Below are 72089 nucleotides of genomic sequence, written 5' to 3'. Positions count from 1 at the left end.
AATGAGACTGTCATTGGTTTCCATTCCTTTAGAAGAGATCTAGGGAACTTGAGATTAGAGTCTTTTGACTGATAGACTCTTCTATGCAACTTCAAAGCATTTAGTAGTTTTTGAAATTTACCAAAAATATCAGTGAGAGACTCACTATCTTCACAATGAAAGTGCTCATATTGCTGAATTAGCAGCTGCATCTTATTCCCCCTTACTTGCTCAGTACCATCACAGATTATTTGAATTATGTCCCAAACCTCCTTGGTTGTTTTGCAATTAATGATGTTATCAAACATATCACCATCAACTCCATTGAATAATATATTCATGGCCTTCTTTTCTTTCCTGACTTGCTCAATATCAGGATATGACCATTCATGCCTAGGCTTGGGAATAGATGGTTCATTCCCTATTGCAGCTCTCATTGGTACATGAGGACCTCTCTCTATGCAATCCACATAGGCCTCATATTGAAAAAAAAGATGTAGGTGCATCTTCACCTTCCAGTGGCGATAATTGTCTTTGTCCAGAAATGGAATCTTAACTCCAACATCCTTCTTGTTCATCTTGTTGTTTATTGTGATCTTTAAACTCTTTATACTATAAGAGCTTGCTCTGATACCAATTTTTATTCCCTAACAATACAACAAGAATTACAGAAGGGGGGTTGAATGTAATTATGGCTTCTTTTTGAGATTTTTAAAACTATTCTAACTCAATAATATATAAGTGTTTGATTTGCAAAGTACGGAATAAGAGAATTGTATAAATCAAAACCAAGTAATAAAAACACAAGTCTTTAAAAATTTTTGGTGGATTTGTATGTATCCACCAGATATATATATATATATATATATATATATATATATATATATATATATATATATATCGAGAGAACCCTGTGAAGCTTGAATAGCTCACAGCTGCTTTTTACAAGTGAACAAACAAACTACAGAGAAATTTTTAACAGTTACAGCCTTTTCTATTTCCCTTCTAAAATGTGTTTGCTTAGTTGTTTGTTCTACTATCTACACTTGGTTTATATATCACTAAGTTTATATGGTAATAAGACAGGATAATAAAACAAAACCTATCAAGTCTAACTCCATGCTTCTTCACTACTCTATTCCAGCATCTTTAAATATCTTCATAACAGCATGGAAATGGTAATGCTTCTTTGTTCTCAAAACCCTGCTAAACAGGCTGCCACATTCCTTTTGCAAACACCCAATGCATGTGACTTTGTTGTCACTGTCAACAGATATTTGAATTGGTCATCCGTCGAGTACATGCTTGTTATCCGTCGGGTAGTCTTGTTGATCATCCGTTCGGTAGCCTTGTTGATCATCCGTCGGGTAGCTGTTTGACACTTGACTCCATTTCATTTATGCAGAATTACAAGACATCTAATATTTACAATTGATCAACCTATTCTGCATATCTACTAGTAGTCAACATGACTCATATGCTACTACAGAATCTACACAAAGTTGTTTACAGAAATATGCTACATTACTTATTGTTACATAAGCTACTCACCCGATGGATATCAATTAGTCATCTGTCGGGACTATATTGAATCATCCGTCGGGACTATAATTGATCATCCATCGGGTGCTACAAAATTCACCAAGTTAAATCTACTAATATGTTGTTTAATTTATCATCAAGTTCACAACATATTCCTAACAGGACTAATATCAAAGTTTATTATCAAGGTGCAACAACAATATCAACAAAACCATTTATTTTATTAATACATGACATAAGAAATTCTCTGTGATCAAATCACAAGTAAAAAGAGGGCAGAGATACTTGCCTCACAAAGCTTTCCTTTTTCACAGGGCTTGAGTTACTGCCACCTAAAAACCTCTTTTCCTTTCCTAGTCCGAATGTCTTCCATTTTCAAACCTTACAAAGTTTGACCATCTTAACTCTCGTTAACTTTCTATAACGTCCTTTCCATTGATATACTTCCCCTACTCACGTATCGTATCTACATAAAATAAAAGACATTACTTTAGTATCTTATGTAGAACTCGACGTTCGACAATGAACGTCTAACTTTATCTACCCTTTTCGCTTTGACAAATCAACTTGCATATACATGTAAACCTTAACCATGTTGTTCACGTATACACGTAACCATATTTATGTCTTTGTATACCTAATACTTTTATTCACCTCATATTATCTTATAATCAGATAAATCATGTATACAAGTACGTATACAATTAACATATTTCTGTACACCTTGATATATGTTCACATATATTGTATTACCATATATTCACATAAGCGCGCAGTCATAAAGTGGCAACATACATATAAAATCGTGTTTAATTTTCATATATTAAAACTTTTTATTTGCGACTAACTAATACAAGTCTGTATCGCATATACCATTGAATCTTTCAATCATTTATACTTATGATTCTATGATAAAATTGACATGATTCGTTCATTCTTATACTATCCCAATAATATAATCTCAATCAATCAATAACAACATCCAATACATCAATCCTCAAATTATACTTTAAAGACCACACATACATTTATAATCGACCAATAACCCATAATACAAATTTAACATCACAACTCAACTGATTATCGCCAAAGAATGCAAAACTTATACATAATCAACTTCTTTATGCTCACACGAAGCCAAAGTCTTAAAACCAAAATGAAAACTCCATAAATTAGTTCTATAAAATCTGAAATACAAAAATTTCCAGCATGCACCAATACAATCAACAATTAACCATATAATGAAGTAATTATACCTTGAATTAAAATAAATTTGAACCAAATATTCAAGAACTCGAACTATAAATTCAAGAACCATATTTCCGAAATTAGAAAAATTATCAATCGAAATATGCACAACAATTTTTATTCAGAAAATTCAACAACCATATTTCCCAAATTAGAAAAATTATCAATCGAAATTATCAAGAGAAGTTGGGCTGCTGGTTTTTAAGGAAAAAAGTGGCAGGGGCATATTTGTCCTTTGCCATTTTTATTTAACAATTTTCTGAATTTAATATATAGTTGAAAGTGCACTTGAAAATTGTATAAGAATTAGGATATAATAAATTTAGATACGAAATCAATGGTTAAATTAAAGATCATGAAAATATCTTTCTCCGAATATTTTCAAAATAATATTTGAGCGAACGGTTATTTTATATAAATTTTCTAGATAATGCTCAAAAATAGAAATAAAGCTCATAAAATCATTTTAAAATACCCCAACCTCAAAATAAATCCAACCATCATTTTTAAAATATCTCTAAGGGTATTAAAGAGATAATAAAATAAGTTTCAAGGACCAATCATACTCCAATGATTTTATAAAAATATTTAAAGGTCAAATAACCCTTATTTTTCCCTTAATAAATCATTTAAAATACTTAAAAATCCCATAATCACGAATTTAACCACTTAGGGGGTCAATAACATATATTCACATATCACAATCAAACAAATCTCATATCCGTAAATTTTTCTATTTAAACTCTATTTATAACTACTTTTCACATTTATCAAACAACCAATAATTCAAATAACAATATGACTTTACATATTTTTATTCAAATAATCACAGTATACTAGACTCTTCACATTCACAGATTTTCCACATAGTCCACTTAATTTTCTTTTTCAATAATATTGTGAAATCCATTTTTCGTGTAATCGTCTTTTACGGGTCGTGTCTCAACTGAAGGCCCGATTGTGATTCCGACTCGATCATCAGTCACATATCATAACTCAAATCATATACCGACTCATCAAATTGGAATGATTTATTTTGAAATATTCATTTACTAATTCACATAATTTGCACATAAACCATATAATTTATATTTTATTCTCAAATTATAATTCGCGAAAATTGCGGTTGTTACATTTATCACTAAAACATTAGATTTGAACATTTATGATAGTATACATTATACAACTTACTTGGGTTGGTTAGCATCATAGATTGTGTTAAAACTTAAAAGTGATTCTCGATATTTTCTACACCATTTTTGTACATCATTTTTCTCTCCGTTAATTTAAGAACACACATTGGATGTGTTTGAAGTATATTATCCTCTTTTGTGCTATCAAGTTTTTAAATGTAAAGTGTGCATACAATACACCATAAAACATATCTATCACTTATTTAAACACTAAAAAGTAATTGTAATATCTCTGAGAAACATAATCAAACACTTGATATGCAAACTTTTAAATCATACTTAATGACACAATAAAATTACAAAACTTAGCTATTAAATTTTGAATTGAATAGACACAAATCATAGTGATTATCATCTCAAAACTTACGTATAATTTTAATCAAATAGGTATAGTACAACAAATTAAAATTCTAACAATGCTAATTAATATAACAACCCAAATTTCATGTTTAATTTGTATACCTTTTTATGTGTGTTAGATATTGAGTGCAACACAGGGGGGGTGAATGTGTTTTCTTGATTTTTAGGCTTTTTTAATCTATTTGGATATGGTGAACAAAGCAATCTAATTTGTAGAGATATTGTGTTTAACAGAATTAATAAAGCATGCACAACAAAGACAGTCTTTTCAAAACTCACTTAACTTTGTATTAAATAAAGTATGTCTTGCTACAAATTTCTGGGTTCTTTGTAAGTAAAGAACTCATCTTCTATCTTGAGAGAGTACAAGAAAATCTAGATCTGTTTATTACACTTTAAAATAAAGGACCAGTGTTCACTTTATAGATTAGTAAACACGGGTTCACACAGCATGCAATAAGATATATTAAACCCTACTTTAAGTTATCTCTAAAGCTTTCCATTTCTGGCGTAGTGAATCCTTGCAAATCTTGTAGGTATGTGACCTTCCTTTGTCAGTTAATCTTGGCCCTTGATCATGCACTCTTCAAGCTGCTTTTGTATACTTTTCAATTTAAGTGATTAGATCGTTTGTTGATTAATATTCTTGAATCTTTAACTTGTCTGCATTTTATACTTGAGGTTCATATCGAAATCTCCAGTTTGTTGTATAGGGAACTGATATCTTGATAAGTATAATAGCTTATCGAGATCTCTTAGTTCTCTATAACTGTCTTTGACTTGTCGAGGTCTCTGAGTTCTCTATAAGTGAACTTGTCCTGTCGAGGTCTCCAAAACTCTGCATGTAGAAGTGACTTGTCAGTATCTCTGAGATCTCTATATGCATTTTGACTTGTCGATATATCTTAGATCTCTAATGAGAGATTGACTTGTCGATATCTCTAAACTTTATATCTTCATTTGACTTATCGATATCTCTGAGTTCTCTATATAGAAATGACTTGTCGATATCTCAGAGATCTCTATATGCATTTTGACTTGTCGATATCTATGAGTTCTCTATATGAGAAATTGACTTGTCGATATCTCCAATCTTCATATGTTCATTTGACTTGTCGATATCTCTGAGACTTCTCTATAAGCTATCTTGGACTTCTCGATAAGTCATTATGAAGTTATCGAATGACTTCTCTATATGACTTGATCTATGACTTGTAGATATCTTGACTTCGAACATTTTTCCTAAAATAGATTTATTCAACTCCAAGCTTCTGCACCTTTTCTCTGAGGCATGATCTTGTTGATCTTCTTCCAGAGTTTATTCTTAGGCTTGAGACTGTCACATAAAAATACTCCATTCTGATCTTTAACATTTTTACAGACTTAATTAATATACTATAACATACAGATTTAGACTATCATACAACTGATTCTTAGGGCTGTTAGTGTGACTTAGTCTTCTTATAATACAGGCATGTCTTGCACAATAATCTCCCCCAATTTATGAGAAGATTGATTATCACAACTTCATGCCTGGTAAAAAGACTAACCCCAAGTTACAATGAGATAAAATAATTACATAAAAATTGACAGATTTATAAATATAACTTTTATATACTAAGTGATTACATGTGTTCAATAGGTATATTCATTACACAAACTTCTCATAGCCTGATTCCTTTCTAATGAGGTCCTTTAGATTTAAAAGTACTTTAAGTTCCTCTATGATTTATGTCCCTCTTAGAGCTTCCACAAGCTTGAGTCAATCATCTAATGAATAACTATTTAATTAATTCACTCTGAATCTTGAGAATCTTCCAGCTTGTATGTTTAAAAAATGTCCATCCTTAGATATTATAGCTCAGCCCCTTTGCCTTGAGTTCATTAGATCTTTGCTCAAACATTTCTATCTCTTTTGCATATTTCCTTTCCCTTTCCTCTATTTCAGCTTTTTCTTCTGCTCTTCTTTCTTCTGTTACTATTAACCATACACATATCACAGCCCTTCATGCCCTTGTACTTGTGTCCTTATCCTTCATTAACCTAATCACCCTCTTAATTTATGTGGTTTAAAATGTATCCATTAATCCCCTGCCAAATAGAGTGAAGGAGCCATCTTGATAGTAGATTCTAACTTCTCTCAATGATACAACCCAAACTTTGACAATTTCTTCAGCTAATTATTGAAAGTAGTCATCATCTGTGATGCACCAATTTAATGGTAAAAAATCAGTTTGATCAAAGCAATTCCAGATATCCCTCTCTTCAACTTGCAGCTTCTTTGGCTTTCTCCCAACAGTCTTGTAATGAGTTTTGATTGGTGGCTTAAATGAAGGTAGGTTTAAAATTTTCTTTAGGGTGGTTTCGCTAGAAGTGATTGGTATTTTTAGTAAGGTGTTTGTAGTTGGTTTATACAAAAGTTTAGGCTTAAAGGTCACAGATAGTTAAATGTTTAAGTTTGCAGGCTTAGAGGTTTGAGTTTCTTGGATTTTGATTGATAGGACATTTTTCTTTGTGCCTTCGCCATCTTCCCTCTTCTTTCTTCTCCTTTCATCTCCCCTCTTCTTGTCATCTCTTTTCTTTTCTTCAACTTTGCTGCCAGTTGCCTTAGCAGATTGACTTGGATTTGAGCCAGAAGGTTTTTGATCATCTTTCTTCTGCTCATCATCAACCTTGTCATCTATTGTGTTGAACTGTATAGTTGGCAACATGGTCTCAGCATTCTATAAATATCTCCCCAGCATCCCAATCATCTCCTCATCTTCAGCTATTTTGTTGTGTATATGTTGTGAACTAGATGATTTCTTTAACAAAAAACCTTGGTAGATTTTACTTAGTGAAAAATGTAGCACTCGACGGATAAGGATTATAGTCCCGACGGATGACTCAATATAGTCCCGACGGATGATAATTTATTATCCATTGAGTGAGTAGCTTATGTAACAATAAGTCTGTAGCACATTTCTGCATACACCTTTGTATAGATTCTATAGTAGCATATAAGTCATGATTGACTTTAACTAGATATGCAGAATAGGTTGATTAATTATACATAGATGATGTCTTGTAATTCTGTATAAATGAAATGAAGTCAAGTGCCAAATAGATACCAATGGATGATTAACAAAGCTATCGACGGATGATCAATATAGCTGTCGACGGATGATCAACAAAGCTGTCGATGGATGATCAACAAAGCCATCGACGGATGATCATGTAATCAACGGATAATCAATTCAAACATCCGTTGTCAGTGACAACACAGTCATATGCGTCGAGTGTATGCAAATGGAATGTGGTAGCCTATTCAACTGGGTTTTCGAGAACAAAGAAGCATTGCCATTTCCATGCTATTATGAAGATATTCAAAGATGCTGGAATAGAGTAATGAAGTAGCATAGTATTAGACTTGATAGTTTTTGTTTTATTATCTTGTCTTATTACTTTGTAATCTTGGTGATATATAAACCAAGAAGCAGCAAATAGAATAACTAATTGAGATAAAAAGGAGAGAAACATTTGTAAGCTGTATTCTTAGCATTTCTCTGCATTCTTAGTTGTTCAATATTTGTAAGCAGCTGTGAGCTTTTTGCTACACAGAGTTCTCTCGATATATATTATATATCTCTGGTGGATACATTCAAATCCACTAGAAAGTTTTTAAAGACTCGTGTTTTTAATTACTCGTGTTTTGATTCATTTGAAGTTATTATTCCGCACTCTGCAAATCAATTCACACTGATATATATATTTAAGTTAGAACAATTTTATTTAAGAAAAAGTTTCAAGAATTCCATTCAACCCCCCTTCTATAATTCTTGTTGAATTGTTAAGGGACTAAAAATTGGTATCAGAGCACGCTCTTGATAAAAAAAGAGTTTAAAGATCAACAAAACAGCAAGATGAACAAGAAGGATGTTGGAGTCAAGATTTCTTTTCTAGATAAAGATAATTACCATCACTGGAAGGTAAAGATGCATCTTCATTTACTTTCTCAAGATGAGGCCTATGTAGATTGCATAGAAAGAGGCCCTCATGTACCAATGAGAGCTGCAACTGGAAATGAGCCATCAGTCCCCAAGCCAAGGCATGAATGGTCTGATCCTGATATTGAACAAATCAGGAAAGATAAGAAGGCCATGAATATCCTGTTCAATGGAGTTGATGGTGATATGTTTGACAATATCATCAATTGCAAAACTGCCAAGGATGTTTAGGATACCATACAGATTATTTGTGATGGCACTGAGCAAGTTAGAGAAAACAAGATGCAGCTACTGATTTAGCAATATGAGCATTTTCACAGTGAAGAAAGTGAGTCTCTCACTGACATCTTTAGTAGGTTTCAAAAACTACTAAATGCTCTGAAGCTGTATGGAAGGGTCTATCGGACAAAAGACTCTAATCTGAAATTCCTTAGATCTCTTCCAAAGGAATGGAAACCAATGACAGTCTCATTAAGAAACTCTCAAGATTATAAGGAGTTTACTTTGAAGAGACTGTATGGCATCCTGAAGACTTATGAGCTTGAAATAGAGCAAGATGAGAGGATGGACAGAGGAAAGAAGAAAGGAGGATCCATTGCACTAGTTGCTGAATTAGAAAAGGAGAAGGAGATGAAGATGGAAGCTGTTGAATCAACTTCAAAGGTCTTTGAAAACAAGGGCAAGGGGCTGGTAGCAGAAAATGAAGATTCTTTGAGCCAAGATGATATGGAAGATATTGATGAACATCTAGCAATTTTTTCCAGAAGATTTGCCAAACTCAAGTTCAAGAAGAACTTTGGAGCATCCAAGCCAAATAGAAACATGGTGGATAAATCAAAATTCAAATGTTTCAAATGTGGCTTGGCAGGGCACTTTGCCAGTGAGTGTAGAAAGTCAGATTCCAACAAAAAGAAGTTTGAGCATGTGGATTATAAACAGAAATACTTTGAGTTGATCAAATAAAAGGAAAGGGCTTTCATTACACAAGAGAATGACTGGGTTGCAGATGGTCTGGATGAAGATGAAGATGTCAGCTATGTCAATCTAGCCCTAATGGCCAAGTCTGATGAAACATAGACAACATAGACAAGTTCTTCAAGTAATCAGGTAATTATTACAAACCTTGCACATTTATCTAAAGCTGAGTGTAATGATGCTATAAATGACATGTCTACAGAGTTATATCATTTGCGTGTTACACTTAAGTCTCTTACTAAAGAAAATGCTAAAATCAAAGAAAATAATTTGTTTTTAAGTGAGAGGAATAATGTGCTAGAGTCTCAGTTCATTGATTTTGAAAAATTAAGAATTGAGTGTAAGATTGCCAAGGAGGAATTAACTGAGTCCTTGAAGAAAGAAGATATTTTGAAGAAGCGGCTTGAACGTGAACAGGAGGTGATTAAGGCATGGAAAACATCTAGAGATGTTCATACTCAAATCACCAAAGTTCAAGGGATCGTTTCCTTTTGTGATGCAGCCTGGAAAAAGAACAAGGAGAAGCTAGATCCAAATTTGGTGGAAGGGGTACTAACAGATGTAGACTCGACAGATGATGAGGGTCATCCATCGGATAACAAAAAGGGTTATCCGTCGAGTGATGTAAATCCTCATCCGTCGACTGTGAGCAAGCCTATCAGTAAATCCAAACTTGTTAAGTTAAATGAAAAGTATGGATCAGTGTCCAAGAATTTTGTTACAGGAGAATCGAGTCAAGTTAAGAAAGGGAAAAAGGCTAATGTTGGTCATATGACTGTCAAGCAATTGAGTGACAGACTTGAAAAGATTGAGGTTAAAACAGAGACTAAAAAGAAGAATAATAGAAATGGTAATGTAGGGATTAACAAACACAATAACTACACATCTGATAAATTTTCTCCAAGAAAAATCTGTGTCAAGTGTGGTAGTGTAAATCATTTGTCTCTTAATTGCAAATCTGCCATGCCTACTTCATATATGTGCCACCTCACTTTCCCAATATGAATGCCATGCCTCTTATGCCTATGAATGTTATGTCTACACAAAATATGAATGCACAGTTTGCTAACATGCCATTTGCAACTAATCCTTATTATGCTGCATTTAGTATGCCACAAATGCCATTTAGCATGCCTTACTTGAATAACATGTTCACTAATAACATGCCATTCCCTGTTAATCAAATTATGCATGATAATTCTGTTATGATGAATGGTTTCAAAGGCCCAACTCAAATGACTAAGGATGAATCTGATATCCCCAAGTCAAATGAGATAAAGCCTAAGAAACATAAAAAGAAAGCTAACAAGGCAGGACCCAAGGAAACTTGGGTACCAAAATCAACTTGATTTGATTTTGATGTGTGCAGGGAAACAGAAAGAATCTATGGTACTTGGATAGTGGTTGTTCCAGACACATCACTGGTGATTATACCCTGCTCACAGAGTTCAAGGAGAGAGCTGGCCCAAGTATTACTTTTGGAGATGACAGCAAGGGTTATACTGTGGGATATGGCTTGATTTCAAAAGACAACGTCATCATTGAGGAGGTTTCCTTAGTGGATGGTCTCAAGCATAATTTGTTGAGTATCATCCAGCTTTGTGATAAAGGAAATCCAGTAACCTTCAACTTAGAAGCCTGTGTTATAACTAACAAAAGAAGCAACAAAGTGGTTCTCACTGGTGTGAGAAAAGGAAATGTGTACCTAACTGACTTCAACTCATCTAATGCAGAATCTGTTACTTGTCTTCTCAGCAAAACAAGTCAGGATGAAAGTTGGTTATGACACAAGAAACTATCCCATCTAAACTTCAAGACCATGAATGAGCTAGTAAAGAAGGAACTGGTTAGAGGCATTCCTCTAGTGGAGTTTTCTAAGGATGGATTGTGTGATGCCTTCCAAAAGGGAAAGCAAATTAAAGCATCATTCAGAAAGAAACTTGATTGAACAATTGAATAACCTTTGCAGCTGCTACACATGGATTTGTTTGGACCAGTCAATGTGTTGTCCATCTCAAGGAAAAGATTTTGCCTAGTAATTGTAGATGATTTCTCAAAGTTCTCTTGGACATATTTCCTAAAGTCTAAAGATGAGGCTAGTGAAATCATAATCAATCACATAAGGCAAGTCAATAACTATCCTGATTTCAAAGTTAGAAGAATCAGGAGTGACAATGGAACTGAGTTCAAGAATTCTGTCATTAGAGCATTTTGTGAAGAAAATGGAATTTTGCATGAGTTTTCAGCAGCAAGACCCCCACAACAGAATTGAGTAGTGGAAAGGAATAACAGATCACTTATTGAAGCTGTCAGAACAATGCTTGAAGAATCTAAATTGCCAACATATTTCTGGGCTGAAGCTATAAACATTGCATGCTACACTCAGAATATTTCCCTGGTTAATCAGGCAAGATGCATGACTCCTTATCAATTGTTCAAGAACAACAAACCAACTCTATATGTCTTTGACTGCAAATGCTATATATTGAGAAATCAAACTGATCAGAATGGGAAGTTTGATGCTAAAGCAGACGAAGAAATTTTTGTTGGATATGCTGTTGGTAAAGCATATAGAGTCTACAATCTAAGAACCAACATTATTGTGGAATCAATACATGTTGTGTTTGATGATAAAAAGATTGAAAGACTGAAAGATGGAGATTACCATGAGAGCCTCAAATTTGACAATGTGAAGATGGTTAGTGATGACAGTGATGATGAAAGTGATCAAGAAACAGTATCAAAGGATAATGCAGAAAAATCTACTACCAATGAAGCACAAAATTCAACATCTGTCGAGTTGCAAAATGCTTCATCCGTCGGGAGACAATCTGCGTTATCCGTCGGTAGACAACCAGCTTCATCCGTCGAAACTCAAAATTCACCATCCGTCCGGCTATCAAAAGAAGCTGGAAATCAGAATAGATCACCTATAGAAAGTTCACTTTCTCAAATCAAAGATCCACAAACTCAGGGGGAGTTTCTAATAATTAAAACTCAATCACACATCAAGATAACAATGAGGTCTCTTCATCTAGAGCTAATCTACCTCAACAAAGGAAATGGACAAAGGATCACCCCTTTGAGCTCATCATTGGTGATGTTTCTTCTAGAGTTCAAACCAGGAGAGCAACTCAAGAAGAATGTCTTTACAGCAGCTTTCTTTCCAAGGAAGAACCAAAGAAGGTAGAAGAAGCTTTATTGGATCCTGATTGGATTTTAGCTATGCAGGAGGAGCTAAACCAATTTGAGAGGAATAATGTATGGATGCTGGTGCCCAAGCCTAAAGGAAAGAATCCAATAGAAACCAAATGGGTATTCAGAAATAAGATGGATGAAAATGGCATAGTAGTCAGGAACAAAGCTAGATTGGTTGCTAAAGGCTATTGTCAACAAGAAGGAATAGATTTTGATGAAATATTTGCTCCTGTTGCAAGACTTGAAGCCATCAGAATCTTCTTAGCCTATGCAGCCCATGCCAATTTCAAGGTCTATCAAATGGATGTCAAAAGTGCCTTTCTGAATGGAGATTTGGAAGAGGAAGTATATGTCAGTCAACCTCCTGGTTTTGAAGATCCAAATTTTCCAGAACATGTCTATTATCTTTTGAAAGCACTTTATGGACTAAAGCAAGCACCTAGAGCCTGGTATGACACATTATCAAAGTTCCTTTTGGAAAATCACTTCACAAGAGGTACTGTAGATAAAACTTTATTCTTTAGAAATGTTAATGGCTATAGCATACTTGTTCAAATTTATGTAGATGATATTATTTTTGGCTCTACAGATGAAATACTTTGCAAAAAGTTTGCCAAACTGATGCAGAGTAAGTATGAAATGAGTATGATGGGAGAACTAACTTACTTTCTTGGTTTGCAAGTTAAGCAAATTAGTGATGGAATATTCATTGTCAAACTAAATACATTTTTGATCTTTTAAAGAAGTTTGATCTAATGGATTGCACGTCTGCAAAAACTCCCATGGCTACTGCAACTAAGCTTGAATTAAACACTACTAAAAAGTCTGTGGATATTTCAAGTTATAGGGGCATGGTTGGCTCACTTCTGTACTTAACAGCAAATAGGCCAGATATAATGTTTGCTACATGTTTGTGTGCTAGATTTCAGTCTGACCCTAGAGAATCTCACTTAGTATCTATTAAGAGAATTTTCAGATATCTCAAAGGAACACCAAAACTTGGCATTTGGTACCCTAGAGACTCTGGTTTTGATCTAACTGGTTACTCAGATGCAGACTATGCAGATTGTAGAATTGATAGAAAAAGTACAACAGGAACCTGTCAATTCTTAGGAAACAAGCTTGTGTCCTGGTTCAGTAAAAAGCAAAATTTAGTTTCTACTTCTACAGCTGAAGCTGAATATATTGCTGCTGGCAGTTGCTCTGCACAGATTCTGTGGATGAAAAATCAATTGCTAGACTATGGCTTGCAAGTTGAAAGGATTCCTATTTTCTGTGATAACACAAGTGCAATTGCCATCACTGAAAATCCTGTACAACATTCAAGGACAAAGCACATAGACATCAAATACCACTTCATAAGGGAACATGTAATGAATGGTACTGTGAAACTACATTTTGTTCCAAGCGAGAAGCAGCTTGCAGATATTTTTACCAAGCCACTAGATGAATCCACCTTTTCAAGGTTGGTAAGTGAGTTAGGTATGCTCAATTATTCTTAAATCTTTATGAGATAATTTGCAAGTTATAATGAAGCCAGAAATTTAATTAATTTCTCAGTCTTGGATGAAATTTTGGCTAAGTCAAAATTTACATCTCGACGGATGATCGTTATCCATCGAGTTTGATCATCCGTCGGAATACTATTTGCTAATAAAAATCAATTATTTTTCTGGAATATTTTATAACTCGACGGATAACAGTTTATCCTCATCCGTCGAATTATTTTAATCTTAGCCGTTGATTTCCTGAACATTATCCATCGAGTATACTTACAGTTTGTAAGCATAACACGACGGATAATAGGTGGAATTTTTACAGTTTATTTTTAAACGGCTATTTTGGGCAATTTTTATTGGTTACTTTATTTTACTTTATTATTTTTTACAGTTATTTTTGAGATAGTATAAAAGGTAAATTCATTTCCGTTACTTTTCTTTTATCATTCTCAAATCATCTGCTTCAATTTCTTTCTCTTTCAAAGCACTTACTCTCTCTACAAGCTCTTATTCTCTAACAATGGCGCCTGTTTTCAAGATTATGTCTCAAACTGGGTTCATTTATGAGAAGAACAACTTCATGGCCTTAGTAAACAAGGGGATTCAGCAATCTGGTGACTACCACAAAATGATGAATTTTGTGAAGAACTGCAAGCTTAGCTATGCCATGCTGGAATCACCCACCATCTTTTATGAAGTTGTTGAAGAAATGTGGACCACGGCAACACACAACTCAACAGATAAGACCATCACACTCACCATTAAAGGTAAGGAATTCTGTATTAATAGTGATGTTAGTAAAGCATGTTTCAAAATTCCTGACAATAATGTGACCTCACCACACACAGACACTGATATAGTTAATATGCTTAATTACATTAACTATGCTCTTTCTACTTTAAGTTGAGTGACATTAGGAGATTGGGTCTTAGGAAGGAATGGAGTTTCATGTGTGATATAGTGACCAAGGTCTTTTCTGGGAAAATCAGTAATTTTGATTCAGTTAATATTTCCATGCTTAAAATGCTCTACATGCTAGTTACAGATAAGTACTTTAATTTTGGTGGCCTTATTTTGTTTGAGTTGGGATTTAAATTAGGAGAGCTAAATAAGAGAGGAAAAAATGTTTACTATGCTAGATTCTTTATGATGTTAGATAACCATCTCTCTGAGGGAATTGTGCTTGAGAACCCTAACAATGAATTAGATTGTTGGGTTCAAGAGAGAAGAATCATTGCAGATTTGAACAGGGCAAATCATCACAGAGAAGTGCCACTTTTCTATTTCCCTGTAATGGAAGCACCTCAGGTAAGTGAGGTAAGTTCATCTATCCCTACTACTATTCCAACCTCACTAGTTTCTTTGAGTTCTAGTGTAGTTATGGCAACTGTGTCAATGACCCAACAGTTGCCTACCCAAGCTACCAAACCAACAAAAATTTCAAAATCCAAATCAAAGAAAGCCCCCTCTGGTATCTTTCAAAAGATGCCAGTTGCAAAATCCACTAAAACCAAAGAGGGGAGTGTGAAGGTGGGCAAGGTAGGTGAGGGAAAGGGTGAACATAAAAGAAACCCTAAGGATAATGATGGAGAGTTGAGTGGTTCCCAGCCTAGCCACACTGCAGTTTCCCAACAAACTGCAGTGCTTAAAAAGGATAAAAGCTCACTTCTACTTGCATTGTAATATCCGGGAAAATTATGTGAATATTATATGTTAAATAAATAAATATTGTGTGTTTTATAAATTTAAAGTAATTGTTGCTATAATATGAGATGTTATAACTGTTATGTGTGTTTTTGTGCGGGCCAGAAATTTTTTTTCGATTGATTAAAAAAAATGTTTAAATTACAATTATAAGAACTTATTTGCAATCGGGACGTGTATTATTAGCATCTTTATTGAGTTACCTGTTTTATTTGATTTTATGTGCGTTTGAATGTATTTTACGTGTTTTCGGGATTTTCTGGTAATTTAGGGATCATTTTTGTTTTTCAAAAATCAACGGACCGGGACCCCACCGGGACGACAAACCCCACAAAATCGATGTTTTTATTTTTATAAAATTATTCGTACTTCAAATACCCTTTATTTTTATATTTTTGAATTATTCACAATTTTTGGGAATTTTGACATTAATTTTGTATTTTATCATTTTTAAAATTATTCCGCGTAATTATTATTTTGGGGCCCTAATTATTGTAATTAGGGGATAAAAACACCCTTACTTTATTTTGGGATATAATTTTTGTATAGATATAAATAGGCCATTATTTCTTTTAGTTTCTTTTAATTTCATTAAAACCAAAAATCAAGAATATAATTTTGGGGGTAAAATCTTGTCAAGAACACAAATTCAGTGATATTGGGAGTTCTAGGAATCCTCTGTTGATGCTCTTGTAACCAAAATAATCCTTATTAAGAGCCCGTTCTATTGATATCAAAATCACGAATTGAGGGTGATTATTCTGTAAAATCGATTTTTTTAGTTTTGTTCTTGAAATCGTTCTTGAGTTGTGTTGATTTTTGATTGATTCTGATGTTACAGATAGTTTTAGATGATGTTTTCCAGTCGTTTTGATTATAAATATGTGTTGTTTGATCCCCGAAGTGTTGAAGTCGAGTTCTAAGTTTTTGTGGATTTTTCAATTTGATTTTATGGATTATAATGATGTTCTTAGTTATACTTGATGATTGGATTAGTTTGTATGTGTTCTGGGCTTCATTTTGATACCGAGAACTCAAGTTTTGGCGTTGATTTGGTTATAATCGGGTTTTCCGATTTGGTTCGCCGGGAAATGTTTGAATTTGATCGGAGTTGTTATTTGGGTTGAAGTTGGAGGTTAATATGGTTGCAGTTGAGTTCCTGGGAAAGATTGGAATCGATTGGTATAAAAACCCATCGAGTTTGGCTATGATTCGAGGTTGTGGTGTGGTTTCTGGGCGGCGCCGGATTCCGGGAGGCTTCGCCGGATTCTGGAATCATTTCCAGTTTCCGTCGGGTGCTCTTGAATTTCCGGCCGTTTCCCCACCGCACAGGCCGCTGTTCGATCCATTGGAAGGGATGACCCAAATGCCAATTAACGTTTCTGATTTTCTTTTTACTTTTTAATAAAAATCATTTTTCCTATTTTCAAAAATCAATTTATTTAATTCTAAAAATCAGTTATTAATTATTTTAAATTCCTAAAATTATTTTCTTTAATTATTTTCAAAAATACAATTTGATTTAATTATTTATAATTTATTTTAGTTAATTATTTATGAATTTAATTAATTGATTAAAAATCAATTAATTTTATTTATAAATAGTTAAATAAATGTAAATTATTTATAATTAATTCAAATAATTTCTAAAAATTATTTTAAGGTTTTAAAAATTATATTTTGGTATTTAAAAATCAATTAATATTATTATTAATTGATTTAAATTTATTTATTCTTATTTTATTCATAATAATTAAACCGTTCGTCCGTTTAATACGAAACGAACGCGTATAGACTCAGAAAAATATTGCGCTTCCAATAAAAATACTTTTAAGTCCTAATCTCTTTTGTATTGCAATGTCATGTGAGATATATATCAGTTTGAGTCGGTATCTGATCGGTAAATATTATTATTGAACTAATTTTCATTCTGAACGCACTGAGACGTACCTTTTTAATGATCTGACTTATGTGTTACATGAAATATGTGAGTACGTGTTATATGAATATTATGATTACGTGTTACGTGATATACATGCTATCTGTTACAGTTTTAAAATGCCATGCTAGTTATAAACGATCGGGTAGATGTTAAGACGTATAGTTACGTCGATTGAGTTTGGTCTATCAATTAAGATAGTTCTTTTGTTTATAGAATCGAGTAGCAAGGAGTGCAGTCAAGTGTTAGACGGAGATAGTATCCAGCAGTTATAAGCAGAGTTATAGTAAGAAGTTATCGAGCATACCAGGCAAGTACCCTAACTTCACTTATCGTTCAAGTGATGTTCATTTCGAACTATATTATGCAAGTATTCTCCCCTATTCTAAATTCAGAATAGCTTATTGTTTTACATATTCAAATATAAGAACTGGTTATAAATACTTTGATAGCATATTGAATATCAATATTCCTATATTTATTGACATTCTCGTATTCTAGCAATCATTCTGCTAGAACCAACCTTTTGATTCGATAGATAGTGAATAACTATACTATCCAGATATACTCTATACAGTGAGACTTTGAATTGAGATTAGCGAATAACTAATTGTTCTAGTTATTTCGCCATCAGTTGTTGAGATAACTCCGGACCATGTGACATGGGGAGTTGAATAGATAAGGATGTCATTGATCCGACTCCTTTAATCAAAATTGTTTTGTGAATTGATTCTTGGTTAGCACAAGAGACCGAGGCACCGGTCCAGCGTGAGTTATTATACGAAAGTGTAATATCTTGCTAGGCAAATATATGCCTTCTTCATGGATATCCAATAGGTACGGTATGGCTGCGGGATATCGATACCTATATTTACGGTATGGTTGCGGGATACCGGTGTTGTTTCATGACTGATCATCAGGAACAACATAGTGCATAATTGTGTTTTATTAAACTGTCGCTTAAACTTTAAAGTTTATATCAGCTTCTGATTTACTTAGATATTGTTATTGTTATTCGTTTACAAACTTTATACTGCTTGCTGAGCATTTCTTTCGCTCATACTTGTTTATTATTCTAATATTTCAGCTAAGCCAGAGCAGGCTTGAGTCCCAAGTTTGACCAGAAGTCGAGTGCTTGTAAATAGTTTGGTGTGTTTTCCAGGTAGACAGTTTGGGACGCTTGAATAGTATAAAGGTTTGTAATAAAATTTGAATAAGTTGTAAAACTAATTAGACTCATGGTTTGTAATAATAGTTGGTTTGTATTAGTGCCTGTTCCATACTATAACCTGTGATCGATCCAGTTGCATGCAAGGGGTCATATTTATTATATTATTCCGCTGTGATTATTTTATTATAGTTTATTGGCTAGTGACCCCCAAATCTAGACCCCGAGTTTGGAGGGCGTCACAGGTTGGTATCAGAGCTACAGGTTATGATCACTGAAACAGGCTTAGGATTGTCATAGATGAGTCATAGGAAGATCACATAAGATAGGCGCGTGTAGTCTAACTTTTATAGGATTAAATTTAGGTTATTGGGTTAGGATATAGTTAAATTATTTAAGTTCCCTGTTTTGCGTTTAGCTTTAGGCCTTGTGTCATTGCCCTGCTATTTTGTTGGTTTAGTTAAGATGAAAGCAAGGATTTAAAAGGGTTGGATAATTCGGAGTAAATTTTCTTTGTGTTATTATTCTTGAGATAATAAGCAGGATTATGTGATAATCATGTCGCTTGTGTTAATATGGTAGCAAGTTTATGATATTTTGAGAAGAGATAATGTTTAAGAATTTTGATATGATAAGGAATTGCTATATATTTGACACAATGCTTGACAGATTATTATATATGTTGCTTGTTTCTTACCAGAATAATGGCACCGAAGAGAAGGAATAATTCAGGAGAGGATAGTACCGAGAGCCGTACAGATCCAGCGATTGTCCAGATGTTGGGACTGATGCAGCAACAGATGTTACATCTTACGCAGCAGCAACAGCAAGCAGCAGCACCACCTGCAGTGACTTTTAAGCAGTTTCAAGCAGTGAAGCCACCTGAGTTCAAAGGAAGTGCTGATCCTGTGGAAGCTAACGCATGGCTCAAGGAGATGGAAAAGGCTTTTGAATTAGTCGGAGCAGGAACTGAGCAGAAGACCAAGTTTGCAAGCTACTTTCTGAAGGGCGAGGCGAACTATTGGTGGGAATCCATGCGAGCATTGGAAGGAGGTGAGTTTATAACTTGGGAGAGATTCACAGAGTTGTTCCTGGAGAAGTATTTCCCGAGGTATATGAAGAATCAAATGGAGATTAAGTTCTTGAATCTGACCCAGGGTGATCTTACTGTGGCTGAGTACGAGGCTTAGTTTACTGAGTTAGCAAGGTTCGTGTCAGACCAGGTTGATACGGATGAAAAGAAAGCCAGAAGGTTTGAGCAGGGATTGAAGTTTTGGATTCAGAACAGAGTGGCCATGTTTGAGTTGACTTCATATGTGGCAGTGGTTCAGAAGGCAATGGTGATTGAGAGTAGGAGTGATATGTTTCAGAAAGGAAGGATGGGAAGAAAAGGAAAATGGAAACCTCAGAGGGAGGTCAGCAGTCAAGTAATTTTCAAGGCCATTTCAACAAAAGGCCAGGATTTCAGGGTAATAGGAATGTGGGATTCAAGAGACCACAATCAGGAAATGGAGGACCAGTCAACCGTTTTCAGAATTCAAATCAGCAGAGGTCCAATCGTCCACCAATGCCAGATTGCAAGTTTTGTGGCAGGAAACATTCTGGGATTTGTAAAGCTAATTTTGTGTGCTACAAGTGCAATATGAAGGGACATCATGCACATGAGTGCCGCAATCAGATGCAAGAACTTACGTGTTTCCGATGTGGGAAGACAGGACATTATGCCAACAACTGCAAAGAGCAAGTACAAAATGTAAATGTTCCAAGGATTGCAGGACCATCATCTCAAGGTGTACCAAGGATTGAAGGACAACCAGCAAAGGACCAGCCAAAGGCTAGGACATTCAATATGACTATGAAGGATGCTGTTCAGAGTTCTGACGTGGTTGCAGGTACGCTTCCAGTCAACTCCGTAGATGCTAAAGTTTTATTTAATTCTGGAGCTACAAGATCATTTATTTCTCAAGATTTTGTCGATAAACTGCATTGTGAAGTTAAGTTGTTAGAACAAGCATTAATTATAGAATTAGCTAATAAGGATCAAGTTTCCGTCAACCGAGTGTGCCCGAAGTGTAATATTGAGGTAGGAGGACATCATTTATATGCCAACTTAATACCTTTTAAGTTGGGAGAATTTGATGTTATTTTAGGAATGGATTGGTTGTCAGCAAATAATGCTCATATTGATTGTAAGAATAGGAAAGTAAGACTTCAAACTTTGGATAGAAAGAAGAAAGTGATATTTCGGGGAAATAAACAAGAGAAGAAGTTCTTAACGATCGCTCAAGTGAAGAAGTTATTGCGTCAGAATTGTGAGGCGTATTTGGCTCATGTGGTAGACACCAGCAAAGCAGTTCCAGCATTAGAAGCAATTCCAGTTGTCAAGAAGTTTTCAGATGTCTTTCCAGACGATCTACCAGGATTACCTCCCGATAGAGAAATTGAGTTTGCAATTGATCTAGCACCCGGAACAGAACCAGTTTCTAAAGCTCCGTACCGGATGGCACCAGTGGAAATGAAAGAATTGGCAACTCAGCTTCAAGATCTTCTAGAGAAAGGAGTTATAAGACCCAGTATATCCCCATGGGGCGCACCAGTACTATTTGTCAAGAAAAAGGACGAAAGTATGCGGTTGTGTATCGACTATCGAGAACTGAATAAGCTAACCATTAAGAACAAGTACCCGTTACCAAGGATCGATGATTTGTTTGACCAATTGCGAGGCGCTGTATGGTTCTCTAAAATTGATTTAAGATCCGGATATCATCAACTGAAGATCAAGCCTGAAGACATTCTGAAGACCGCATTCAGAACCAGATATGGGCATTATGAGTTTTTAGTGATGGCATTTGGATTAACCAACGCACCAGCAGCTTTCATGGATCTAATGAATCGAGTATTCAAGAAGTAATTGGATAAATTCGTGATCGTGTTTAAAGACGACATCTTGATCTATTCCAAAACAGAAGAAGAGCACGCAGAGCATTTGAGGATAGTTCTGGAGATACTACGACAAGAAAAGTTATACGCAAAGTTTTCCAAGTGTGAATTTTGGTTAAAAGAAGTACGATTTCTTGGGCACGTGATTAGCAATAAAGGAGTGGAAGTAGATACAACAAAGATTGAAGCCATAATCAACTGGGAGAGGCCAAAAACACCAACAGAAGTGCGAAGTTTCATGGGACTGGCAGGTTACTATAGGAGATTTGTGCAAGATTTTTCAAAGGTAGCTACGCCATTGACAAAGCTCACCAGGAAGAACCAGAAATTTGAATGCGATAAGAAGTGTGAGGAGAGTTTTCAAGAATTAAAGAATAGATTAGTATCTTCTCCAGTGCTAGTCTTGCCAGATGATCAAGGAAATTTTGTAATTTATAGTGACGCATCGTACAAAGGACTGGGATGTGTTTTGATGCAGCATGACAAGGTGATAGCCTACGCTTCAAGACAGTTGAAACCACATGAAGAAAAGTATCCAACGCATGATCTAGAATTGGCAGCTATAGTATTTGCATTGAAGATTTGGAGGCATTATCTTTATGGGGAAAAGTGCGAGATCTACACGGACCACAAGAGTTTAAAGTATATCTTCACCCAGAAGGAATTGAACATGAGGCAGAGAAGATGGCTAGAATTGATCAAGGACTACGACTGTATTATCAACTATCATCCAGGCAAAGCAAATGTGGTGGCCGACGCTCTGAGCAGAAAAGAAAGGTTAAACATGATAACTTCATCTGAGGAATTAATCAGGGAATTTGAGAAGCTGGAAATAGAGGTTAATATTCCAAGTATATCTACAGAGGTATTGTGTGCAATGTCTTTTCAACCAGAATTATTAGAGAAAATAAGAAGATGTCAGGAAGAAGTAATGAGCCATGAATGAGACAGTTTGACAGGAGAAGAAATAGGGAGTCAAAAGGATGATAAAGGGATATTAAGATTTTCTTCCAGAATATGGATACCCAACATAGCCGAGCTGAAAGATGAAATTCTTCGAGACGCTCACAACTCCAGATACTCAATTCATCCCGGAAGTACGAAGATGTATAGAGATTTAAGAGAAACCTTTTGGTGGCCAAGCATGAAGAAAGAAATTGTAGAATGGGTAAGTAAGTGTTACACTTGCCAACGAGTCAAAGTGGAACATCAAAGGCCCAGTGGACTGATACAACCATTGGACATTCCAGAATGGAAATGGGAGCATATCGCGATGGATTTCGTAGTTGGATTACCGAGGACCAGGGCGAATCATGATGCTATTTGGGTTATTATCGATAGATTGACGAAGTCGGCACATTTTCTTCCTATCAATGAAAGATTCTCAATGGATAAATTGGTTCGGTTATATCTTAAGGAAATTGTGACCCGACACGGAGTTCCAGTATCCATAGTTTCAGACAGAGATCCTCGATTTAACTCAAAATTTTGGAGAAGTTTTCAAGATTGTCTCGGAACGAAGCTGAACATGAGTACCGCGTATCATCCGCAGACGGACGGTCAAAGTGAAAGGACGATTCAGACTATTGAAGATATGCTGAGGGTATGTGCACTAGATTTTGAAGGGAGTTGGGATGAGCATTTGCCATTAGTTGAATTCTCCTACAACAACAGCTATCATGCCAGCATTAGGATGCCGCCTTACGAAGCCTTATACGGGAGAAGATGTAGATCTCCAATATGTTGGGAAGAAGTTGGTGAGAGAAAGATTTTGGGTCCAGAATTGATCCAGCGGACAAAGGAAAAAATAGAACTCATTCGGAAAAGATTAACAGCAGCTCAAGATCGTCAACGTAAATATGCTGATCCTGTCAGAAAGGATATGGAATTTGAAGTTGGTGAAGCAGTGCTATTAAAAGTTTCTCCTTGGAAAGGTCTATCAAGATTTGGGAAGAAAGGAAAGCTGAGTCCGCGTTATGTTGGTCCTTTTGAGATTTTGAAGCGTGTGGGAAAGGTTGCTTATGAATTAGCGTTACTCCCTCACATGCAGCATATTCACAACGTGTTCCACGTGTCAATGTTGAAGCGTTATTTGCCTGATTCGAACCATGTGATAGAATACGAGCCAATCGAGATTCAGCAAGATTTGTCTTTTGTAGAGCAACCAGTGCAGATTTTAGATAAAAAGGAAAGAGTACTTAGGAATAAGTCTGTATCTTTAGTACGAGTCTTGTGGAGGAATCCCAAGGTTGAAGAGTCGACTTGGGAGTTGGAAAGCGAAATGCAATCCGAGTATCCTCATTTGTTTTCCTAGGCTGATTCTGAGGACAGAATCCTGTTAAGGGGGGAAGGATGTAATATCCGGGAAAATTATGTGAATATTATATGTTAAATAAATAAATATTGTGTGTTTTATAAATTTAAAGTAATTGTTGCTATAATATGAGATGTTATAACTGTTATGTGTGTTTTTGTGCGGGCCAGAAATTTTTTTTCGACTGATTAAAAAAAATGTTTAAATTACAATTATAAGAACTTATTTGCAATCGGGACGTGTATTATTAGCATCTTTATTGAGTTACCTGTTTTATTTGATTTTATGTGCGTTTGAATGTATTTTACGTGTTTTCGGGATTTTCTTGTAATTTAGGGATCATTTTTGTTTTTCAAAAATCAACGGACCGGGACCCCACCGGGACGACAAACCCCACAAAATCGATGTTTTTATTTTTATAAAATTATTCGTACTTCAAATACCCTTTATTTTTATATTTTTGAATTATTCACAATTTTTGGGAATTTTGACATTAATTTTGTATTTTATCATTTTTAAAATTATTCCCCGTAATTATTATTTTGGGGCCCTAATTATTGTAATTAGGGGATAAAAACACCCTTACTTTATTTTGGGATATAATTTTTGTATAGATATAAATAGGCCATTATTTCTTTTAGTTTCTTTTAATTTCATTAAAACCAAAAATCAAGAATATAATTTTGGGGGTAAAATCTTGTCAAGAACACAAATTCAGTGATATTGGGAGTTCTAGGAATCCTCTGTTGATGCTCTTGTAACCAAAATAATCCTTATTAAGAGCCCGTTCTATTGATATCAAAATCACGAATTGAGGGTGAGTATTCTGTAAAATCGATTTTTTTAGTTTTGTTCTTGAAATCGTTCTTGAGTTGTGTTGATTTTTGATTGATTCTGATGTTACAGATAGTTTTAGATGATGTTTTCCAGTCGTTTTGATTATAAATATGTGTTGTTTGATCCCCGAAGTGTTGAAGTCGAGTTCTATGTTTTTGTGGATTTTTCAATTTGATTTTATGGATTATAATGATGTTCTTAGTTATACTTGATGATTGGATTAGTTTGTATGTGTTCTGGGCTTCATTTTGATACCGAGAACTCAAGTTTTGGCGTTGATTTGGTTATAATCGGGTTTTCCGATTTGGTTCACCGGGAAATGTTTGAATTTGATCGGAGTTGTTGTTTGGGTTGAAGTTGGAGGTTAATATGGTTGCAGTTGAGTTCCTGGGAAAGATTGGAATCGATTGGTATAAAAACCCATCGAGTTTGGCTATGATTCGAGGTTGTGGTGTGGTTTCTGGGCGGCGCCGGATTCCGGGAGGCTTCGCCGGATTCTGGAATCATTTCCAGTTTCCGTCGGGTGCTCTTGAATTTCCGGCCGTTTCCCCACCGCACAGGCCGCTGTTCGATCCATTGGAAGGGATGACCCAAATGCCAATTAACGTTTCTGATTTTCTTTTTACTTTTTAATAAAAATCATTTTTCCTATTTTCAAAAATCAATTTATTTAATTCTAAAAATCAGTTATTAATTATTTTAAATTCCTAAAATTATTTTCTTTAATTATTTTCAAAAATACAATTTGATTTAATTATTTATAATTTATTTTAGTTAATTATTTATGAATTTAATTAATTGATTAAAAATCAATTAATTTTATTTATTAATAGTTAAATAAATGTAAATTATTTATAATTAATTCAAATAATTTCTAAAAATTATTTTAAGGTTTTAAAAATTATATTTTGGTATTTAAAAATCAATTAATATTATTATTAATTGATTTAAATTTATTTATTCTTATTTTATTCATAATAATTAAACCGTTCGTCCGTTTAATACGAAACGAACGCGTATAGACTCAGAAAAATATTGCGCTTCCAATAAAAATACTTTTAAGTCCTAATCTCTTTTGTATTGCAATGTCATGTGAGATATATATCAGTTTGAGTCGGTATCTGATCGGTAAATATTATTATTGAACTAATTTTCATTCTGAACGCACTGAGACGTACCTTTTTAATGATCTGACTTATGTGTTACATGAAATATATGAGTATGTGTTATACGAATACCATGATTACGTGTTACATGATATACATGCTATCTGTTACAGTTTTAAAATGCCATGCTAGTTATAAACGATCGGGTAGATGTTAAGACGTATAGTTACGTCGATTGAGTTTGGTCTATCAATTAAGATAGTTCTTTTGTTTATAGAATCGAGTAGCAAGGAGTGCAGTCAAGTGTTAGACGGAGATAGTAGCCAGCAGTTATAAGCAGAGTTATAGTAAGAAGTTGTCGAGCATACCAGGCAAGTACCCTAACTTCACTTATCGTTCAAGTGATGTTCATTTCGAACTATATTATGCAAGTATTCTCCCCTATTCTAAATTCAGAATAGCTTATTGTTTTACATATTCAAATATAAGAACTGGTTATAAATACTTTGATAGCATATTGAATATCAATATTCCTATATTTATTGACATTCTCGTATTCTAGCAATCATTCTGCTAGAACCAACCTTTTGATTCGATAGATAGTGAATAACTATACTATCCAGATATACTCTATACAGTGAGACTTTGAATTGAGATTAGCGAATAACTAATTGTTCTAGTTATTTCGCCATCAGTTGTTGAGATAACTCCGGACCATGTGACATGGGGAGTTGAATAGATAAGGATGTCATTGATCCGACTCCTTTAATCAAAATTGTTTTGTGAATTGATTCTTGGTTAGCACAAGAGACCGAGGCACCGGTCCAGCATGAGTTATTATACGAAAGTGTAATATCTTGCTAGGCGAATATATGCCTTCTTCATGGATATCCAATAGGTACGGTATGGCTGCGGGATATCGATACCTATATTTACGGTATGGCTATGGGATACCGGTGTTGTTTCATGACTGATCATCAGGAACAACATAGTGCATAATTGTGTTTTATTAAACTGTCGCTTAAACTTTAAAGTTTATATCAGCTTCTGATTTTACTCAGATATTGTTATTGTTGTTCATTTATAAACTTTATACTGCTTGCTGAGCATTTCTTTCGCTCATACTTGTTTATTATTCTAATATTTCAGCTAAGCCAGAGCAGGCTTGAGTCCCAAGTTTGACCAGAAGTCGAGTGCTTGTAAATAGTTTGGTGTGTTTTCCAGGTAGACAGTTTGGGACGCTTGAATAGTATAAAGGTTTATAATAAAATTTGAATAAGTTGTAAAACTAATTAGACTCATGGTTTGTAATAACAGTTGGTTTGTATTAGTGCCTGTTCCATACTATAACCTGTGATCGATCCAGTTGCATGCAAGGGGTCATATTTATTATATTATTCCGCTGTGATTATTTTATTATAGTTTATTGGCTAGTGACCCCCAAATCTAGACCCCGGGTTTGGAGGGCGTCACATGCATCCTCCCAAAAGGATGTAACTATTGAACAAAGCTCTCAACCAAGAGCACAGGCCAAGAGGGTAAGGGACACAAGCTCACCCCAAACTTATGCCAGAAAGAAGAAATCCAAAACCCTTGGCGATGCACAGGGTACACACAATATGCAAACTGGTGCTAAAGACACAGTCACTGCACCTTCTCAAATTCAGCTTGATGTGGCTCCAATAAATGTGGAGTCACAGCCAAAATCTCTAGTAATAGAAGCACCTCACACACCAAATTCTCCCACAAACTCTCTGGATGTAGATATGATCAACACATCAATTCCTGATTCCCCTCCTTTAACTTTGTTGGGGAAGCCAAAATCTAATGCAAGTGAGCATCATCTTTTAGATGATTTGTTGGCTCACTTGCCAATTCTTTCAAGAACTGTTGAATCATCTGTGCCCAAAATATCATCAATCAACACAGAGTCCATAACAGTTTCTATTCCAAGTTCATTCATTTCTACTCTCTCGATGGATATTGCTCATCTGTCGAGTAGTGATTGTATCCTGACGGATAAGCTTAACAGCAGTTATCCGTCGGATAGCAAAACCACTAACCCGATGGATATTACTCATCCGTCGAGTGTCTCTGCACAGCTTCAAACTTCATTTATTTCTAATGCAGAAGAATTAGTGGTTGTACAGTCACTCTTAGGATTGAGGGCAGAGAGTGCTATGAGTGAGAGTCTGGGTTGCTCCCAGGAAAAAGGAGAGCAAAAAGGTGAAAATATGCAATTCATTTCTTCAGGATTGGTAAAAAAAAGTGAGAGGAGTCCCACCTTAGATGGTGAAGGTGAGGGTGTGAGGGTGGGGAGCCAGGGTGAGACCCTGATGCAATAAAAGAGAGAACACGAGAGAAATGCAGGTACAGGAGTTATAAGGATGGAAGTCATTGCTAGTGAGTTAATGAATGTCCAGGATGCAGACAGGGAGGGACTATCTCAGCAACCTCAAGCTGTTATAGATTCCACCTCCCTTGATGCTGAGGCATTTACTCACCCTGTTCCAGCTTATCAACTTCTAGCTGAACAGGGCAATGACAATGCAGAAAGGATGCTCAATCTAGTGCATACCACGCAGTCAATGCTAAGAGCTAAGGATGCCATCACAGCTTTGACTTCTACAGCTGGTGATGTGGATTATGAGACTGGTGGTTCAGCAAATTTCTTTGGTGATGAAGGTGGAGATAGTGAAGAAGAGGCATTGGATATAGGGGGAGAAGTAGGTTCAAGTTCAAGATGAGGAATGCCATCAAGGGCTTTTTCAAAGCACTGTGATGAGCACTACTTCAAGACAACCCTGATTCAACTAATCAATCAGAAAAATAATGCTCTTCAAACCACTACAAATGCCAACACCAAGAAGCTCTTTCAAGCACATCTTGCTTCTCTGCAACTACAACAGATTCAAGGCTTCCAACATGCTAGAGATGTTAACACCATCAAGGGTGATATTGATGAGATGAAGAAGGCCATTTCAGAAAAAATAGATTTTAAGCTTCCAGAAGCTACAATGCTTGACATCAAGAGGCAACTAAGGAAAATTCTAATCTTGCAACAAAGATAGATGCTTTGGATACAAGAATATCAGCTATGGAAGCATCTCTAACAGCCATTCATCTTCATCAAGCCCAATAGACAGATTTACTTCAGAAACTGGTGGCTGCTCAAACCTCCTCCTCTACTCAACTTGATAATAATAAAAAGGGGGAGAAAGGACCAAGTGAGGGGGAGAAGCTTCAAATTCAAATCAGTAAAGTAATTATGTCCACAATTACTTTCCCCAAGCCACCCGTAACAAATAGTATAGATCTGATCAATGCATCAGCAGCCAATATAAGAGCAGCTGAAAAGGAGCAGTTGAAGCCAATCAACTGGGAGAAAATTGATGAGGACATACAAAGGAAGTTTGGGCTAGTAAAGGAGCCAGTAAAGTCAGCCATTCATCACTCTGAAGTCAAACAGATCTCTGTGAATGAAATGAGCATGAACTATATCTGGAAAGAGGACAACCATCCTGCATCAAATCTCCAAAGGCTGAAATTATTCTGAAGCCAAGGGTGAACTATCCAAAATCATCATTAAAGAACCCTTTGGATACAGTGTATGAGACACATAAGCCTGATGAGAAGAAGCTTCTGTCAAGGTCAATTGCCTTCTACAAGGATCCAGCTGATTCAGCTTTAGAAAGAAGAATTGCTAAAGTTTTCAGGAATGGGAAAGAAATTTGTGTGGTGGCTAGACATCCTCAATTTGCTCAAGCAAAGAGAGAAGAAAAAGCAAGATTGAATCAGGAAAAGAAGCAAGTTATTCTAGATTCCAAAAAGGCTAAGTAAAAGAAAGAGCAAGCTGCTATCTTGGCCAAGCTACAAGCTGTGAAACCAACACAACAGATTCCTTCTCAGCCATCTGGAATCACTGAATCTCAAGATCCACAGAATCAAGTTCAATCAGAACAGAAGAAATCTCCAAGATACAAGGAATTGGCCAAAAGAACCAAAAGGAAACTGGATTTTGTTGATAAGGAATTGAAGGATCGGTTTTCTAAGGAATCCACTTCAATTACAACTCAAGCATTAAAACCCACTGTGGTATTTGAAGACATCAAGGTGGTGGATCCTTACAGGAACATTCATGATGAACCTATTGTGCCTAAGGATGAACCAATAGACTGGGAGAGTCTACCAATTCCTGACTTCAATTTGCCAATCCTTAGCAAGCCAAAGCGAACAAAGTCAAGAGCAGTCAAGAAAGTGAAGCTGTCACCTGTCAAATCCAAATCTCTAGTCAAAGCTCAATCTAAAGTCAATAAGGGAGATTACATGTACTTGTGTGATATCAAGGAATTCTCTGATCTAAATCTCTATCTAAATGAACTAGAAGAAGTGAAAGGGATTGATGCATACAGAAACCTACCTAAAAGGCTAGTTTTCAAGTACAATGGAGGAAAGGAGATTTAATGGCCACTTCACAGGATCCTTCAAGAAAGCCAAGCTGTACTGATCAAGGTTTATTCATCTTTCAAGAAGAACTTTGGGTTCAATGTAACTGAAAGAAGATTGGTTCTAAAGAAGATTGAAGAACTGAGGAGTTTTAGAGCTAAATATGCACTCTCAAAGACTCTAATTATCCCTTACACAGGGAGAAGAGTGCATCTAAGGCCCTATTGGCTGATGGAGTTCATGGATGACAAAGGAGTGAGAAGATTTTCCAGATTAGAAGACCAATTGAGCATCTCTAGCAATGAGACTCTCTTGGAGATGCAAGAAAAGCTAAATCTCTCAGAATCTGATGAACTGGAATTCCACAGACAACTCCAAAATCAGATAGAAGAAAACAACATAAAGCTTGGAAAGAGATCCAGACCTTCAAGGAACTAGATAAATCTGCTCAGGCTAGAGGAGCACCTTGAAAATGACTGTGAGCTAAACTTTGTACATTTTGTTAATTGAAGCACTTTACAGTTTTATCAATCTACTTTCAAAGTTGTATTTTTAGGGTGTTTTGTTATCATCAAGTTTCTCTTAATTTATGGCTACAATTCCAGTAGACATAAATTGGGGGAGATTGTTGTGTATATGTTGTGAACTTGATGATTTCTTTAGCAAAACACCTTGGTAGATTTTATTTATTGAAAAATGTAGCACTCGACGGATAAGGATTATAGTCCCGACGGATGACTCAATATAGTCCCGACGGATGATAATTTATTATCCATTGAGTGAGTAGCTTATGTAACAATAAGTCTATAGCACATTTCTGCATACACCTTTGTATAGATTTTGTAGTAGCATATAAGTCATGATTGACTTTAACTACATATGCAGAATAGGTTTATTAATTATACATAGATGATGTCTTGTAATTCGGCATAATGAAATGAAGTCAAGTGTCAGATAGCTACCAACGGATGATTAACAAAGCTATCGACGGATGATGATCAATATTACTTTCGACGGATGATCAACAAAGCTGTTGACGGATGATCAACAAAGCCATCGACGGATGATCATGTAATCAATGGATAATCAATTCAAACATCCGTTGACAGTGACAACACAGTCACATGCGTCGAGTGTATGCAAATGGAATGTGGTAGCCTATTCAACTGGGTTTTCGAGAACAAAGAAGCATTGCCATTTCCATACTATTATGAAGATATTCAAAGATGCTGGAATAGAGTAATGAAGTAGCATAGTATTAGACTTGATAGTTTTTATTTTATTATCTTGTCTTATTACTTTGTAATCTTGGTGATATATAAACCAAGAAGCAGCAAATAGAATAACTAACTGAGATAAAAAGGAGAGAAATATTTGTAAGCTGTATTCTTAGCATTTCTCTGCATTCTTAGTTGTTCAATATTTGTAAGCAGCTCTGAGCTTTTTGCTACACAGAGTTCTCTCGATATATAGTATATATCTCTGGTAGATACATTCAAATCCACCAGAAAGTTTTTAAAGACTCGTGTTTTTAATTAATTGTGTTTTGATTCATTTGAAGTTATTATTCCGTACTCTGCAAATCAATTCACACTGATATATATATTTAAGTTAGAACGGTTTTATTTAAGAAAAAGTTTCAAGAATTCCTTTCAACCCCCCTTCTGTAATTCTTGTTGAATTGTTAAGGGACTAACATGTTTTGAAGTTCTTTCTCTTTAGATCGGTCTCCTATGTTATTATTAATCTTATATTTCCCCTTACATAGTTTTTGGGTACTGTGAAGTATCTGCAATGTTTAGTTTGTGGAAAGATGTAGGCCACTCCTTGCTTCGATGTAGATAGGCTTCAGGAAAAGCAGCTATCTGAGCTTTCTTGAGTTCTTTGAGCAATTAGGTGTCCTCTGGAATTACTGGATTAACTCTATCTATCATAACATCCAGCTCAGATGCTCTCATACCTTGAAGATTTGAGAGAGAGACCTGCAGACATATGTCCAAGCCACAGTCATTGACATTGGCTACTATCCTCTTCTCCAAAAAGTTGTCAACCTTTACTATTACCACTCTTAAGAAATTGATGTTGTGGGTCAAAGCTCTCTTGTATATGATGTAGTTGTTGGCTAGAGAGACTCTTATAACTTCCAGTAGCTCATTGAACTCCTTATCTTGACAGGGTCCTACTGTAGCTTTCTGGAGTCTGTCTTTACTAACATCTTGAGATAGCTTTAATTGCATAGAACTTTGACCAAAGTGAGTAGTAGATTTTCTAGCCTCTTTAGATTGAGTAGATGTACCAGCTTCCTTATACTGTTGAATCCTAGCTTCTATCTTCCCCTTAGTCTTGTTGGCAGGCAGGAGTAGTGGATTTGGAATTTCTGGCCTCACAGCTTCAGGAAGAGCAGGTAAAGGAACATTCAAGTCACCCATGATAGCTCCCAAATAAATTGAATTCTACATTTGAAGATGTTTATGGGAGTCTATTAGGGTCCTGATGTCAGCCTGTTGACTTTGTACCAGAGCTGTGAGTTTAGAGACTTGAGCTGTTAAGGAATCATTTGATGACTGTAGAGTGGAGTTGAGTTTGAAGAGCTTGGATCTGCAAGTTTTTTGATGTTGACATTTGTTTTTGAGATCCTGAAGGGACAGAAGTACTAATTATAGCTTGAACTGATTCCTTGATGTCTTCCATCAAAAGAGCAGATGGTTCATATCTAGCTTGATGGAGTTGATCCAGTTTGACCCTTGTGTCATTGTTACTGGTGATATGATTCTGGACAACTTTATGTAGAGCCTTAAAGTACTATTTGAGATTCTTGATGCTTTGCTCCATGCTAGTCATGTCAAACCTTTCCATTTGATCAGTAAATCTTTGGAATTTATTTTTGATCTCTACTTGTGTTGGCACAAGGTCATCAAGCTTGTCTTTCACCAACCTTCTTATCTTGTCTTGATGGTTGTCCAGAGTCTGTTGGAGTGCTTTACTCATGAGATGAAAAGCTTTTAGTTGAGCTTTGTAGACTTCTGTCACAATATCATAGACTTCATGTGGACTGGGTGCTTTGGCATTGCTTCCCAATATTGTGATATATTCTTCTCTAAATCTTGCAAAGACCTCATCCATGCTCAAGCTAAATTCCGTGTCTAACCAAGCATCCACATTGCAATCCTGCTCAACTTCATTCACAATCTTTTGTTGCTGCTCTTCAACATCTATTTTATAAGACAACAAAATTGCTTGATAGTCCTGATTGAACATGTCTGTTGTAAGAAGCTGTTGTGTGATGTTGGCAAGTCCAGACAGTTGATCTACTAGAAGATCATTCATGGTGATTGGTTGAGCCTGAGCATCATGTAGCCACTGGGAGATTAAGTGTGAGGGTTATTGAGAAAGTTTTGATGTAGAAGGTATGTCTATTTGAGTTGAGGTAGATGGTTGAGGTTGAGTAACATTACCTGTGACATATGCCAAAGTTTGACTCATAGTTGGAATTGTGGTTATGAAAGTATATTTTTCACCAACAATGGGAACCTCCAATTGAATTGGAGGGGATTTGACAAGTTTAATGTCATGTACCATGGCCTCAAACCCTTTCTCTTCTTGCAAAGAGCTGTCACTTGAATGTGCTTGACTTGCCTCCCCTATAACAGGCTCATTGGCAATTGGACTCCTAGCTTAAATTATTAAGGCAATTTTAGTTAGGGTTTTTAGGGGAGTTGTCCCTACATGAGGAACCTCCAATTGAATTGGAGAGGGTTTAGATAGCCCCCCCACGAGTACTACCCTCTGTAATACCCCCAAATCCGGGGTCGGGGATCCGGGTTGTCACGAGTTTCATTTCCCTTAATAACACCCAATCTTAATAATTACTCAACTACTCTGTACTGTGACCCCACAATAAACACACACACCATACATTATAGTCTCAGAGATGAACATCCAAAAATAACCACAAGTCATTTTATTCCACAATTATCTGCCAATACACCTTAAAAGGTTTTCTGAATAAATTTACATTTCTTTGCCATTATTACAATTCATAATTATACATAAATCTGGTACATTAGAAGTTGAAAGCCTAGCCTATTGGTAGTTCCTACCTCAGCTACGGCGGCATCAATGTTTCTAGAAAACTGCGGAACGTCTCCTAATCGCTTGCGAATCGGGAGCTTGGTCCTGTTCATCCTTTCTATCTGTTGTTGTGTGATGAAAGAAGAAAGCAAGGGTGAGCAGCAAGCCCACCAAAATAATATGTATAATGATTAATAGTATATGAGCCTTCTTTTAGTACTCATGAAAGTCTTGGTCAAAAGAAATGAACCAAGTTGATATCTTAATGCGATGAAGTCGCAAAATATTCAGTATATATATATACATATATACTTTTCAAAATCTTGGAAGTCCTCTTCCATGCATAATATACACAAAGTCCCAGTGTATAACTGTATAAAAAAAATATTGTTGCAAGGTGATCTCATATATCTAACCTTGTCTCAACGTTTTTCTGAAAATCTTTGTCATACATAAGACAATTATTAATTAGATATAAGTTTAAAAGATGAAGTTACCAAATACTCCAATATACTTATATCTTTTCCAAATACTACTTGAACTACCACCGTTCAAGTTATAATTAATTTCAAAAGTTCATCACATAGATGAGACTATAAGACAAGATTTGAATAGATTAAATCTTTAAAATATCATCAAAATAAAATGAAGTTACGAGATACTTCATTTGATGTAAACATCATTTTGAAAACTTGACCCTGCCAACACCTAACAATCGCTCAACCGTAGCCTTTCTATCGAAGTGCTCTGGGTAGTGTTGCAGAAATTATCCAATTGGATGATGAACTCATTACGGGAGTTTGCTGCGCCAGGAAGACCACTTACGATGATCAGTCGTAGTAGTACAACCCCACCATTTTCTACATGTAGAGGAGAACCTGTCGGATTTACTTGTCAACCGAACACTGAACTCCTAAGGAATGGACCGCCTTAGCGGAACTTCCAGGCCATTTGGGCCAATATAATAAGGCTGGGCCGGCGCCACTCGACCACTTACGCCACTCCTAGTTCAGATGAAATCCATGACTCTGAAACGTAAAGCTCGTTCCCCCTTTCCCCAAGTAGAAACTTGTTGATACGGCTCCACCAAGAAGTCGTATCTAGTTGGAAAGGAAAACTCACCGATATTTCCCAGGCGATGCCTGTTAATGGATTAACTTGTTCCAAGAATTTTACTTCCCGAGTGTTGGGTAAGTAATCAATTCATTTATCAAAACAGCAACCTTGTTGCGAATATAAAACACACCACAGAGCCGGATCCCTCAGGTTTTGAGCGAGTATTTAAATCCCCTTCGAAAGGAGGATCTTAAATATAAAAATGAGTTTTGGGATCCGCTCTAACTTTTAAAAATCATTTTGAAGACTCGCAAAACATTTTTAAGAATGTTTGGAGTGATGCTGATTTAACAAGGTAAATCAGTCCCAATATATTAGAAAATATCTGAATATTATTATTTAAATAATATTCCCATAAAGAATAATCTTTATAAAAATAATTGAAGTAGAAGTTTTAAAACTTATACTTGAAATGAATAGCAAATAATCAAAGATATACTTATACGAAAGTAATATCTTTATTTGAATAATCAAAAGTAAGTTTGATTATCGACACCTTATTCTTTAATACAATAAAAAATATTATTAAGTAATAAGCGGAGTCATAATACCTCGAATGAATACTATAAATAATATTCATAAAATAAAAGAGTCATACATCCTCAAATGAATACTCAAATTAATATTCAATTAAGTAAAATAAAGGTATCGAATAAACCTTATTCGATCCATAGTTTTAAAAACTATATCCATATATATATAAATATATATATATATAATATATACTCGGGAACATCGACTCCCGGTTTAGAAATATGTTTTCACCTTTGGGTCCCTATACTAAGGGTATATGCAAATTACTGCTATTCTCTAGCATAGGTATTATCAACTGAACCAACAGATATATTTGGAAAGAATACAAAACAGGCATGCATATATATACCATATCAGCATGCTTCAATATATCGCAACATTTGCTAATTAACCAACATGCATCTATCGCAAGATAATGCATATACATATATACATCACAACAACAGTATAACGGATAGAAAACTTGCCTGAGCGACTTGGGGTGAAAAAAAAAGCTCGGAACGAGTCTGGTAACCTATAAACAACAAGTAAGTTGGAATTAAACCAAAGTCACTTGTAAATCTATACTTTAACTAACTTAGACTCTAACGCTTGTTTTGCGCTTACTGATTTGCTTAAGTCACTCGGGTACCCTCGGCTCCACCATTTTTAATAATTTAACCTTTACGAGTTTTAAGGCGATTCCTTCACGAGTGTCTTACCAACTGCCTAACACACTTACCATAAATGTTTCATACATTAATTAACCCTTTTTGGTCTTTAACATATGTTTCAAAGTAAAGCGAGGGGAAAAGTTTCGTTCGCGAAACGCCGTTACTTGAAACGGTCGTTTCTCCTAAACCGTACATCGGAATCAAACGAACTACATATCAAAACGAAGCTCGTAACATGAGCTATCTAAACATGGCAGTGGTCATAATCTAGCAGGGGGTTCTCGGGTCCTAATGCTATGCACAAAAACAGTCCAAAGAAAATCGGACGTTACGACGGCTATGTTTACGCGATTTCCAATATTTAAACTACTCCAATTAACCACCAACCAACTCATAACCATCAATACAACAAAACTTTACCTAAACCATACCACATCAGTCCATAATCTCCAAGGTTTTCAACTCAAACAATCACAATCAAGACCTATGAACTATAATCAAGCTTCAATTACCAAAACACTTCCAAATCAAACCAAACTACTAATAATCACAATCCATGCTTCTCATTTCACAAAACCAACCATTAAGCTTACTAACAAATAAAGTAAAGGCTAGGGTTTGAAGTTTATACCTTCCTTGGTAGGTGTTAAGTTGCTAGGAAGCCTTAGGGAGCCTCCTACAAGCTTGATCTTTCCAAAGAAATCAAGAACACAAAGTTAGGCTTTGAAGTTTCTAAAAGTCCGATTTAAAGAACTGTAAAGATGAGGGTCTTACCATGATTATTTGGACGAGACTTGTGAACAAGAGTTGTAGGCCATCTCAATACCTTTCCAATGAGCTATAGAACACAATATTTGAGTGAGAAATGAAGGAGATACAGCAGTTTTAGTGTGCTGGTTCTGTTTTGGCCGAGAGCATGAAGAACAATGCCTTGGTTTCTTTTTGATTTTGATGAAAAATGATTTGCTTGGCTTGGTTGCTTGGTTTTTGTATTTGCTTTAGTCAATTACCTTCTTGCCCTTGAATTTGTGTGGTTCTCATTCAACCACACCTCCTTCCTTCCCTTGTCATGCTTGTGTCATCCTCATGATGTCATCCTCCCTTCCTTGTCCTCTTTCTATTGGTTGGATGACATCATTCCCACTAATCCCTTTGATTAACTTCCTAATCATCTGCCTAATGACCGCTGATCTGTTATACGGTTCGCTTAACTTTCATTTTCGTTTATCGTTTGAGGGATCATACCCGGGATCTTATTACTTAGGTTCCCTTAACCTTTCTCAATACATTATATTCCTTTAATTTAAATCCTTTTATCCTGTTACCTTATACTCAATTCTTTCCGTATCTATTGGATTTCCGGGAAAAATCAAAGTGTTCGGATTTGGATTCTGACGATCTTTACATACACTTATATCCCATATAAAGTACTAATAAAATCTCAGAATATCCATATCAGAACCCCTATATAGTGTGGCATGAAAAGTTTTCTCATTCAGCAAAAACACTATTCATAAGGGTTTCAAAAATTTCCCAAAAATTGGGGTTATTACACCCTCAAACCTATCAATTGTGAAGATTGTTTAGCACATAAAGGTGCTTGAGTGACTACCACATGGTCTTCAATAAAAACTGATGAAACCCCTGTGTTTGTGTTGGTGTCATCAAGGTCTACCCCAGTGTAGCCTTTCGCCAACTAAATATGGTTCATGGGTGGTGATCATAGTTTCTTGAATCATGTCACTTGATTTTAACAACACTTGAGAGTCAGATTCAAGTGTCTCATCATATGAAGAAGAAATTTTAGAAATGAGATTTGAAATTTCGGAACTGAGTGTTTGTAACTCCCCCTGAATAGATGAGGGAGCTTCAAGAGATGTGCTCTCAGTGTGTGTTTCATCCTTGTTCCTTCTTTCATACACTTGAATATGTTCATTGGTGCAAACTCTTTACAGGGTGCACTAGGGAGAGTGCTCTTTTCAATAGAGACACCCTGTTGAGAGGATACCCCTAGAGTCTGTTTGATTCCCTTTTTTTCAACTACATCCTTTTGAGAGGATGCAGAGGTAACTTGAGAGGTCAACTCAGTTTTCTTTGCCTTCCTTGGTGTCTTGACCAGGGTGGACTCTATTTGTGTTTGATCTTCACCACTCTCGTTAATAATAGTTAGGGTTGTCTCATTTCTCTTCTTTTTACTCACTTCACCCTTTTGATAGGATGAAGTGGTTGGTTTTCTAGATATTAGTGGTAAAGAAAGAAGGGTCTCGGTTTGGGAAGGCCCCTATTGGTGTTTCTGTGTTTGTTCTTCCACAGGCACAGGAGCGAGCCATAACTGTAGTAATTGTTACTGTGACCTCATGTCAGGCATTGGGTAAGGGTAAGTCCTGAATCTCTCCAACATAAATGGAGTGATTCTAAGACTTATAGTTACCTTGTTCTTTGTAGTAAGTGAACCAAATAGAATTTTGGACACCTGTTTCCAATTGCCTATTTGTGTTCTATCTATACCATTAAGTAAATGAATGTCTTGAACTTTATGGTTTAAAGTAGATATTATAAAACTAGGAAAGAAAATTTTCTTACCTCTTGAAGACAAAGGCATAGTTAGCCTTGTGCTAAGTTCCTGCAGAATTAGCATCCCCACGTTGATGTGTCTGTTGTGAGCCATGGAGAATATCAGCTTCCGAACTGCACTTGAAGTATTATCATACTCTGTCTTCCTGCATGTGAAAGCTCTCATAATGGAGTCTAACATGAATGACAATTCATTCCTCAAATTATTCTTGTTCAGACTAGCCAAGTTGATCCTTTTACTGTAATTGATGAAATCCATGAATTCAGCTACCTCATTTTGAGTTGGGACCTCCATCAGTTTGTCAGTAGGGATCCCCAAAGTCACATTTACATCATTTTCAGAAAACTCCACCTGTTGGCCTTGAATGAAGCAGTTAACCACCATAGACATAGCTTGGTACTCATGCATTATTGTTCTCACTAGAGCTATCTTCCAAAAATCTCTGAAAATCACTCCTCCATTCTTAGGGCACAGTATAATTACTCATTATTATTAGTTTATATTATGTTGCATCTTCTTCTTTTTGATTTAGGGATTCTGTCATCTAGTAGATTCTGTATTATTATTAATTTATAATCAATTACCCTTAACACATCATAATAAATTAAATGCCATTATTAACACAATCTTACAACCATTGTGTTCCCCGGTTGCTAGCTCTTTTCGATCGCCCTTTCTGAGTTATGATTTTTAAACAATATATATATATATATATTATAATTTAGGGGTATCAAGTTTCTACATGTAACTTTATTTAATCAACCACTTTCCATCTGTATACATCATAATGGCTACAACCTTGTCGTAAAGATATATCATAATTTTGTATTTCCTGATGCATTTTAGTGAATTATCATTTTATACTACTTAAATCAAGTACCTGTTGTGTGCTTATCAATTTGATCTATAAATTTATTTGGACCCATACCAAAATATAGCTCAAGTAATTTAATGTCACAATATATTTGGAATATATATTTGTAGCTTGTCTCTAGGTATCATTTCAATTATTTTAGAATGTTAGCATAACAAATAGTAGTTGTTTGTTGTTGGGGGTGAACATAACATGGTATCCGATTTAATTTTATTTATGGAACTTAACACCGGTTTTCTTTTCCCCTAGCATGCTCTGCTATTTTGATGCAGGGAAAATATTGGTTTGTTATTGTAAAACAAGGATTGACCTATTTGCGCCTCATATAGTGTTGTATTTATAACTGGATTTTCAATACAGAAGGCTTGCCCATTTTATGTATGAAATTTATAGTATTTACAACATTTAATTTGTTGTTGATTTTCTATGGAATGTAACAAAGAGGAGACCATCAGGGCCAAAGCAATTGCAGAGAAAAGGATGTTTAATGATGATTTTCAAGGGGCTCGAAAGTTATTAATCAAGGCCCAAACTCTCTTTCCTTGTCTCGAGAACATTTACCAGCTCTTAACTGTTTGTGATGTTCACTGCTCTGCGCCAAACAATGTACATGGGTCTGACAAGGACTGGTACAGTGTCCTTCAAACTCAAAAGCTAGCGGATGAAGCTACTATCAAGAAGCAATATCGGAAGCTGGCACTAATACTTCACCCTGATAAGAACAAAAATCCTGGTGCAGAAGCTGCCTTCAAACTGATTGGTGAAGCAAATATGGTACTATCCGACAAAGGAAAAAGGTTTTTATATAATGTGAGATGTAAGGTTTCTGTGAGAACTGTTGTACCAAAGCCACCATCTGATCAATCAAACCTTGGGAATTTACATGTATCTCAACGCAAAACCCAAACCTCAAATGCCTCTTCCAGTCAGTTCACTGACTTTAATCAACACAAGCCATCAGTTTGTGCCAGTAGTGAAACTTTTTGGATATCCTGTCCATTTTGTGATACTAAATTCCAGTATTACAGAACCTGTTTGAGTAGATCATTGCGCTGTCAAAAATGTTCTCAGCCCTTCATTGCATATGAAATAGCTAACCAAGGGCCAACTATTTATAGGGAAACTAATGCTGGTTCTAAAGGTACAAGCTACGTTTCAAATGGAGCTCCTCCTTAGTTCCGAAAAAGATTCCTGAAGAAATTTCTCAAATGGGTGCAAAGATTTCAAGAGAGTTTCCTCCGCAGAAATTTGTTTCCGTGGGAAACTCTTGTGCAAAAAAGTCCCCGGATATAAAGACTGGAACTCAAGCGACTACTAAAGCTGCTCGTGGTTTAACAAACAAAGACAGAAAGGCCCATGTGACTGCAAAAGGTTATAATGTACAGGTTGACTTCACGAAGGCCAAGCAATCAGAAAAGTTGAGAAACAAAAAAATGAATAAACGGAGGATGAATACTGTGAAGTCTGGCGAGAGGTTTGATACAATGAGTATTTCTGATGGTGAAGAGACAGTGTATGCGCCCTCAAAGATATTTGTAGACTTCCGAGGAATGGAAAATGCTAAAAAGCAGGCAGAAAAACCTCACCAGTCTTTGAGGAGATCAAACAGCACAAAGAAGAGAAGTGCTCGTGTGAGTTGTAGTCCAGGTCGAAGTGAGGAGGGAGCTGCTAAACATTTAGGAGATGCTTTAGGTTGCTCCACTCCTTATAAAAGAAAAGCTTTATCTGGTCAAGGCAATGAGGAAATACATCTGGCCACGTGCAAAAGTCCTATTGATTTAACAGAAAGTCCTGATGTTCGTCACTCTTCATCCGGTGCCAAAGTTTCAGAAGAGGTTTTCTATGACTTCAATTTGGACAAGTCTGAGCATAAGTTCTGGCTAGGTCAGATATGGGCTTTGTACAGTGGGATGGATAAATTGCCTAACAGTTATGGTCAAATTAAGAAGATAGAAACTTCACCATTCAAGTTGCATGTTGCGTTTCTTGAGCCATGCAAGTTTAAGCAGCCTGTTTGTTGTGGAATGTTCAAGTTCCAAAACGGAAAGCCTAAAATCTTACTTCCAAGTGCCTTTTCACATCTGATGAATGTTGAAATTAAGTAGAGGCAATTTGATAATTCCACGAGGTGATATATTTAGATTCTCTCATCAGATTCCTGCATGTCAGCTAACTGGGGAAAAAGATGGCTCTCTCAGAGGCTGCTGGGAGCTTGATTCTGCAGCACTTCCAAGTCAATGTTTGAAGAAAGGTAGGACGTGGTAGATAGCTGGACGGAGTTGATGCTTAATATGCAGATATGCCTAGTATTAGGATCAGGTTAGCAATTATCATTTTCTTTTTGGATCATCTATATTTTACAATCACCATCAAATATTGAGGCATAATGATATCAGCTACTTGGAAAAAATGAATTGCACTTTTCGTTGTGCTCTGCCTTCAGCGTGGTTGAAATTTTAGATGACAGAATTGATACCTACAATTTCTAGCGAACTAATTTTTTTTGTCAAATAATCATTAAGCAGGTCGTTGCTCAGTTAAATTGTTATCATTCGTTTAATTTCCTTTGTCTTCTCTAAAATACACCACAACCCAAATATAAACAGTAATATATTAAGAAATTAAATTAACCAATTAAAAAATGAAATTTGATTGAACTTGTTAATTTTTACAAATGTTGAATGGCAAAGTTGCGTATGTACTCCTGTAGACTTCTCAACCAAGTAAAGAGCTTGTAACTTGTGCTCTGCTCAAGTTCCGCCCGGCACAGGGTTGAGGATACTATTTAAAGTTTAAACTGACCGAATATGTTGTTCCAGCTCAATTATAGTATTTGAACTTTGACAAGACAAATCCATCGGGTCTTGGTTAACCGATTAAAATTTTGTCTGTCTGTATAACAGATCAACAACAGCTTGATTCTGGTTTCAACTGAACTAATTCGCTGTAACCCGATTTCTTAACTATTTGAAACTAATCGGGTCTCGGGTCAGATGGTCAAGCCAAGTGAATAGTATCTGAATTGAGTACGATTTATCAAACTACAAGTCCTTTTAGATAAGTTTTTTTTTTTTTTTTGCATTGAGTCATCGACAATTCCGAATTTTCAAGAAACCAAATGGAGTGCATTACACTAATATAGGAATCAGGTAGCCCTTTTGTGTAGCCCTGATTTTGCTCTAGTTCATTCAAGAACAAATACGCAGTTGCTTTCATTTTCTTCATCTACCTGGTTCCAGATACAATACGACGGAGGAACTACTTGAATCATGTAGAAAATGAAGCTGTTTGACTTCTCCATTTGCCACTTGAACTCGGCAGTACATAAACCAATAAGAAAACACAATTTGTTGAACAAATGTGCAATCAAAACCTACAGACGGCACATAAGGAAAAGAAAACACAACTCTGTGAAAAGAACAGCATACAGAAACCCTATCATCGATTCTAGTTACCACTTGTATATCTGATAATTTATGGCGCCATCATGCATTTAGAGCTTGATTTCTTTATCAAAGATCCAGCTGATTCGTGCAGTGCCTGCTTCCTTGGCTCTTGCTTGACCTCGCTCTTGAAGCCTTCTGATTCTCGGAGCCAGCCCACAAACATAGTCTTGAGCTTTCCGGCCTTCTCCAGATAATCCTGTTGTTAAATCTGCCACTTTCCACCTACCAACTAAAAATTCTAATATATCTGCATAGTCCTTAGCTGTGTAAACTTGAAGCCTCTGAGCAACGGCTGAGAAGTGGTCGAAAAGGTTTTTGTTTTTGCCATCATACATTAAATGGGCTGGCATGCTGATTTTTTTCTGCATCATGTCGGCTAAAGCCTGAATGGTTCCATCAGGGTCAACCTCAAATAGCTTCTCAACTATCTTGGTGTAGGCAGTTTCATGGCGTTTTTCATCAGAGGCAATGATGCCACATAGTTGAGCCAACTTTAGATTTCCGTGCTCCTTTGCATGCCTGGCTGTGTTTCCATGCGAAATAAAAGTTGCCCGCTCTTGAAATGATGTAAAGATGAATCCCAGGTAAGGATTATTTTCTGTTTTTGGATTCTGGAAAGACAAAAATCCAAGGTTGTAGACAGTTAGTAGGGGACAGATATAATTTGAGATTAAAGATAAATGTAATAAAAGAGATAGTGAGACTATGAGAGTAGTATAATTTATAACATCCTAGGTTCTACACAGAGACTGCTATTAACAAATTTTCACTAAAAGCTAAATATGTGAAAAGAAGTCTTACCATTCCTGTTCCAATCAGATACTGAATTGTCTTCTCAATTTGCTTCATATCTACCCTTCCTGATAGGTAAAGATACTTATTAAGAAGATCACCATGCCTATTCTCTTCAGCAGTCCAAGCCCTTGTCCAAACTGCCCAAGGTGTAGCGCTTGCCCCTGTTTCATCTCTAACACCATCCAGAGTATTAATCATTGTTTGATATGTTGGAAGAGCTTCTTCTGTTATCATGTCTCCAACCAATACAACAAAGTAGTCGTCTGGAAGCTCCTTTGCCCTCTCCCGAAGTTCCTCGACTTGATCATCAAACCCATCAGATGCTGGATCTGGCAAAAAATCCTGTGGTTGCCAACAGCTCTCCACTGGTTTTAGGTGAATCAGTATGTTCTGCTCAGCCCAAGGCTCCAAAGATTTAAATATTTCAATCTTGTCCTGAGGCATAGAGTGTTTCACCTGGAAAGGTACTTCTCTAGGAGGGCTAAATGGCTTCTTCACAGAAACTCTGTACACGCAAGGAACATGTATCACTTACCACGGAACAGGAGATTACCAGTTCCATGTATAAGCTTAAATATTGATTTTATAATAGATCATAGTAAGATTTAAATATAGAGGCACTTGTCATGTTTTTACCAGTATGTATCATAATAACATCTGATAAGGTATGAACTATGACTCGATTTATGAATTTTTCTAACAGAAACTAGTTAGTCCTTGTGACTCCATATTATATGGCAACAGTGCACTTCTTGGTCAGTAATCCTATTCAAAACTTCTGTTGAACAAAGCAATTCATGATCTTTTCTGTTGTCAAAAGCAATTTAGATGAGAAAGCAGAAGAAGCAAAGTAGCTGGAATGTAGTTACAACCAATATATCTGCTGCGAGTATCATTAGAAGTGAGGAAAAACACAGGGAAACTAGTTGAATATATGTTTATTGGTGTGGTTGATTCTTACAAAGAAACGTGTTATTAATACTAAACTTTCTAATAGTATTTACCAAACTATTGACCACAAAAAAAGTAAAAAAGGAGGGACTTCTGCTACAACCATAAAAGGCCAAAGGGAAATGACCATATGCATCAATGTTTATTTTATTTATTGCCCCTTTATTGCCCCTGTAAGAGCAAGTCCAATGCAATGCTTACATTTCTATAATTTGAAATCAAATGGTAAAAATTTCAACTTCAAATGAGTTCTATACTTAGATGCAAATATGTATATATACATCATTGGTTCTAAATTTGAAACCAAGGATGCATTTATGCATCTAACCACATCATCATACTACTATAAATGAGATGCATGTTGTGGTACTTTAAATGAAACTTTTTAAATGAAACTTAGGGCAAAGTGACAAAATTTAGGTAAGTAAGAAAATATTTGGTTTCAAAATTTATCTAACATTTGGAGTTAGAAGTTTTGTTTTAACACCAAAAGACATTTTTTGATGCTAAATTAGCAATAACTATAGCTATTTTGCATCTTACATTAAACTTACTCTTAAACAATCAATTGAATCAAACATGCATTAACATTTTAGAAACGGATGACTGAAAAAAACCCACAACATATTAGCAGAGAAGTGTAGCATTATAACATACTGACTACTGAGTAAATGTAATGCGAACAATAAATACACAAGAAATATATCCAGAAGGCTAGAGCGTACATTTACAACAGATTTTAACACAAACATACCAATGTGTATATATAATATATATGAGAGGGGGAGGGGGGGAGAGAGAGAGAGAGAGAACCCTATTTTCTTCCAAAAAAAATAGAGAGAGAGAGAGAGGGAGAGATGGAGGGGGAGAGAGAGAGAGAGATTACTTGGATTGGGAGTGCAGAGAGGAAGCCATGGAAACCTTAAAACTTCTGGAACAGGGCATTTGAGGCAGAACAAAAGCAGGGTATTTCTGACATGTGATAACATGATTAAACACGAGACCCATTTTTCAGTTCAGTTATAATTCTTTTTGTGTCACCTTCAACTAGCTTTAAAGCCTGTTGTGAGCAAGAGAGGAAGTATTACAAAAGGTGTTGCTACCTTCACATATACTACACACACGCACATCGAAATAAAATGTCATACCACCAAACTGCCCACTGTTTGGGTAAAAACACAAAAATATACTAACATTCTACGGTTTTCTAGAAAGTGGTTAAAATTAGTATCTTATTTTTCAGATTTTCTTAACAAATATTTCGCCAATTGTTTTGACTACAACCCCGTGGATTTGTATATAACGGTGTGCTGGTCGTATATATAATTATATTTTATTCTTTTCAATTTAATGACAGAGAATATTATATTTTATTCTTTTTACATTAGTGACAAAGGATATTATATATGTATATTATTTTTGAAAATAAAGTTATTTGTTATCTCATATAAAACTTATCCGGGTAATATTATGAATCCACTGAAAATATAACACATGATGCAATATAATGAATCCAATGAAAACATAAGACATGTCATCAATAATTCATGTATTTATATTAAGAAAGAAGAATAATTCATTGTATATCAAATACTGAAAGTGAATAATTATTTAATTAAACATCGGTATTAGCTAATTTTGAAATTTATAAGATATGTAATTTGTTTATTGAAAATTTTTATATGAAATGATTTGATGATAATAATAAAGATACACATATATATGTGATATTTTTATTTAAAATTGATATGGATAGAAAATACATGCTAAAAACACATTATATATATGTGATATTTTTATTTAAAATTGATATGGATAGAAAATACATGCTAAAAACACATTAAATGTCATATTGATTATACTTTGAATTCTTATCCAAAGCCGAATACAAACCAAAATGATCAAGGCCTGTCATAGACTAAAGATGACCCAAGTCGTCAAGACCCACAAGCAGGAGTTATCAAGGCTCACGAGCAGAAGTCATCAGGGTCCGCGAACATATGCTGTTCGCGGACTAGGCCCAATATGGCTGAAAGACCAGAGACCTGACATCCAACATAAACACTAAATCCTACAAGAAAGGATCTAGAATCCCTTACTTTATGGGAGTCCTAATTACCATCTAAGTTGGAGACTTGTCCGCCAAGTCTCCCAACACGAGTTTAACTCTAACCTCTATATAAAGGGCTTTATCCCTCAACCTAGAACTACATTTTTGACTTTAATCTCTACAACATAGAGATACGTAGACATCTTACGAGGATAACCAGTCCACGACCGCAAGCGCAACCATTAAAACTCAAAACTCACAAAACCTAGCATTAAATAATAACGAACCCTAATTTTTATTCCACAACATTTGACGTCGTCTATGGGAAATCAACATCAACCATGGTGAGCACACGGAACAGAAGTAACAATGGAACTAATGATCCAGTCCTAACGAGGACACTCTCGTCCTCCATCGAGATCCCGGCGCACTCAACCTATGCCACCCTCAGCAGAGGAGTCCTTGTAGCGGCAACTAACGCCCAGACTAAAGGGACGAATCCCCCAATTCAAGATCCGCCTCTATGGACGAACCCTCCAATTCCTCAAGGGACGAATTCCCCACTTCAGCAACTGCATGCACCGCTAAACTCTCAACCGGTCGGGTATGAGTTCTAAACGGTTGTAATTCCAGGAACTACCAACCCATCATACGGGATGCCTCTGTACCCTGAGATAAGAGGAGGTGGCCTATCTAATCAAGGCGAAGGACAAGGGCGGACCCCTCAATACTCTCGTGGTTTGGCTTCAATGCCTGTAGATCGAGATTTCTCTAGGCCTTACTCTTCTAGAGACTTGGATTCATCGGAGGAGGAGACCGACCCAAGGAGGAAGCGTGCTGCCAAGGAGCTCTAACACACAGGATACCAACAGCCCCTCAGTACCCAATGGACGATTCCACAGGACGTACAAGAGAGGATCAGGGCTCATGAAGCTGAGATCTAAAGGTTGAAGCGTGATCCGGAAATGCATCAGACTCCAAGGCCCCAACCTGCAGCAAGATCAAGGGATTTTCCTCCCGGCATAGACCTGGAAGGTCTAAGACCATGGTAGAGGGTGGTGATCCCAAGGGCCGACCCGAATGACTTGATGCCCTTAGGAGATCTTGATGATCCAAACCCTCCATTCACCGAAGAGATTATGAACGCCAACATCTCGAGAAAGTTCAAGATGCCCACCATCAAGGCATATGATGGTACTCGTGACCTAGCTAATCATATCAGGACATTTTCCAACACCCTGTTATTACAGCCCATGAACGACGCTATCAAGTGTCAGCCTTTCCTCAAACTCTATCGGGTATGGCTCAAAGATGGCATAGTCGTCTACCCCCAATTCAATTGGATCCTTTAGAAATCTAAGTCAGGCCTTCATCAAGCAATTTATTAGTGGAGGAGTCCACGAGAAGAGCTCAACTTCTCTCATGGGTCTTGTATAAGGAGCAAAGGAGTCCCTTAGAAACTACCTGAACCGTTTCACAAAAGAGGTCCTGAAGGTCCAGGATCTAGACAACAAGGTAGCTATAATAGCCCTACAAAAAGGGACTAGGGGTGAATTATTCAAGATTTCCCTGGTCAAACGCCCTCTGAAAATATGTTACAGATCCAAGGTAGAGCCGGGAAGTATATCCAAGTTGAAGAAAGTATGAAGAAGATAACCATGAACAATGATCCCACGGGCAACAAGAAGCGAAAGAAGGAACATGCGTATGATTCCAAAGACAAGTATCCTCAAACTGGAAAGAACTCAGATTCCTCTTTCAAGAAGAACCAATCACCAAGGTTCTCGGATTATGCAAGGTTGAATGCTCCAAGGAGCCAAATTTTGTTAGATTTTGAGAAGGATAAGGAGTCCAGATGGCTGAAGCCATTAATGGGAGATCCCGAGAAAAGAGATAAGGGTCAATATTGTAGGTTCCATAGAGATGTTGGTCATGACACCGACAATTGTACAAGATCGAGTATCTGATCCGAACAGGAAAATTTGGGAAGTTCACCAAGGGTGAAGAGGCCAGAGGCCAGGATAGAGATAATGATCGAAGGGGGCAATGACTAGGATCGTAACCCAGAGCCTCGAGGGCCAGTATTTAATATGATCTCAGAAGGTCCAACAGCTGTTGGGACAACAAAAAACTCTCGAAAGGCCTATACAAGAGAGGTGATAAGTATAGTCAGAGAAGCACTCAAGCGTGCTAAGACTACGATGACACTATAATTCGTTGACCCCGACCTTGAGGGTTTGAAGTTTCCCCAAGATGATCCTTTGGTTATCACACCATTTATTGAAAATAGTCCTGTAAAAGAGTACTAGTCAATAATGGAGCTTATGTAGATATTCTTTTCCATGACACATTTATGGGTATGGGGTACAATGACTCCTAACTCATCCCTTCAGACACACACATCTACGGATTCAATAGAATAGAGTGCCAATTCAAAGAAGCAATACAACTTTCCATGACCATTAGGGAAGAGCCAAAAGAGGCCACACAAAATAAATTTTCAGGTTGTGAAGGTTTACTTACAACGTTATCCTTAAAAGAACAGGAGTTCACGCATTTAAGGCTGTGCCCTCAACATACCACAATGTACTTAAGTTCTCGACCAGAAACGGTGTTGGAGAGGAGAAAGGTGATCAGAAAATGTCCTGAAGTTGCTATATTGCAGCATTTAGACCCGATGAAACTAGAGGCAGGTCCTCCCATTAAAGACATGAATGTCCGCAAGAATGAAAAAGTTCGAGGGAATCCTGCTGAGGATTTAGTCCCAGTTTTCCTCGACTCATTAGACCTGGATAAGGTCACATACATTGGAGCATCTTTGGACAAGCCCCTGAAGGGTCAATTGACAACTTTCTTACAAGAGAACAATGAGGTGTTTGCTTGTACAGTAGCTGATATGCCTGAGATTAACCCCAATCTTAAAATCCATAAGTTGAATGTCGATCCAACTCAGGAGGCCGTATAACAGAAGAAGAGAACTTATGCCCCTGGCATGCTGAAAACCATAAAATAGGAGGTCGAGAAACTCCTAGAAGCTGGATTCATTGAGGAATTGTAATTCCCTGAGTGGTTGACCAACCCCGTGATGGTCAAGAAGGCCAATGAGAAGTGGAGGATGTGCATCGACTTCACCGACTTGAATGATGCATTCCCTAAGGACTGCTACCCCTACCAATGATTGATACCCTAATCGATACCAAAGCTGGGCACGAGATAGTGAGCTTCATGGATGGCTTCAATGGTTACAATCAGATTAAAATGCACAAAGATGACACCCGCAAGGTATTTTTCATAACTGACTTTGGTGTCTTTTGCTATCTTGTAATGACTTTTGGACTTAAGAATGCAGGAGCCACTTATCGGAGGTTGGTGAATACGATATTCACCCATCTAATTGAAAAGACCATGGAGGTATATGTTGATGACATGTTAGTCAAAATCCTATCCAAATACGATCATATTAATCACGTCAGAGAGGCATTCGAAGTGCTGAGGCACCATAAGATGATGGCAAACCTTTCCAAGTGCGCTTTCGGCATTGGGTCTGGAAATTTTTTGGGTCACATGGTCTCGAAGAGAGGAATCGAGGCCAATTCTGACAAGATTAAAGCAATTATGGATATGGATTCACCACGCTTCATAAAGGACGTTATGAAGCTAACTGGAATAATTTCTACTCTAGGAAGTTTTATATCTAAGTCCGGAGATAAATGCCTGCCCTTTTTCAAAACTCTGAAGAAGGTGGAGAACTTTGAGTGGACAGCTGAGAGCCAAGAGGCATTTGAACGGCTAAAGAAATACATGACTGAAGCCCCGTTATTGGCCAAACCTAGTCTGGACGACATCCTTTACTTATACATTGCGGTCTCCGAGCAAGTCGTGAGTGTCATTTTAGTAAAGGAAGCATAGAAGGTCCAAAACCCTATCTACTATGTTAGTAAGGTGCTTCACGAAGCTGAGTTAAACTACTCCACCACTGAGAAGTTTGCACTTATCTTGATCACGGTCTCGACGAAGTTGAAACCATACTTCTAGGCCCACAAGATCGAATTCCTGATGGACCAACCCTTGAGAAATATACTTCACAGCCCGAAAGCCAGTGGAAGGCTCATTAAGCGGGCTATTTGAGTTGGGTGAGTTTGATATCAAGTACAAGCCTCGAAGAGCCATCAAGGCTCAAGCAATAGCAAACTTCGTGGTCGAATGCACCATTAGCGACCAAGAAGTCGGGGGCAAGAGATAGTAGCCCTGGAAGGAGAGGCAAAAGAGAAAGAAAAACACTTATCTCTGAAAGAATATTGGGTTCTCCATTTTGACGGAGCGTCCAAAATAAAATCTAGTGGTGCAAGCCTAGTCTTGCAAAGCCCTGAAGGGTCCATGATTAAATATGCTTTAATGTTGGGACTTCCCGACGACGAAAAATAAAGTAGAATACGAAGCTTTGATGGTCGGCTTAGGCTTGACCAGAGCCGTGAGGACCAAAAATCTTAAAGTCTGTAGAGACTCGAGACTCGTTGTTGCTCAAATTAATGGAGAGTTTGAGGAAAAGTACCTAAGAGTCATTAAAGGAATGCTGACTCAATTCGATGAATGGTACGCAGAACATGTTCCGAGAGAGGAGAACACTACGGCAGATGTAACGCCCCCAAATTCGAGGTCAGAGGATTTGGTCGTCACTCTAAAATCTCAATCCAAATTAATCTGTTTAATCAATAAATAAATGCCAGCGGAAGATATTTATCATAAATGACCCCAAACTAATCCAATATCTTTTAAGGTTACAGTTCTAGAAACAAGAATTCCAAATTCCACCAATAATTTTTCACTTTCTTTAAAACTCTTTTTTACAAATTCTAACTCAAAACTAAACTCACTAGTATAACTTCGAAATGAAGTATACTAGGCCCAAATAAAATACACAACTATAATATAATATAATATAAATAACTTTATACAATAAAACTTACACTAGTTCACAAACCCTGGACCAACCACCTTCCAAAAGCTTCTTCTTTGCTTCCTCGAATTATGCAGCTAAACAGCGCAAGCTAATCCTCACTGGAGGTTAAATTTGAAAACAGGCAAGTATGAACGAAAGAAATGCTTAACAAGATCATTATGACATATATAGGGTCTTTTGATATAAAACCGACTTCTGCATTAGAGCAGAACATTTAAAATCATAATTGCTGAATCATAAAATTTTAGTTGAGGAATCCCAGAATTGATTCCTTAATTATTTTCAAAACCATTTTGATATTTTTGAGCGAAATGCTTCAGCAATACTTTGAATCTTGGCGAGAATAAAACTCGTAAAACAGTGTTTACGGAAATATCGTAAACCACAATAACAAGAAACAATGATTATGGATTGAATCATAAACTTTACTCAAAACCGAACTCTCGAAATTAATACTTATTTTGTTGTCATATCAAATTAAATATCAATACAAACTTTGATGCTGACAACATTCCATACTGAAGTCAACGTCAATCATCTATACTAATACCACCTTTGATATTTAACAACAACGTAACTATCAGCATAAATCAGAATCTGAATCAAAACTGCATTTTATCATTATTCCAAAACAGAATCAGTTGATAAATCATTTATTCTATGATTATCAAAACAATTTAGAAAACAATATTTTAGATTGGAACCAATAATATTTCATGTTGTTCCTGATGATTAGTCGCGAAACAACACCGGTATCCCGCAGCCATACCGTAAATATAGGTACTACCCGTATCCCGAAGACATACGGTACCTATAGGGCACCAGAATAGGCATAACTAGCCTTGAAAGATATTACAGTTGGACCGATATCTCGATCACCTACGCTATAACCAGTAACCAGTAACCATTCCAATCTTAAAAACCTTTTTATTGAAAAAGGAGCTGAATCATTCGACATCCTAAATAATTTTATTCCCCCATTCACTTGGGCAGGAATACTCACAACAAAATCATCTTTCTCAAAATCTAAAACATTTATAAATCCGGTAATTTGATAAGTAAAATCACTTAGCTATTCTGAACATAGAATAGCAGCAGAAGAATACTTGCATAAACAGAACCATTTAATTCAGCGATATGTAAAATATTTATCTATTCTGAACTGAATAGGGAAAGCAATACTTGCATGATAAGATTCAAAATAAATATCACTTGAACAATAAGTGATGATATGGATACTTGCCTTTGAGATTTAGCAGTTCGTCACACTCGCAATGACATGTCTATTCTGACATTCTGTCTCAAAACATCACCGCCTTTATTTTTAACACTTTATTGATATGCTACTCCTGCGATTGCTAGAAGCCATACCCAAAACCATTCCATTTTATTCTTTATCCAACATCTTGTCCTGATCAACTCGAATGATCCGCATCTATAATTAAAAGATATAACTTTAATCGCCTAAACGATAATCACTCGACGAACTGCGCATCAATACCTTATCGTCTACCCATACGATAGCCCACACATAAATATAACAGACAAACACAGGACTCTTGATCCACATATGCACATAATTCACATAACACGTAAACACATAACTCATGTATCACATAATTCATATCACATATGACTCGGTTTATCACAAGGTTCGACTGGATTTGTTTAAAACTGAAATCGGGTCAAAAATATAATTTTTCAGTCACTACGCGACTCAGAATGATTCGTAAAACAAGCGACCTTTCGAAACAAAAGGATTTGGGTCTCGAAAGTATTTTTAATGAAAGCGGAATATTTTTCGGAGTCTGTACGCGTTCGTTGCATATTAAACGGACGAACGGTTGATTTATTATAAATTTTTGAACATTTTTCGGAATAAAAATTGGACATCGAATCATTTTATAATTAAATAATAGGGCTCGAACACATAAAAATAATTTTTATAAGAATTATCGAGCCTGGAAAATAATTTAAAATAATATTTTATAGTTTGAAACTATTTTTCAGAATTTTTAAATCAAGAATAAATAGTTAAATCTAATTAAATAATTAATTAAAATTAATTAATAACTAATTAAATTAGTTAATCAATTAATATTTAAATTGATTGACTAATTAAATAATTAATTATCAACTAAAATTAATTAAATAAATAATTTAGATTTATTTTGGAATTAAAAATAATTTTTAGAATTAAAAATAATGATTTTTGGAATTTAAAATGAATTTTAGGAATTAAATTATGAATTTTGAATTATTTAGAAATAAAATCACAGAAACAGTTTTTGTGAAATAATTTTTGAAGTCAGGAGGATCAAATCCCCCTTTTTCCAAGAACATGAAGAACAAGTCGCCGGGAAACTCACCGAAAACTGGAAACTCCAGAATCCGGCCAAGTTCCGGCCGACCAAAACCTCCGGCCAAGCCTTATAACGGCCAAAACATGATGATTCAGTTCATTTTTTAGCTTAAAACACTCCAAACCATTTACATCAACCAGAAGCAATACCCAATCACGCGATGGATTCATCACTTGATTTTACCGGCCAAACCGAGAAGAAACCGGCGACAAACACCGGCAAGAAACTCTGAATTCGATGACCACCAAATCGCAACGAAAATACATATATAATTACATGAATCAACTGTAAACAGCGTGTTAAAGCTATATATAACCATAAATTCAATCAAAAATCATCACAGAGAAAAATCCCAAATCGAAACAAGAACCCTAAAATTCGAATTTAAACTTTACCCAACGTTTATCGATTTTGATGATGAATTAAGAAAGAGGAGGTCAAGGGCTTCAAAACGAATATTCATACTTGTGATTTGGTGTTCCATATCACCTTCCAAATTAGGTTTGATTCTTAGAACTTTTCAAGAACACCACGAACAGCTTTTTAAAATTTTTCAGAAAAATCAAACTTCAATTACTACATGATATTGAACTCTATTTTTGAAGTAAAATATACCAATTTGATCAGAAAAACATGCTCTACAACATGGAATCATCAAAACACTCAGATAATCACGTCTGCCAAAATTCATATTTTATTCACTAAATAATTCGAATTAAAATAATTAAATAAGAAACTAACCTCGATTTCTGGGCAAAAACTGATGGTTGATTCAGGAAGAAGATTTCGAGAGCTTCGTTTTGATATGCTGCACGCCCGAATCGGAGTTCGATAACGGCTTCGTTCGTACGATTGATTTTCAGGAACGTATTGCTTTTCTAGGGTTTTCTCTGTATTTACGGTATTTTAACTGGTAGCAAATAAATAAACGAAATAAATGAAATAAGAAATAGGCTATTTATATTTACGGAATATTGGATCATTCTGGATCGTTAAATTAGTTGCTTAGTCGCTAAGTAACTATAAAACGATCCAAAAATAGATTACTTAACCGCTAAGTAACTATAAAAATGATATAATTTAATACCAGAATTGGATAATCATCAAAACCGGGCTTTTCATAAAACACCATATACAAAAATAATGTAAAAATATCTCGTTTCTCGAGAATACGGGTTTTGTTGATTTATCGAAATGATTATCGTACCGAAAATCTTGCGCCGGGCCGCGCACGGGTCAAACCGTAATCCGGATCGAAAAAGTCAAAACACGGAAAATATCCGGAATTACCAGATTGGGTTAGGAAGGAGTTTTTGGAAGAGTTTCGGGTTGTAAAAACGTAAAAACAGTTGAAGTTGGACGATTCCCGGCTTTATAAAAAAAATTTGTAATTACTCAGAAAATAATTAATAATACATAAATCATTATAAAATCATATAACACTCCAAAAATTATCAGAAAAAATATCACAATTATCTATATTTTATTCTGGACATATAAAAATTAAAATTCAAAGAATATCACATATAAACAGTCAAACATCACCTCAATTACCAGATAATTCACCAGAATTCACATAGAATCACATAAATAATTCCAAATAATAATAATAATAATATTTGAAAATATGGGATATTACAATCTACCCCCTTATAAGGATTCCGTCCTCGGAATCAGCAGAAGAAAGCACAAAGGGTCTTCTAACCAACTTTCCATTCCCAAATAACTTCAATTTTCCATAAATCTCGAATAAATCTTGTATTCCTTGTATAATAAAACCTTTACAGGAGCTTCACTGTGCACCACTGTTCCATTCACATCCTTTGACCAATTCTTAAATAGAATCACTTTTTACTGATTGCGAGAAAGAAGAATAGAGAGAAAGATAGAGAGAAAGAAAATAAAGAGAGAGATAGAGAAAGAAGTAAAGAAACAGATCGATCGTTATACGCCACTGATATTCTAATCGCATTGCAATCCACTGTCGTCCTTGGTAATTCCATCACACCGCTTTACTTTGACTTGACCAGGATAACTCAGCTTAATTGAATTGGCATACCTTCGAATGTTTGAGATGATAAAATCATGGAATTTCAAAAAAAGAAGAGATAAAATCTGAATTTGTGAAAAATTATTGTTGAAGCAAGAGAATAACTGAGAAATCAATATGATCAAATGAACTTGGTATTGCGTGCCCAAATTAAGACACTACTAAAGGTTGTTAACCTTCATGTATTCACAACACACACAAGTGATGGCGTCCCATCCAACTCCTATCATACAGATAGGTATACCTTGTGTCCCCTATAGTTAGGGTTATTCATCTCAGTCAGAATAGAAGAATATTAAAGGAATTCAAAATCAAACGAATAAAAATGGAAAGATTCCAAAGCTGATATTTCTGAAGGAAATGATCCAGAGAACAAAATTATGGCACCAAATGAGCAAGTGGTGTCACATCACCAAGAAACTATCCACCAAATAAGAAAAGTGGAATTAATTATCATAACTTGACAAAGATATCAAAACCTGAAAAAAAATAGGCTTCATGACAGCCTCTGGCACATTTAAAACACAGATATGATTGAAAATGAGTGTTAGGGGATATATCCTCTAACAATTACTTCTTTTGGAGAGATGTCAAAAGGAATTATAGAAAGAGAAGGTATTGCCAAAATCTTAATACTTATCTTCTGTTTGAACTCTTCAGTTGACTCGCCATCTAATTCTAGACACTTCATCACGTTCACAAGATATCAATAATCTCCATCATCGTCGAATCGTAGAAGCCTCGGAAGATTCCACAGTACAAGTTTGCAGTTTCCCGGAGTTCCATCCAGTTGAACACAACCATCTCCAATAAATGTGACTATCTTAACTTACTCGTTGGTACTATATTCAATAGTCTAACAGGAACTCGATATGAGCTCAAACGTCCTCACATAGCAATACACACTCCTACACACTCTCGTTTCTAGTTTACTATAACCTCAGCTCTGATACCAACCTGTAACGCCCCCAAATCCGGGGTCGGAGGATTTGGTCGTCACTATAAAATCTCAATCCAAATTAATCTGTTTAATCAATAAATAAATGCCAGCGGAAGATATTTATCATAAATGATCCCAAACTAATCCAAGATCTTTTAAGGTTACAGTTCTAGAAACAAGAATTCCAAATTCCACCAATAATTTTTCACTTTCTTTTAAAACTCTTTTTAACAAATTCCAACTCAAAACTAAACCCACTAGTATAACTTCGAAATGAAGTATACTAGGCCCAAATAAAATACACAACTATAATATAATATAATATAAATAACTTTATACAATAAAACTTACACTAGTTCACAAACCCTGGACCAACCACCTTCCAAAAGCTTCTTCTTTGCTTTCTCGAATTACGCAGCTAAACAGTGCAAGCTAATCCTCATTGGAGGTTAAATTTGAAAACAGGCAAGTATGAGCGAAAGAAATGCTCAGCAAGATCATTATGACATATATAGGGTCTTTTGATATAAAACCGACATCCACATTAGTGTAGTACATTTAAAATCATAATTGCTAAATCATAAAATTTTAGTTGAGGAATCCCAGAATTGATTCCTTAATTGTATTCAAAACCATTTTGATATTTTTGAGCGAAATGCTTCAGTAATACTTTGAATCTTGACGAGAATAAAACTCGTAAAACAGTGTTTACGGAAATATCGTAAACCACAATAACAAGAAACAATGATTATGTATTAAATCATAAACTTTACTCAAAATCGAACTCTCGAAATTAATACTTATTTTGTTGTCATATCAAATTAGGTATCAATACGAACTTTGATGCTCACAACATTCCGTACTAAAGTCAACATCAATCATTTATACTAATACCACCTTTGATATTTAACAAAAATGTAAGTATTAGCATAAATCGGAATCTGAATTAAAACTGCATTTTATCATTATTCCAAAACAGAATCAGTTGATAAATCATTTATTCTATGATTATCAAAACAATTTAGAAAACAATATTTTCGATTGGAACCAATAATATTTCATGATGTTCCCGATGATCAGTCGTGAAACAACACCGGTATCCCGCAGCCATACCGTAAATATAGATACTACCCATATCCCGAAGACATAAGGTACCTATAGGGCTCCAGAAAAGGCATAACTAGCCTTGAAAGATATTACAGCTGGACCGATATCTCGATCACCTACGCTGTAACCAGTAACCAGTAACCATTCCAATATTAAAAACCTTTTTTTATTAAAAAGGAGCCAAATCATTCGACATCCTAAATAATTTTATTCCCCCATTCACTTGGGCAGGAATACTCACAACAAAATTATCTTCCTCAAAATTCAAAACATTTATAAATCCAGTAATTTGATAAGTAAAATCACTTAGCTATTATGAACATAGAATAGCAGCAGAAGAATACTTGCATAAACATAATCATTTAATTCATCGATATGTAAAACATTTATCTATTCTGAACTGAATAGGGAAAGCAATACTTGCATGATAAGATTCAAAATAAATATCACTTGAACAATAAGTGATGATAGGGATACTTGCCTTTGAGATTTAGCAGTTAGTCACACTCGCAATGACACGTTTATTCTGACATTCTGTTTCAAACCATCACCGCCTTTATTTTTAACACTTTACTGATATGCTACTCCTGCGATTGCTAGAAGCCAGATACCCAATACCATTCCATTTTATTCTTTATCCAACGTCTTCTCCTGATCAACTCGAATGATCCGCATCTATAATTAAAAGATATAACTTTAATCGCCTAAACGATAAACACTCGACGAACTGCGCGTCAATACCTTATCGTCTTGAAGGGTTTTTAGCATATAAATGCAGCGAAAACGTATACTTAAATCTTAAAAAAAAACGAAACCCTCCGCAGGATCCATGCGAAAAATAATATTTAATTCGTAGTTTAGTATGTTTACCTTAAGAAACTTTATATTAATGAAAAGATGGAGGTCTTTAATAGCGATCCAAGAACCACGAGCGGAGATCCTTAGCAGCTGCTACTCAAGTGTGAAGCACTCCACCGGTATCCACAAGAAAACGATGTAATGGAAAAGGAGGAGGTGGAAAGAATTAAGGTTTTGTAAAAATTTTAGGTTGAGGCAAAAATAGGGTTTATAATAGTATATTTATAGGCAAAATTTTCAGCTGAAAATTTTCCCATAAAATATTATTATTATTAACCCTTTATTATTCTCATTAATAATTAAAACACCTTTTAATTATTAATCCTTTTTCTAAACTCTTTAGAAATAATTCTCTCACTTGATTTAATTTCCAAAAATTAAATTCTTAAGTAATAATATTAAGAACCTTTTCTTAATTAATTTATAATCAATTAAATCTCATTTAATCAATTATTAAATTTGCCAATTAATTATTTATTTCATAAATAAATAATTATCAGCCATTATTAATTAATTCCTCCACCATTAAATCATTCTCTTTTATGGTGTGACCCTGTAGGTTCAATATTAAGCCGGTAGTAGAAATAAATAATAATAAAACTATTTTATCATTATTTATATAAATTCTCTAATTCATTAAATATGATTAATTAATTAATCATATTTATTCTACATCGTGAGGGATACTTCTCAGCATATCGCGACTATCCGGATAATACGAATTCACTGCTCAGAATACCAAGAACCTATTCAGTGAGTAGTTACCGTATAATTAATTCCTTCTACCCTGCAATGTCACGATTAAATACAAGGCATGGAACTTGTGTCAAGCCTATCTTAATCTCTTCCTATACTGGAAGGGGTAGATCCTTTATTGATCATACACTATCTTCGTGTACAAATTCCTATACCCAGTAGAGCCCTTATAATTATCCCTTGAGACTAAGAACTAAACCAAAGCATAGTTCAGTGTACACAAGATGACTATGATGACCTCAAGTCTAAGGATACTTGTACAACTATCACTATGTGAACAACTGCTGACACGTGAGTGAACTCCATCAGTTGTTCAGCTGTGTGAGTCATGTTCAGTGAACTTATTCTATAATAAGCACCTACATACTAGCTATAGTGTCACCACACAAATGTCTATGAGAACAGACATCCTTCATAATGAAGCAAGCATAGTATGTACCGATCTTTGCGAATTATTAATTACCAGTTAGTAATCCTACGACCAGGAACTATTTAAGTGTAGAGTTATCATCTTTTAGGTCTCATTATTATAATCTCATCACAATCCATAAAAAACTTTACTCTAAACTGTGGTATATCTTATTTAGACATTTAAATAGATAGAGCCCGCAATAAAAACAAAACAAGTCTTTTATTAATATCAATGAAATCAAAACAGATTACATAAAAGTTATTCCTAAATCCTCATACATGATTGGACTCAGGACATATCTCTTTCACGTCTACCCATACGATAGCCCACACATAAATATAACAGACAAACACATGACTCTTAATCCATATATGCACATAATTCACATAGCACGTAAACACATAACTCATGTATCACATAATTCATATCACATATGATTCGGTTTGTCACAAGGTTAGACTGGGTATGTTTAAAACTGAAATCGGGTCAAAAATATGATTTTTCAGTCACTACGTGACTCAGAATGATTCGTAAAATAATCGACCTTTTGAAACACAAGGATTTGGGTCTCGAAAGTATTTTTAATGAAAGCAGAATATTTTTTCTGAGTCTGTACGCGTTCGTTTCGTATTAAACGGACGAACGGTTGATTTATTATAAATTTTTGAACATTTTTCGGAATAAAAATTGGACTCTGAATCATTTTATAATTAAATAATAGGGCTCGAACACATGAAAATAATTTTATAAGAATTATTGAGCCTGGAAAATAATTTAAAATAATATTTTATAGTTTGAAACTATTTTTCGGAATTTTTAAATCAAGAATAAATAATTAAATTTAATTAAATAATCAATTAAAATTAATTAATAACTAATTAAATTAGTTAATCAATTAATATTTAAATTAATTGACTAATTAAATAATTAATTATCAACTAAAATTAATTAAATAAATAATTTAGATTTATTTTGGAATTAAAAATAATTTTCAGAATTAAAAATAATGATTTTTGGAATTTAAAATGAATTTTAGGAATTAAATTATGAATTTTGAATTATTTAGAAAGAAAATCACAGAAACAGTTTTTGTGAAATAATTTTTGAAGTCAGGAGGATCAAAGCCCCCTTTTTCCAAGAACAGGAAGAACAAGTTGCCGGGAAACTCACCGAAAACTGGAAACTCCAGAATCCGGCCGAGTTCCGGCCGACCAAAACCTCCGACCAAGCCTTATAACGGCCAAAACATGATGATTCAGTTCGGTTTTTAGCTTAAAAACACTCCAAACCATTTACATCAACCAGAAGCAATACCCAATCACGCGATGGATTCATCACTTGATTTTGCCGGCCAAACCGAGAAGAAACCGGCGACAAACACCGGCAAGAAACTCTGAATTCGATGACCACCAAATCGCAACGAAAATACATATATAATTACATGAATCAACTGTAAACAGCGTGTTAAAGCTATATATAACCATAAATTTAATCAAAAATCATCACAGAGAAAAATCCCAAATCGAAACAAGAACCCTAAAATTCGAATTTAAACTTTACCCAACGTTTATCGATTTTGATGATGAATTAAGAAAGAGGAGGTCAGCGGCTTCAAAACGGATATTCATACTTGTGATTTGGTGTTCCATATCACCTTCAAAATTCGGTTTGATTCTCAGAACTTTTCAAGAACACCAAGAACAACTTTTTAAAAAATTTCAGAAAAATCAAACTTCAATTACTACATGATATTGAACTCTATTTTTGAAGTATAATATAATAAATTGACCAGAAAAATACGCTCTATAACATGGAATCATCAAAACACTTAGATAATTACGTCTGCAAAAATTCATATTTTATTCACTAAATAATTCGAATTAAAATAAATAAATAAGAAAATAACCTCGATTTCTGGGCAAAAACTGATGGTTGATTCAGGAAGAAGATTTCGAGAGCTTCGTTTTGGTATGCTGCACGCCCGAATCGGAGTTTGATAACGGCTTCGTTCGTACGATTGATTTTCAGGAACGTATCGGTTTTCTAGGGTTTTCTCTGTATTTACGGTATTTAACTGGTTGCAAATGAATAAACAAAATAAATGAAATAAGAAATAGGCTATTTATATTTACGGAATATTGGATCGTTCTGGATCGTTTTGGGTCGTTAAATTAGTTGCTTAACCGCCAGGTAACTGTAAAACGATCCAAAAATAAATTACTTAGACACTAAGTAACTATAAAAACGATACAATTTAATACCAGAATTGGATAATCATCAAAACCGGGCTTTTCATAAAACACCATATACGAAAATAATGTAAAAATATCCCGTCTCTCGAGAATACGGGTTTTGTTGATTTATCGAAATGGTTATCGTACCGATAATCTTGCGTCGGGCCGCGCACGGGTCAAACCGTAATCCGGATCGAAAAAGTCAAAATACGGAAAATGTCCAAAATTACTAGATTGGGTTAGGAAAGTGTTTTTGGAAGAGTTTCGGGTTGTAAAAACGTTAAAACAGTTGAAGTTGGACGATTCTCGGCTTTATAAACTAATTTTGTAATTACTCAGAAAATAATTAATAATACATAAATCATTATAAAATCATATAACACTCAAAAATTACCAGAAAAAATATCACAATTATCTATATTTTATTCTGGACATATAAAAATTAAAATTCAAAGAATATCACATATAAACAGTCAAAACATCACTTCAATTACCAGATAATTCACTAGAATTCACATAGAATCACATAAATAATTCCAAATAATAATAATAATAATATTTAAAAATATGGGATATTACAGCAGATGCCCTATCTAAGTTCACCTCATCTGAAATCGAGAATTATTCGAGAAGTATCTACTTCCAAGTCCTGATGACCCCAACCATACATGTTAAAAATCTGATAACACCGATCGGTGTGTTGAGCTGTCGGATTAATCCTATCAAGGCTCATCTTTGGACATGATGGCTCCTCGCCGATGTCGAGGAGTCACGCAAGTTGTTGGTGAGAGCATTGAGATATTCTTTGATCGAAGGCCTTTCGTACAAAAGTTCTTTCGTTATTCTATCTTTGAAGTGCTTGAGACCTCTTGAAGCAGGTAAGGCACTTAAGGAGGCCCATGAGGGGATTTGTGGACAGCACTTGGTGGGGCAGAGCCCTCGCTCACAAGATAACCCGATTGGAGTTTTACTTGCGAATAATGCTAGCCGATGCCAAGGCTTATGTGAAGAAATACGACAAATGTGAGAGGCATGCTTTCATTGTACGATATATCCCAGAGAGGCTTACGTCTATCAGCATACCCATCCCTTTCGTAATAATGGGAATGGATATACTTGGTCCATTCTCTATAGTATCAGGACATAGAAAGTTCATTGTGGTAGCCATTGACTACTTCACGAAGTGGATTGAGGCTAAAGCGCTAGCCAAAATAACCATCAAGCAAATTACCCAATTCTTTTGGGAGAATGTGATATGTCATTTTGGAATCCCATGCATCCTTGTCACGGATAATGGGAAATAATTTGATAATACAGAGTTCAAGGAGTACTGCGATGATAACAACATAAGGCTTCGCTTCCCCTAGGTTTCCCATCCACAGGCAAACGGGTAAGGAGAAGTCGTTAATCGGATTATCCTTGATGGACTCAAGAAGATGGTTGAATGCTTAAGAAAAATTTGGGTGGATGAGTTACTGCCTATTATCTGGGCATATCGTACCACTGGTAAAGTTACTACAGAAGCAACCCCATTAATGCTAGCTTATGGTGCCGAGGTAGTAGTGCCCGCAGATATCACACACGGATCACCTATGGTCGAAGCTTATGAGACAGAGACCAACGGTGAAGGCATGAGGCTTGTACTCCACCTCATTAATGAAGTCAATCATGAAGCCAAATTAGGCCATGACGGGCCAGAGAGCTTTAGTAAGGAAGCCCCATCAAGGCAAAAAAGCCTCGGCCGACCCATGACGAAGTCCCCGGTCGACCAAGACACCTCCCGACCAACCTCTTTATTTTCATGGGTTGAGGCTAACCAGGACTAAGAAGTCCTCACAAGGTTGTCCAAAGATGTCTAGAACCAATAGGGATGACCCCCAAATGAAGATTCCACAGAAACAAATTTTGTGAAGAGTAAAACATTGACGAGAACAAGTTTCGTGAAGACTAGAACGTCTACGGAAACAAATTTCATTTGTAGTAGAATGTTTACGAGAACAAGTTTCGTGAAGACTAGAATGTTCACGGAAAAAAGTCTCGTGAAGAGTAGAATGTTCACGGGAATAAGTTTCGTGAAGACTGGAACTTCCATGGAAACAAGTTTCGTGAAGAGTAGAACGTTCACGAGAACAAGTTTCATGAAGATTAGAACATCCACAAAAATAAGTTTTGTAAAAAGTAGTACGTTCACGAGAACAAGTTTCGTGAAGACTAGAACATCCATGGAAACAAGTTTTGTGAAGAGTAGAACGCTCACGGAGGTGAGATTTTTGCCTACCAAGAGTGAGCAAAGCCTAGTCCTCAACATGGATGGGTTAGGCCGACCAGAACACCCACGGAGGTGAGATTCTGGAATACCAAGAATGAGCGAAGCCTATTCCCCTGCATGAAGGGGTTGAGAAGACTAAAATGTCCATGGGAACAAGTACATAAATTCCATGACCCAAGTCGGCAAGATGACTCCCGCTCGGACAGAATCCTCACGGAGGTGAAATTATGTCCTACCAAGAGTCAATGAAGCGTAGTCCTTCACATGGAAGGGTTAGGCCAGCCAGAACCCTCACGGAGGTGAGATTTTGGCCTACCAAGAGTCAGTAAAGCCTAGTCATCTACATGATGTTGGTTAATCTCAAACATGTTTATATCTGTTTGTCTTAGTTACAGCATGCATGATTAGATAGTTTCATTTGAATAAGTCATATAGGAGTTGCTATTTTCTAGGATCACGTAGACTCACGAAATAAATGGTCAGGTAGTTTAGTTCCACTAGGAGTTTGTTGGGAGCATGGCCTGGTTTGTAGGCATGCCTCTGTAGTGCTTTTCTTTGTATAAGTATTGCTTTGCTTAATGAAAATCGCAGGTCTTTTGACAGGCAAACACTCTGAGTATTACTTCTACATTAAACAGTTTATATATATATATGTATGTATCGTGTTTAAAAACAAGAATTGGTATCAGAGCGTAAGATCTTGGTGAATGTCAAAAACTCAAATGATGGATACGGGTAAAGGCAAGAATGGATCGATAGGACTTTCTTATCCAATGTTGGCAAGGAATAATTACACCACCTGGGCCCTAAAGATGAAAATATTTATGGAGGCTCAAGGTGTGTGGAATGCAGTGTCACCGAGTGATGAGAAGGCTGTCGTTGATGTCAGGAATGATAAGATCGCAATGGCCATGATGTTTCAGGGGCTCCCTGAGGATATGTTGTTGTCTGTGGCTCAAAAGAAGACTGCCAAGGAGATTTGGGGGGCTGTCAAGAATTTGTGTCAAGGGTCAGACAAAGTGAAGGCTGCACGTGTACAGACTCTGAAATCAGAATTTGAAACAATATCAATGAAGGAAAGCGAACAAGTGGACGATTTCTACATGAGAATCAATGGTTTAGTCACAAACATTCGAACACTTGGTGAAGAGATGAGTGAGTCGTATGTTGTCAAGAAATTTTTGAGGTCTGTTCCTTCAAAGTTTCTGCAAATTACGTCCACAATGGAGCAATTTGGTGATCTCGACACCATGACTATGGAAGAAGCTGTGGGCTCACTCAAGGCACACGAAGAACGTCTAAGGGGTAAAAGTGACAACAGTGAGAGTCAGCTACTGTTGACAAAAGAGGAATGGGAGAGACGAGAAGGAGGTGAAAAGCTTCTGTTAACCAAGGAGGAGTGGATGAAACATACTAACACTGGAGGAACCTCGAATTACAGAGGAAGGGGACGTGACAAGAGCACCGTGAAGTGCTACAACTGCCACATATATGGTCACTATGCCTCTGAATGTCGTAAGCCAAGAAGAAATCGAGATATAAAACATGAGGCCAACATGACAATGGTGAGTGATGATGAGCCCGCTCTGCTTCTAGCCAAACATGTTAAGGAGGAACCAGAAATGAAACTATTACTTGAGGAACGTGTAGTGCCGTCACTGTTGCCAAAGGTTGGGGGCAAAGATAGTGAATCAAACATTTGGTATTTGGACAACGGAGCTAGTAATCACATGACAGGTTTCAAATCTAAATTCTCGAGTCTAGATGAAAGCATCACTGGGGAGGTACGGTTTGGAGATGGCTCGACCGTGAGAATTGAAGGAAAAGGGACAATTATGCTACTGTGCAAGAATGGCGAGGAAAGGGCATTAAACGAGGTATTTTACATTCCGAGTTTGCATAATAATATAATAAGCTTAGGTCAAATTTCTGAAGATGGTGATAAAGTGGTTATTAGAGGTGAATATTTGTGGATTTTCGATAAACAAGAGCGATTATTGATGAAAGTAAAGCGGTCACCCAATAGGCTATATAAGATAATTGTTGAAACTAGTAAGAATGTGTGCTTGATGTCTGTGAGTAATGAGGTTTCAAGCTTGTGGCATAAACGGTTGGGTCACTTAAATTATAATGCAATGGAATTGATGTGGAAGCACAAAATGGTACATGGCCTACCGAAGTTGCAAGCCTTAAAGGGAGTGTGTCAAGGGTGCATCATGTCCAAGCAAACGAGGAAACCAGTGCCAAGCAAAGCAAATTTTAATGCTCAGAATGTGTTGGAATTAATTCATGCCGACCTTTGTGGTCCTATTTCTCCGGACACCAACTCGGGCTACAAATATTTTTTCTTACTGGTAGATGACTACAGCCGATACATGTGGGTGTACTTTCTCAAAAGCAAGGATGAGGCATTGGGCGCATTCAAGAATTTTCAGGCTCAAGTTGAGAAGAAGTCGGACAAAAAGGTGAAGGTGTTGAGAACGGATCGAGGAGGAGAGTTTGTGTCGAAGGAGTTCAGGGACTTTTGTACAACCACTGGGATTGAAAGACACTATACTACGCCCTACACTCCTCAGCAAAACGGAGTAGTAGAACGTAGAAATAGGACTGTGGTCGAGATGACAAGATGCAGCCTGAAAGAAATGCAAATGCCTGCAAAAATGTGGGCAGAGGCTGTTAGAAATTCGGTTTATATCCTTAACAGGGTCCCTACAAGAGCACTGTCTGGGCAGACTCCATACGAAATTTGGAATGAAAGGAAGCCAGATATAGCGCATATCAGGACATTTGGATGTCTGGCACATGCAAAAATTCTCAACAACAAGACTAAGAAGCTTGATGACCGCAGTATACCTGTTGTGAATCTTGGAAGAGAGCAAGGTACAAAAGGATATCGATTGTTTGATCCTGATGGAAAACGCATTTGTATAAGTCGGGATGTTGTGTTTGAGGAGACTAAAACATGGCCCTGGAATGAGCTGGAAGATTGTGATATTGGGAGAGTACAATTCCCCATCCCAGAGTTAAATGACTATACAGAAATACTCGAAGGTCATGAAGAAAATGAGTATGAGGAAACACGTCAAGTCGAGACGAATACACCAGCATCTGAACCTTCAGTGTCAAAGCTTCGCAGAGATGACTATGACGACAGTGTGGAACCAAAGAAAAGCAGGCGTCTAAGTGACATATATAATGAAACTGAAGAGATTGTCATGGACGAGGAATTGTTTCTCATGGGGGTTGAAGAACCAGTGAACTACAAGCAAGCTGTAAAGGATGAAAACTGGAAAAAGGCCATGAACAGCGAAATGGAATCAATTGAGGAAAACGGAACATGGAAGCTCACAAGCTTGCCACCTGATCAGAAGGTCGTGGGTTTAAAGTGGATATTTAAGTTAAAAAAGGATGCAGCAGGAAACATTGTAAAGTATAAAGCACGACTGGTAGCAAAAGGCTACGTTCAGGAACATGGCGTGGATTTTGACGAAGTTTACGCCCCAGTAACTCGGTTAGAGACGGTGAGACTACTACTGGCCTTAGCAGCGAAATCAAGTTGGCAGGTTCATCACCTTGACGTGAAAACAGCGTTTTTAAATGGAAATATAAAAGAAAATGTTTTTGTTTCACAACCTGAGGGGTTTGAAGTGACTGGACAGGAAAACAAGGTGTATAAACTTGTAAAAGCATTGTATGGCTTGAGACAGGCGCCTCGTGCGTGGTATGAAAAATTGAATGAATGTCTGATAAGTCTTGGTTTTATTAGATGTCCTTATGAACATGCTGTATATACAAGAAAGTCAGGAGAAGAGAATATGATAGTGGCTGTATATGTCGATGATCTCCTAATCACGGGCTCAAAGGTGTCAATGATAGAAGAGTTCAAGAAAGAGATGAGTCAAAAGTTTAAGATGAGCGACATGGGTAAGTTGAATTACTACTTGGGAATAGAAGTTAAGCAGGGTGATGGAGTCATTGAACTTAAGCAAACCGGTTATGCACGTAAAGTTCTAGAGAAGGCAGGGTTGAACAAATGTAACCCCGCAAAATATCCCATGGATTTGAAGGCGCAGATTTGCAAGGATGAAGGGGGTGAGCCTGTTAATCCAACTCGATATAAGAGCATGATAGGGGGGCTTCGATACTTGGTAAATACACGTCCTGACATTGCTTACTCAGTGGGAATACTGAGTAGATACATGGAGACTCCAACACAACTTCACTTGAACGCTGTGAAACGGGTCATGAGGTATGTCAAAGGAACATTACAGTACGGGTTAGTGTACACCAGGAATAGTGGAAATAACATCTTGACGGGGTTTTCAGACAGCGACTTGGCTGGAAATTTGGATGACCGACGAAGCACTGGAGGTATGGTATTCTACCTCAATGAAAGTATAGTCACCTGGGTATCTCAAAAACAGAGATGCATTGCATTGTCTTCGTGTGAAGCAGAGTTTATGGCAGCAACATCTGCTGCCTGCCAGGGAATTTGGGTACGAAATGTCTTGATGAGAATTACAGGTGAAGAAATGGGACCAGTTATCCTGTGTGTCGACAATAAATCGGCCATTGACTTAGCTAAGAATCCTATGTTTCATGGAAGGAGTAAACATATTGATATAAGATTTCACTTCATACGAGAATGTGTTGAGCGAGGAGAAGTGGTGTTGAGGCACGTCAATAGCAGTGAACAAAGAGCAGACATTATGACCAAGGCATTGGCGACGTTCAAATTTGAAAAGATGAGAAATCTGTTGGGAGTAAAGGAGTTGTCAAAACATGTTTGAGCTTAAGGGGGTGTTTGTTGGTTAATCTCAAACATGTTTATATCTGTTTGTCTTAGTTACAGCATGCATGATTAGATAGTTTCATTTGAATAAGTCATATAGGAGTTGCTATTTTCTAGGATCACGTAGACTCACGAAATAAATGGTCAGGTAGTTTAGTTCCACTAGGAGTTTGTTGGGAGCATGGCCTGGTTTGTAGGCATGCCTCTGTAGTGCTTTTCTTTGTATAAGTATTGCTTTGCTTAATGAAAATCGCAGGTCTTTTGACAGGCAAACACTCTGAGTATTACTTCTACATTAAACAGTTTATATATATATATGTATGTATCGTGTTTAAAAACAAGACATGAAAGGGTTAAGCCGAGTAGAATGCTCAACAAAAAAATTTGAGGAACTCGACGACCAGGCCGACCAAGAGACATCCTAGCCGAGTCTTCCATATTGGAGGGTGAGGTCGAGTGAGATGCATCCCTAAAAGAAAATAAATAAATTCAAGAACGATCACGACTCGGCCGACCACGACCTCCACGAAAGTGGAGTCCTTGCCGACCAAGAGTCCTAGGGGCCGATTCCTCCACATGGAGGCCTCTGGCCGACTAGAACCTCAATGAAGGTTGGTCCAGAGCCTCCTGGAGGACTTCCCGTGACCCCCCTGGGATTCTTTTTGAAAATTTTAAAAAAAATCAAAAATTTTGATTTTTTTTTCTCAGGATTTTAAACTTAGTCCCGTTTAGAGCCAATTAGTGAGGATTAGCCCCGGTTAGGGTCGATTATGTTGGGATTTGTGGCACAAACGCATCGGAAAAATAAAAAATAAATATGAAAAACAAAACCCCAAACACAAGATCCATTCGAAACAATACATTTAATTCGGAGATTAGATGTTTACCTTAATAAAGCTTTCCTTCTGATTGTGATGAACGTACAGATTAGGGGTGAGGCGGTGCGGGCGGTGCGGTTTTTTCCTTAAACTGCAAACCAAACCGCATTTACGGTTTGATCAAATTTTCAAACCGCACCCGCACCGCGTACCCTTAAAAACCGTATAAACCACACCACGAAAATACGGTGCGGTGTGGTGCGGTTCACCGCGGTTTACACTTTAAAAATTTGAAAGATTTAAATAAAATACAAAACTTAAATTTAATCAAAATTCCGAATGTTATAACACAAATTCGCCAATATTTTTCAATAATACAAGTTAGAAATTACACACCGAAAAGTTTAACTTTTTTAGGAATTCAATTACAAAACAAAAATAACTTAAAAGTGCAAAGAAAAAGACATAAATAGCAGCTCCAAAATTTGATCATGAATTATTATTAAGTTTGAAAAAATAAATTTGTAAACAATGATCATGAATTGAGTTCAAGACTAACTATTCTAATCACATAAGAAATAGTAGGATGTAATGTAATCTTGGTACTTGTGGGAAGTGCTTGTGCGGCCAACTGAAGAGCAAACAATAACCTAATTAAGTATTGGGTTGTAAATATTTAGTGGGATGACCCGATAGGAATATAAGTATATTATATATATATTCTTTTATAACATATTAAATATTACGGTGCGGTGCGGTTTGAACCGCATTTCAGAAATTTAAAACCACAACTCGCACCGCACCGCGCGATTTATTAAAAATTCAAACCGCAACCGCACCACGAAAATTAAAAACCGTATTTTGCGGTGCAGATTGATACGGTGCGGGCAGTTTTTACGGTTTTATGCTCACCCCTAGTATAGATCTTGATGAACCAACACAACATCCCTCATTTCGAAGATCTGCTCTCCAAGGTATCCACACGAACGTCCGATCGTCCAATGATTACCGGAGCCGGTACTAGCCGATTT

General features: G+C 36.2%; 3 protein-coding genes across 3 annotated transcripts; 2 read left to right on the top strand and 1 right to left on the bottom strand.

Annotated features, from left to right (window-relative positions):
* Positions 1 to 40683: 40683 nt before the first annotated feature.
* On the top strand, positions 40684 to 41433 carry LOC141680094 (uncharacterized). Its single transcript, XM_074486411.1, has one exon. It carries the CDS (start codon positions 40684 to 40686, stop codon positions 41431 to 41433), a length of 750 nt encoding a protein of 249 aa, XP_074342512.1.
* Positions 41434 to 43529: 2096 nt separating this feature from the next.
* Positions 43530 to 46586, bottom strand: LOC141678843 (stearoyl-[acyl-carrier-protein] 9-desaturase, chloroplastic-like). The gene is made up of 3 exons (XM_074485248.1): positions 46336 to 46586; positions 44505 to 45003; positions 43530 to 44314 (listed from the first exon to the last, which is right to left on the bottom strand). Exons 1-3 carry the CDS (start codon positions 46455 to 46457, stop codon positions 43751 to 43753), a joined length of 1185 nt encoding a protein of 394 aa, XP_074341349.1. The 5' UTR covers positions 46458 to 46586; the 3' UTR covers positions 43530 to 43750.
* Positions 46587 to 64159: 17573 nt separating this feature from the next.
* Positions 64160 to 64483, top strand: LOC141680093 (uncharacterized). The gene has a single exon (XM_074486410.1). The coding sequence runs from the start codon at positions 64160 to 64162 to the stop codon at positions 64481 to 64483; it is 324 nt and encodes a 107-aa protein (XP_074342511.1).
* The last annotated feature ends 7606 nt before the right edge of the window (positions 64484 to 72089 follow it).

Source organism: Apium graveolens, chromosome 8 (assembly GCF_009905375.1).
Source record: "Apium graveolens cultivar Ventura chromosome 8, ASM990537v1, whole genome shotgun sequence".
In the NCBI taxonomy this organism is placed as follows: domain Eukaryota; kingdom Viridiplantae; phylum Streptophyta; class Magnoliopsida; order Apiales; family Apiaceae; genus Apium; species Apium graveolens.
This window is presented reverse-complemented; position numbering and strand designations above follow the sequence as displayed.

Excerpts from the sequence above, each read along its gene's own strand:
- LOC141680094 (XM_074486411.1), top strand. The coding sequence starts at position 40,684 with ATGGAATGTAACAAAGAGGAGACCATCAGGGCCAAAGCAATTGCAGAG.
- LOC141678843 (XM_074485248.1), bottom strand. The coding sequence starts at position 46,457 with ATGGGTCTCGTGTTTAATCATGTTATCACATGTCAGAAATACCCTGCT. Across the intron at positions 45,004-46,335 it reads TCTCTGCACTCCCAATCCAA|AGTTTCTGTGAAGAAGCCAT; the intron begins GTAATCTCTCTC and ends TTGCGTGTACAG. Across the intron at positions 44,315-44,504 it reads ATCTGATTGGAACAGGAATG|AATCCAAAAACAGAAAATAA; the intron begins GTAAGACTTCTT and ends TTGTCTTTCCAG.
- LOC141680093 (XM_074486410.1), top strand. The coding sequence starts at position 64,160 with ATGCTAGCCGATGCCAAGGCTTATGTGAAGAAATACGACAAATGTGAG.